Source organism: Lissotriton helveticus, chromosome 12 (assembly GCF_964261635.1).
Source record: "Lissotriton helveticus chromosome 12, aLisHel1.1, whole genome shotgun sequence".
NCBI lineage: Eukaryota > Metazoa > Chordata > Amphibia > Caudata > Salamandridae > Lissotriton > Lissotriton helveticus.
Window position 1 is genome coordinate 460648069 of NC_136073.1, and position 72089 is coordinate 460720157.

Below are 72089 nucleotides of genomic sequence, written 5' to 3' on the forward strand. Positions count from 1 at the left end.
GCAGTAAAAGCATCCCTAACGTGGGAAACAGGCACAGGACAGGTGGCAAGAGCAATACAGTCCTCTCATTCATGCAGAGAATAGGTGCAGTGCGTACACAGCAGTACAAGCATCTCTAGCACAGTGAGCAGGCACAGCACAGTTGGCAATAGCAGTGCAGTCTTCTCACACATAGAGAGAACAGGTGCAGTGTGTGCAGCAGCAGTAGAAACATCCCTAACAGATGGAGCAGGCACAGCACAGGCGGCAAGAATAGTGCAGTCCTCTCACACATGCAGAGAATAGGTGTAGCGCATGCAGCGACAATACATGCATCCCTAACACAGGGAGCAGGCACATCACAGTGACAGGTGGCAAGAGCAGTGCAGTACTCTCACACATGCAGAGAATAGGTGTAGCGCATGCAGCGACAATACATGCATCCCTAACACAGGGAGCAGGCACATCACAGTGACAGGTGGCAAGAGCAGTGCAGTCCTCTCACACATGCAGAGAATAGGTGCAGCACTTGCAGCAGTAGTGCAAGCATTCCTAGCACAGGGAGCAGGCACATCACAGGTGGCACAGCAGCAGTACAAGCATCCCTAGCACAGGGAGCAGGCACAGCAGCAGTACAAGCATCCCTCACAGAGGGAGCAGGCACAAGACAGAGGACAAGAGCAGTGCAGTCTTCTCACACACAGAGAGAACAGGTGCAGTGCTTGCAGCAGCAGTAGAAGCATCACTAACAAAGGGAGTAGGCACAGGCAGCAAGAGCAGTGCAGTCCTCTCCACACATGCAGAGAATAGGTGCAGCACATGAAGCAGAAGTACAAGCATTCCTAGCACATGGAACAGGCACAGCACAGGTGGCACAGCAGCAGTACAAGCATCCCTAACATGGGAAACAGGCACAGGACAGGTGGCAAGAGCAATACAGTCCTCTCATTCATGCAGAGAATAGGTGCAGTGCATGCAGCTGCAGTGCACTCTTGCCCTCACACCCAAAGGTTCAAATGTTAAAGTAGGTGCAGCAGTGTAAGGTTCACTCACATACAAAGAATTATTAGTGTCATGGTAGCAGCAGTGGGGACTTACCTTTCTGCCAACAGGCACAGCACATGCAGCAGCAGTGTACATTTCCCTTATCCTTGAGCATCTTTGAGTTAGCACATTGGATACCCTCAAATAAAGAACATGGCATGCTATTGGAATAGTGAAACAAATACCGGGGCAGAGGAAGAGGTAGTATCCCAGCAGAAAAGGGAGCCTGAGTTACAGCTATAGAGATTGCACACAGCGGGTAATGCCTTTGGAATCGATTGTCCAGTTCTAAAGAAGTGTTACCTGGAATATAGTGTGCATCTTTCAATGGCTCACCTAGAGCACTGCTGCTACTATTAGAGGCCATGTGTGGAGTACTGTGTCCTTTTCTGGAGGCCAGACCCAGGGGGGAAACAACCTTTACAACGCAACTTTTACAACGCACTACCATTACAACAAAACTTTTACAACGCAACATCCATTACATCGCATGCCATTACAACGCATGACACTACAACGCATACCATTTCAACCCATGTCATTACAACGCAGTCATTACAACGCATACCATTACAACGCATACCATTACCATCCAACACTTACCCTACTGTTACACCACCTGGAGTTAGAATAGTAATTTTTACCCCTACACTATCCAAAACTTACCCTACTGTTGCACCCACTGGAGTTAGAAAAGTGATTTTTACCCCTACACTATCCAACACTTACCCTACTGTTGCACCCCCTGGAGTTAGAATAGTAATTTTTACCCCTACACTATCCAATACTTACCATACATGCAATGTAATGTTATGCGATGTAATGGTATGCGTTGTAAAGGTAGTATGCGTTGTAATGGAATGCGTTGTAAAGGTAGTTTTTCAAAATTCGTTTTAATGGCATGCGTTGTAATGGAATGCATTGTAATGGATGTTGCGTTGTAAAAATGCGTTGTAAAGGTATGCGTTGTAAAAGTATGCGTTGTAATGTCATACATCCGACCCAGGGTATTGTGTCCATCTTTGGATGGCTCCTCTGGGTATCACCCTGAACATGAGGACCCATCTAAGGTACTGAACCCAGATCTCAGTGCCTCAACTGGAGCACTGCCACTTGTTTAAGATGCCAACTTGGCCATATTGTGAACCGATTGGGAGATCACATCTGGTGCATTTGGTTGTACTGTGGCCACATCTAGAGAGCTGTGTCTAGTCCTCGAGACTACCTCTAGACCCATATGTTACTTCCGGGGAGTGTTTAGTCTGCAGGACAATTCTGGTGTATGGTATCCAGTTCAGTAGGACTTATCTAGTGTGTGTACATTTGGTTTTGAAAGCCCTATTTCGCAATGAGTAAAAGAAACACAAAAAAGAATCGACCAATCGAGGCTTGTCTCAAAACTCTCTCTTTAAGCTCCACCGACTCCACAGCCAATCACTTTAAAGCAAACCCTAACTTCCTTCTCACTGTGTCACTTTCCTCACACAACTAACTATACCATCTCTTCATATCTCTCTCTCTCTCTCTCTAAACTCTACCTACTCCGCAGTCAATCACTTTAAAGCGAATCCTAACATCCATCTCACCTTGGAACTTTAACTCCCCCACTGTACTGGTCTCTTCATCTCTTTCTCTCCCCTACTCCACAGCCAATCACATTAAAGCCAACATCAATGCACAACAGTTTCTGCACTGGACACAGCCGCGCATGCGTAGAAGTATGCACTCTTCACCCTTCACTACTACTGGAGAATTCTCCTCAGGGGACACCTTCCTTTCAAATAAGAGTCCCTGCATCATCCGCCCTGGGGATGTGCTCCACAAAAGACACTTAGAAGCTGGAAATCACGTCAAACCCATCTTGATTATGTACTGAAAATGCATGAGCATGTTATGCAAAACCAAATCATTTCAATCTGTCTCAGGCAATTTTTGCATTTCATAATTTTAAGCCCCACTTGTCATCGGTCTATTTTTAAACCAACTTGGAAAGCTGTGTTTTTAAACAGGTTTTCAATGGCACACTGAACTTTGAGGCATTTCTAGGTCTGGTGTAACAACACAACTGCCTTCTTAAATGATATTAAAATGTACACGGAGCAGGTCTGATTCCACCCAGAGGAATATGACCCTGTCACCTTCCAGGCTCAATTTTTTCTCTCACATTTAGTTCTTTATCCCCTATAAGCATTCTAGACATAAAACAATCCTTTTTTATTGTTTTGCCGAGATTGGGAAAAGCTAATAGGGCGGGTTTTAATGTGATGAATAGCAGTTGTGAATGTAACGCACGTAAACGACCTTTGTGAATGCCCGTGTTTACATGCAATGGCACATTAAAGGCTTTGCCAATGCTTGATCTTTCAAGTAATCCAGTAATTGTTCAGACCAGCAAAGTGATCTATCTGCCTGTCTAATATGCAACACCCGCCTTCTCTTTCTTACTCAGAGCTTGCACACAAGCATGGGGAATGAATGCTGTGTGGTGTGCTGTATCTTAACATTATGTGATGGGCAACATCACACGTGAGGTGGCACCTCCCACATGCAAGTTTACTCCCCACAACACTGTAGTAAACACAGCTTTGTGCCTTCGTGTGTCTCCATAAACACCCTCAGCAGATAAAAAATGGCAGCAATCCTCTTTACCCATCAATGGGATTGGAAACGTGGTAATCTTCTAACTGGGCACGACGGACGAGTCGATAAACGTCACTCCGTTTTATTACGCAATGAGGTCAGCGGAGAGAGCGTAATCCTGGCCCAACTGTTCCAGGAAATGGCAGGCCGGGCAAGTCTCACCGATTAGACTGATGGAACAAGCTCAAATCTGAGCATTACTGGCTGCAGTGGCAGCGCAACACTCTGGAATATGGCAGTCACCTGCCACTGCACAACGGGGATGAGTGGGTGTCAAACCAGGCAGCAGGTACAATGACATGCAGGGATTGAAGCTACCATTGGTGCAGAAGGTGCAGTGGCACCAGGGTCCAGAGCCCTGAGGGGCACACAGTGCTTCATTTGTAATAATACAAAAAAAAAACAGAAGGGCTGGGGCCCTCGTCAGGATGCCACTGTGGCGTTCGCCATCTGTTGCCCTGCCAGCGCTCCAATCACCTACCAACATGTCTTCTAACCATCACAGTCCTACAAATATCACAATTCTGACTATACCAGACGTCTAAAGCTATAGAAATGGCTTGGTTGGCTAGTATTAGTTAAATTAATGTATATAGAACTAATAAATAACTGAGGTTTTGCTCATCTCTAAATTATGGAAAACGTGCCACCATGTGTCAGATTGTCATAAGCACTGGTGTTGACAATTAATTGATGGTGCCAGGCACCGAAAACCACAGGCTCAAATTAAGCGCTGGGGGCACATTGAGGCACATGCATCAAAGCTTTTTGCGATCGCAAACGGTGCGATTCACAAAAAACGTATGTTTGCAATCGCAAATTGGCCTTTGGAGATACATGAAAGTGTTTCCTATGCGCAATTTAGGAATTCGCAATTATTTGCGAATTCCTAAATTGCGATTGCATTTAAGGAATCGCAATTTGCGATTCCTTAAATGCAATGCTAGAAGCACTTTCAAATACCGATTTCGATATTTGGGACCGCAAATTACAGACAAACCAAACTTGTCTGTAATTTGCAAAAACTTTGAAAAATGAACTAAAATGCATTTTTTAAAGTTTTAGGTTACACACACACACATGCCCTTGGGGCATGTGTGCGCGCAACATGGGTGTACAGTTCAATTTCAGGGGTGCAACAGGGTGTCTTTTGACACCCTTGCACCCTTAAAATTGCATGCACAATTTGCGAGTACCTATTGGTACTCGCAAATTGTGTTAATGCCTATGGGCCTGTGGGCCCATAGGAAAGAATAGGAAGGCATTCCTTAATTGCGACTCGCAATTTGCGAGTCGCAATTAAGGAATGTTTAGGAATCGCTATTTTTATTGCGATTCCTACATGCATAGGCTTTTGCGATTCCTTAATTGTGATTCCTTAATAATCGCAATTAAGGAATCGCAAAAGCCTACCTTGATGCATGTGCCAGATTGAACCCTGATATTAGCTGTATTTACTTACATAGTCACAAGGGTCATTTTCCTTGCTTGCACCAGGGCCCATTGCATCCTTGCTAAGCTACTGATCACATGCGAGGTTACCTGGGACAAATCATGGCAGGCAGTAGGCACTGGAGGGTGGGGAAAGAAGGGAGGCACATGCATGGAAACAAAGAATCTGAACTACAATTTTGGTAGGAGTAAGACAAAAGCGATCTGGGTACAGATCTATCATGGATGTGGCTCAATGTTCCACTCTGCGTCGCAGCTCACACTTAAGTCAGTACACTAAGAGCAAATTGGGCCATCCTTTCGTATCGCAATAAATGCAGGATTCTCAGTGCAGGTACGAACCAGTGCAGTGCATTACTGAAAGATGGACTGGTGGTTTGCAGTGTCGTAGCTAGAGCTTTTGCCGCCCGGGGCGATCCCTGAGTTTGCAGCCCAGTGACGGCCAGAGCAGGTAAGAGAGGGGGAGTGGAGGCGACAGACGATGATGAGAGGGGGGGAGGCGACAGACGACAACAAGGGAGAATACAATTTAAAAATAAAAAAAATTACCAAGCTCTTGCCGCCGCCTCCAAAAAAGTGCTGTCCCCTCCACCCCCTAGCTACGCCACTGGTGGATTGAAACAGCGAGTCTGCAGTTTTCTGTGCAGGCAGCAACTGGTCATACTTTAATAGAGGGACCAAGTTCTCCCTGCAGATGGGTACAGTGGGTGATTGAACCTGCCACTCCAGCCATATAATTTCTTAATCTTGTGACTGTATTAAAGAAACAAGTTCAAAGAGCGCTAAAGCTCTGCAAGAATGTAGTGACTTGTATGGTCGAAAGTCCCTGTCACATTAACCATGTGTCACCCCGCTCTTTTCATCATTCAGATAGATCCAGCATGGTTTCCTGGACAAGTGACCCGCGTCATCATTCCACTAGTAGGTGACCCACTCAGCCTTTGTGTTACCCCCCAGTAAAGGCCTAGAGTGATGGATCATAAAGCTTCACGCAAAGGGGAACTTTTTTTTACCAACATTGACCATCACCCCCACGACCGTGCAATGATTCACTCAACAGTTGACAGTAGCATACGGATAGCCGTGAGCTACAGGCCTTTTTACCAACACCTGAAACAGTGGCCTACTGGCTCTCCCTGGTGAATTTACAGTGTGCAGTGACTGTCCACCTCATTACCCTTGAATGTGAGGTTTGTATGTGAAGAGTGCCGTGCCAGCATTAGTAGGCCTTCAACAGCACCACAACTGTGAGTGCTGTTGCAAGATTTGCGGCCTCATACTGAGGAGCTGCCCCAGATCATGGAATCACTATCACGGCCAAGCTTGAAAACGGAGAACACATTGTCGCATGGAACTAGAAGCTCTTAGTGGATGACTGTGACGTCTTGGCAGGTCTGTACACATCGTTCTTCTTCCATCAGACCCACCTCCTCCGTGCATCACCGTGCCAGTGTATTTTTTGGTACCTTTGCCTACTCACATTGATTTCCAATCCAGTGGCCTACCAGATATTGAACAAGACAAATCACTTCAAGAATGAGCCACACACACGATGGTGACAGAGAAATCAGTATACGTTCACCGCGGCTGTCCCAAAAAATGGATGCGGATATGGGGAAAATGGAATCTTTTTTGGGGCGACGTCTGTGAATCCCCCCTAGCAGAGCAGGTATCAGACGATAGCGGCTCATCAAGGAAGAATGGCGAGACAAGACATATACCATAACACATTTCACATAATTGCCACCAGGGGCGGCCTTAGGCATGATCAAGCTGTGCACCTGCACAGGGCCGCCAAACCCCAGGGGCCGCCACGCCAATATATATCCTTAATATAATAATCCTCTGAGGATGGATACATATTTGCGTGGCGGCCCCTGGCAGGGATTTGGCGGCCTCCGACTCTGATCCACTTCCAAACACCCGACCCCCCCTCTTCACTGGCGTCCGTGCCTGCGTTCCTCCGGGGGCCCCTACCTACGCTCCCTGCCCAGGGCCGCTGTGAGCCTAGAGCCGCCCCTGAGGGATATATGACGCTTATATTTTGATACACAAGAGGTGCCACTGTTGAAGGAGTATGGATTATAGTTGATGTACACTAATGCATACTTCACCGCAGTATTGTTCGATTGTTGATGCATAACTTAAATTGACAATAAAACTTTTTCAGAAAAAAAAAAGAATGAGCCACACTTAGTAAGATCACTATGTACTGTTCAATGCCAGCGTGACCCTGCCTTGAACGATGACTGTGCCATTGACCTTAATGCATCCTCATCGTACCAGGACTGCTTGACTCTACCACAGATGCTTGACTCCTCTTCCCTCTGCCCCTTCTCTGGTGTGTTACTGCATCCAACGAATGGTCCACTTGCGAGTGCAGGATCTTGCTCAGACCAGAACTTCTTGTTGAAGAGATGCAAGGACAAGTAAGCATAAGGCAATGCTTGCAAACTACTGAACTTCCTGTGCCATCACCCATGAGCATGAAGGTGTTTATATATAATACAGTTGCTACAGTTATAGAAAGTTGGTACCGTAGGATAAGGTGGGATTATAGATTCACAGTAACATTATTGCTTTTACTTTGCTATCCAACTTCTGAAGGATAAAAGTTCTATACCTTAAAAAATTAATAGCATTTCCTGGACAATCCAATTACTGTGTGTTATTTGAATGCACTATATCTGCTGGGGTTCTTCTCCACAGCGACTTTCACAGTTACATTTTGACTGTTTGACACCCTCTAAACTCATGAATTGATTTTGCAACAGTATTTGGGTCCTATGGGACCAGGTACAATTGAAAATACTTAGCACAAGAGTTGCCCAGATGCCCTCAGGTACCATAGTTTTAGGAGAAATGGTCCAGTAGGCCTATGCATGAGGGGTCCAGAATGTCCAGAAATTTAAATCTTAGCCAGCACCCCTGGTTCAGGGACAATGTTTCTTGTAGTCCAGCAGTTACTATGTAATGCTCCCTGGGCAAGGAATACCCTGTTTCAAGATCACAGCATGCACATTATTTGAGTGCAACTCATGTTTTTACTTTTCGTTATCATTGTTTATCATCTTAAAGTTTGTGCCTCCTATTATGTTTTGGAAACCTCGATGAAGCCTATTTTTGTGGTGGCAATATGTAGAGCTGAAAAGCCATGGAACAGTTATTGTGGTCCACCCTGGTGCTGAGTTCGCAATTTCTGATTGAATCAGTGTGTTTCATGCTCAGAAGACTTGAATCCTGGGACCCTGGCAAGGTACTGCACTCATATGTGACACCACTTCACAGCCTCAGAGTGGTTGACTCTTCTAGGGGGGGGACCAAAAATGAACCTCCTATCAACATGGAGGAATACTATCCCCATTTCCGGGCCATGTTGTGGCTGAATGCTGATGACAGGGCTTTTTGACCTGCTCCTCCATGGTGTCTATAGTGGTTTACCAAGGGAGAAACTTGTGTTGGGTAGAAAAAGACAGCCATAACTGGGTTGTAGAAGACCGCATATCGCTATATGCGGACAACATTCTGTTATACATGGCATCACCCTTGACCTCACTGAATAGAGCTCTGCATATCTTTAACAACTTTGGGAAGTACTCGGGATACAGAATAAATTGGTCTAAATCGGTCATCTTTGTCCTCAGTGGCAAGCTCCCCTCCCTACCCAGAGGGACGATTATCAATGAAGCATCAGAGGGATACAAATACTTGGAAATCTACGTTACTAGGGACCCAACCAAGTTCTACGAACAAAATCTTTTACCCCCGCTACAAAGACTCAGAAGTGATGTTCATTACTGAAAATCACTCCCGCTGTCCATGCTGGGAAGAGCAGCGCTTTTTAAAATGATGTCCTGCCGCGATATTGTATGCCTTGCAGAACTCCCCAAACCCAGTAAAAGCGGAATCTTTTAAAGCCATAGAAGCCAAACAGAGAGAGCTTTTGTGGGGAGGGAAGCGGGCCAGGGTATCAAATTTGATGCTCACAAGGGGGTAGTATGACAGTGGAAATGGCCTCCCAGACATTAAACAATATTATTGGGCGACGCAGCTTGCAGCGATTAATCAAAGTCAATACAGACCTCCAGGTGACCCAGGACACCAAATGGATAGGTGGTTACTACCGGGGGGAGATTCTACAAGAGTACTCTACTCCAAATCCACCAAATTGAAACTGACAGGCCCCACACTGCATGCGGTCCAAACATGGCAGACAGTCATGAAGAGCCTGGGCTGGGAGGGAAGGGTTACGCAAGTGACCTCACTATGGGACGCAGATTTGCTGGGTAACCTAAGGAAAACTACGGGGTACGACTGGTGGGATCTGTTTGACATCGCTACGGCAGGAGATTTATAGAAAGCGGGAGCTATGACAACTTTCCCTCAATTGAAAACTGAATACGATCTCACAAATACAGAACACGTTAGGTACTTACAGGTCAAACATGCACTGCAAGCGGCTATTACAAAAGGGGAAACACTCCCGGAGTCCTCCCCACTGGAGGATAGGATTTCGGATGGTTACATGAAGGAAAGTTCCATCTTGTTGGTCTATCGGAAGCTAATCAACAATATGTCTGACCCTCTTAGCCAGCTTCGAGCTAGATGGGAGCAATATGTAGCAGAGATGGAGGAGGAAGAATGGCTAGAGGCAACTGCCTCACCCAGAGAGATCGCTTGCTCCTCCAGGCTGAGGTTTGTGCAGCTTAAGGTACTAAATAGGATGCATCTTGCGGGTCCGGCGTTGGTAAGGATGGGTTACAGAAATTATTCAGGGTGCTGGAGACGCTGCGGGCAGGAGGGCACTTTTATGCATCTAATTTGGAACTGTCCACGTATACAAAGTTACTGGGCTGGTCTGCTGCGGCGCATGGAGGAAGTGGTGGGGAACAAAATAGAAAATAGTATAAAGCTGTGCCTTCTAAATATATGGGGTCCAACTGACTTAAGAAGTAAGGAAAGACTGCGGGTGGCAATGGGATTGCTCATAGCCAAACGGAAGATTGCAAAACTGTGGGGGCGCAGGAAACACCGCTCATACAAGAATGGGAAAAAGACATGGACTGGTGCATGGTGACGGAAAAGACAGTATATGAATCCAGAGGATGTCCCAAGAAGTGGTTACAAATTTGGGAGAAAATTAATGATTATAGAGGAGGAATCTGTGAGCCCCTGCAGATGGGACTGGAGATAGACCCGGGGTAATGTACGATTAAGTGGGCCAAACATGGAATCGACAAAGAATGTGAACGATGTGGGGCTTGTGTTACAGCCTGGCGATCAGACTGTATCCCTGAAAGTTAATGTCGGTATAGTGATTGAAATGTATAAACGTGTAATCAATAAAAAGGTTTATTAAAAAAAAGAAATTGGGTTGTAGAGTGCACTTTTTATCTAGGGCCCTAGGTGCACCTGCCACGCGTTGCCACTGTATGTTTTTGGCCCTTCCAGTAATTTATCGTGACTGGGACAGAGAGGGAAATTGTGTTTGTGCGCCAGCACTGGTGCAAACATTTTTGAAAGGAGGTGTTCACCCCAGCAGTTTGAGCAAAGTTGAGCAGGAGACTGCCTATGGCCCCTAAGAAGATTTACAAATGTATAGTAAGCTAAGCTTTCAAGTGTGTGACAAATTATCTCTCCTATAACAAAGGGACATGCTCCGTGCCCACCCCCAGTATCTTGTGTCCATTACAAAAATGTGAACTGCAGCCTCAGGAACACTCTCGGATTGGCTGAGGCCTGACTAGACCGAATATACACCCCAGTGGGTATTATTAAATGTTCACAATCAATAATGTGCATATTTTGATGGTGCCTGTTTATACAGGGACTGCATTGTACAAAAAGATGGATACACTTTAATTTGGTTGGTTTCTTGAAAATTCAGGTGTTGGACATGATTGAGCACCTGGTTACCCTGGCACCAACTTCCAATGACGTTGGCGTTGAGCACCTGGCCAAGTGAGATGGAATGTCAATTGACCTTTTATGCTTTCAGCACCAATAGAAAGGAAAGGGCTGGCCTGTTACTACCTTCTTCCAAGACTCAGGGACAGATGGTAGGACTGGGTAAGAAAGGCTGATATTGCTTGGTGTTAAGAACAAAAGGGAGGCTGGTATGCATGCTGAGAGCATGAACTGCAAAGACTCAGCTGATGTACGCCACACTGCCCTTATTCTCTGTTTTTGAGGTTCTCACTTTTCCTTCTGAGCAACAGCGCCTTGACACCCTAGGGTAGTAGAGCACTTTACAAATTTCAATTTAATTTCAAAAGGACCTGCTGCCTGTAAAAAAGAGCTATCCCCTGACTAGAGCTATCTGTCGCCTGACCCAAGAGGCAGTGGAACACGAAAGAGAACACCATTTCCTGTTTCTCTTAACATTTCCTGTCAGAATCAGGGTCATGATGATGAAAGAGCTCAAGTGCCCGCATGGTGAACTGCCAGCTTTCGCCTGGTTGGCCGAGTCACTGCTCCATCATAGCAGCTTGTCCTGAGGACATAGGGTTCGCGAGCCTTCCTTCTCTTTCCTCGTTTCGCGACTGATGCCATCAGTTCAATCACAAAGGTGAAACTGCAACCTCCCTGGAGAGGACCCAATGACCTATCACTGCAGACTGTGCCTAAACATCCCCTGACGCCATGGGCCTCTTTGGCTTTGATGGCACTGTTATGGACATATATGCATAATTCCATCACTTCTCCTTGACCAGCACTTTGAACATGAATACCCAGCACTCGGTGTGGTGACCACAGAGTCTTACCAGATCACCGGTACTGCTAAACAGCCAACCTAGAACACTAGATTGCGTGTCATATTGGCAGAATGCTCCGAGCTGATCACAATTACCGTACCTGCATCACATTTACAATAGCCAGCACACCGGTGAATAATGTGCACACTGAGTGTGGGCTCACTGCATATTCACAAGCCAGATTGAGCCTCAAATCAGTGGAAAGGTATTTAGCTGTGAAGTTATCACAAATTATTAACCTACTGAAGGAAATAGTGAACCGATGATGACGTCATCAATTATATAATTTCAGCTGTCATTGGTGATATTATCAATGATGTCATAGAACATGTCATGAGTGTTGTTATATGTAAGGTCATAAGCAGTGTATGGCAAGGGTGCAAGTTATTGTTACATGAATTAACTATAACTGCTGAATTTAAGTAGTTTATTGAGTTTAAAATGGTACATTGTACTTGAGTTTTGCACCTAACTTTAATGCCGCTTTAAACATTAGTTTTTTCAGTGAATTTCTGCTGTGTTTTTACGGGTAAGTAAGATATTATTTCCATACCTATAACGTCACTTTGAGCTTTGTTTTTTTCAGTGAATTTCTGGGGGTTTTCATAACGTAAAGTAAGATGTTATTACCATACCAAACTTTGCATGGCGCAGGGTTAGCCCAAGGGGCTGGCCTGCATTCAGGCCATGCACCCAACTCCCAACCCCCTGCGACAGGCCAATCCCAAAAAACATTTTTAAAAAAAATCCCGCTGGAATCTTGCAGGTGCCAGGGGGACGAGGTGGGTCTGGTGGACCTGTGCTGGCTCCCGATAGGATTCCTGAGGTATCACAGGGCACCCAAATATAACTTTTTTTTGTTTGATTTGACTTGAAAGGTTTACAATGGTAGTTCACTGTGCACGGACAATTTACCATGTGCAGATGAAACATCTCATTAACAGAAATTAGGGGTGAATGACAGCTATGTGTTTTTCAAAGGTACCTTAGAGTCACAGTTTAGGGATAGGGCCAATTTGAACAACTCTGGATTCTGTATTACCCATCATGCTAGGTGATTCTGAATACATGTTTTCAAGTGTTTTTTATTAACACTGACTTACAGTAGGAAGCCAACAACATAGAGAAATTTAGTAGATAGATGCAAACATCTACCATTCTACATGCCCGCATTTCTTTCAAATAAAACAGCACTCCACAAGTGTGGGAGAGCCTAATGCATGAGACTGAAAAGGCCCAAGAAAGCAGTCATGGAAAGTGAAAGAATGTAAAATGCTATTAGGTTGTGTTTTGTGGGACTTAGGCAGCTGTGGTAATTGGGCCAGGGGATGGCTGCCATCTAGGGAAACAAACCATCCCAAGACATTTCTTGAAACCTTGGCAACCAGGGGAGTTCTTGCATGGATGCCGTCATTCTTTCTGACACTGTATGCCCTGCAAATAACAAACATTGGTTAAAACAAATCTTTATGTTTGTGTGACAGCAAAAGTCTGAACACATAGTATTTCCTCTTGGTGTTTGTGGGAAGTTAATATAGTGTCAATGTGGTCTTCAGGTGGTCAAAATATTGGCATATTACTGTCCCGGGCAAATGGCCACACACACACACGTGTGATTATTGTATATATAGTATATATTTAGTGCATTATTGGGAGAAATATGAGAACATTGGATGAAGCAACTTTTGCTATTTGGTAGAACTTCTGTAGTTATCTGTCACAGAAAAAGGAAGATGTTTTGACATTTGCACAGTATTCTGGGTAGTCAAACAAGTTGGGATTTATGCAAGCACACCATCATCGATTCCCGGGGCTTTGGTTTTCAAAAATGTGCAGGGTTGCTAGATGGTCGACCCAGGGCCCAAATACCAACAACCTTTGATCAGAAAACATTTCCTCACGACTTGTGTGTTGATCTATGGTCAAACCATTGAAAATTCACACATGGCGAATACCTTGACTCTCAGAGGACACAGGAGAACACAGATGTGGGTCACACCTTTTCAGAAATATGATCTTGTTTTGCGAGGATATATAGCTTTTATACGTTCCATGTGGTGATGATTTTGATATCTACCTTCAACTTACTCTGATACTATTTAGTGATCTGCGCTTATATTACATAATAGTGCAGACTACATTCCCTATGAAAAACAACATTTATTTGGTTTTGCCAGGCTCTATGCATTCAGGGTAACATTTCCTTGGTTGGTGTGCGGGGATTAGGTTTCTCCATTGGAGAAGTTCAACAACGTATTGAGCAAAGTTGTTAAAAAAAAAGATAGTATATCCAACATTTTCATTATATGTTTCGGCTGCAATTAAATATTGATGTGGGGCTTGCACCAGTCTACAGTCCTAAATGTGCCACAAAATGTATACATTTTGTAAGTGCACAAAGAGACTTATTAGTTTGAATAAGCTAACACAGTTTAAAAAATGCTCTGGCTCGGAGGTGTGCAACCACTCCTGCAGTAAAAAGTTTAAATGCAAAAAACGAACAAAATGATAGTTACTATGCCCTAGAAAACTGTTCTCACACACACTGACATTTAAATGTACATACATTAAGAAATTAAAATTGAAATAAGAGAATAATTAGGAGATGCATCTTAAAACTGTCACCTCTGCCCCACACAAGAACGCACCTTCAGCCAAACAATTCCATTGCGATGCTAAGATGTAGATTCACACTTGCAAATACATAAAATGTGCCTGTTTATGAAAGTAGGCAGTTTCAGCTGACAAAGCACAGCTGTACTTGCTTTCAATAGTTTTAGGTCAGGGTCAGCTTCCCACACCAGTTTTCTTTTGGTTACCTAAGTACGTTGAAGTCACAATGACAGTCATTCTCCGCATTCCATATAAATCAGTGGCGGCTCCTACGCTACGGCGGAGAAGAGTCGTCCCACTGCTTTTAAGCAGTGTGAAGAGGAAACATAAAATGACAAATAATTTTAAGTTATTATCATTTTATGCTCTGTGTCCTGCTGCTTTGAGTGCAGGCGGATGGGCGGGCTGCTCTGTCTTGGAGCAGGGAAGGAGTGGTTTGCCCACTCCTAAGTGTGGAGTGACTGTTTGGTTGGCCCTCTCAAGTCACCCAAACCAGACATGCACAATTTTCCCTTCTCCATGCAGGCTGTATTACAGCCTACATGGAGAACATGCCCACCCCTCCATCCCCTAGCTGAGCGCTGTGTCACGGCGCTCAGACCAATCACAATGCTGCATTGCAGTGTTGTAATTGGCTTAGGGGAAGGAGCCTGGCTGCCTGCTTTCTGTTCCTTGAGTCAGAGACAGGAGAGCAGGAGCAGAGACACGGGACCGGCCTAAAGGTACGTTTCTTTCTTTCTTTTTTATTCTACCCCCCCTCCACTGGCGACACCCCCACTCAGCCCCCCCCCGTTAACCTCCCACGGCTCCCCCTTCAGGACCCTTGCACCCGCCCCCTTACCCACGAACCATGCCTGCCAACACTTATTTATATATATATACACATTGGCCCGCTCTGCTGTGAATTAGTATACACTGGGTTGCTTTTTCCTTTTTACTGTTCTTCTTTTTGCCCAGATACCCGAGGTTGGACCCTTCAAGATCCATTGTCTTTTCGTATACAATCTGTGCAAAACTGCACATCAGATTCACAAACAGCCTCTTTGCACGTGCATGATCTGTGGAGTATGTCCCTCATAAATATTCATGAGGAGTTCATTAACTGAGGTAACTGTGTGTTGTCTGGCAATTGGACATATTTCTTTTTTTTTTTAAACTCTTTTATTAATATTGCTCATTCCAGTTGACATGTCAATCAATCAATCAATCACCAAATTTGTAAAGCGCGCTACTCACCCGTAAGGGTCTCAAGGCACTGGGGGGGGGGGGGGGTTGCTACTGCTCGAACAGCCAGGTCTTGAGTTGTTTCCTGAAGGAGAGGTGGTCCAGGGTCAGCCGTAGGTGTGTGGGGAGGGAGTTCCATGTCTTGGCTGCCAGGTAGGAGAAGGAGCGTCCTCCGACGGTGGATTTTTGGACTTGTGGGACGGAGGTGAGGGCGAGGCTGGCGGATCGGAGCTGGCGGGTCGGCGTGTAGAATGTGAGGCGTCTGTTGAGGTACTTCGGTCCTGTGTCGTGGAGAGCCTTGTGTGCGTGGGTGAGGAGTCTGAACGTGATCCTCTTGTTGATGGGGAGCCAGTGCAGGTCTTTCAGGTGGGCAGAGATGTGGCTGCGGCAAGGTATGTCCAGGATGAGTCGTGCTGAGGCGTTCTGAATGCGCTGGAGTCTTTTCTGGAGTTTGGCTGTGGTTCCAGTGTAGAGGGTGTTCCCGTAGTCCAGCCGGCTGGTGACGAGGGCCTGGGTGACCGTCTTCCTGGTTTCGGTGGGGATCCACCGGAAGATCTTTCGGAGCATGCGCATGGTGTTGAAGCAGGATGACGAGACGGCGTTCACTTGCTTGGTCATCAAGAGGGAGGAGTCCAGGATGAAGCCCGGGTTACGTGCGTGGTCCGTTGGTTTGGGTGCGAGGCTCAGGGCAGGGGGCCACCAGGAGTCGTCCCAGGCAGAGGGAGATGGTCCGAGGATGAGGACTTCCGTCTTGTCTGAGTTCAGTTTCAGACGGTTGATCTTCATCCATTCTGCGACTTCTTTCATTCCTTCCTGGCTTTGGCGGTGGCGAGGTCGTTGGTGAGGGAGAGGATCAGCTGGGTGTCGTCGGCGTAGGAGATGATGTTGAGGTTGTGTTGGCGAGCAGTAGTTGCGAGAGGGCTCATGTAGAGGTTGAAGAGGGTGGGGCTGAGTGAGGATCCCTGCGGGACGCCGCAGATGACTTCGGTGGCCGCGGAGTGGAACGGGGGGAGGCGGACGTTCTGGGTCCTTCCGGTGAGGAACATTGCATCAGACAAACAGGCAGTGTACAGTGTAAAGAATAGTGAGTGTTAACCATTAACTGGACATACAAAGCAATACCCTCTATCCCAGGCCACTCCCCATTCCCCTGTATCTTCTCCAAGGCCCCCAGATCTTCTTCCATTTTTTGGGGCACCCTCTACTTTTGTAAATGGTCTCCTCCGCCCTCTGACACCAATCGAGGTCCTGCTCCCACTGATCCCACTGTGGAGGAGCCGCCGCACCCCAGGTTCTGGCAATATTCCTTTTTGCCACTCCGGCTGCCATGGCCAACCAAAGTTCCCCATATCTGGTCCAATCAGTGGGCTCCTTGATCATTAAGAGCAGCCATCTGGGCTCTTGTGGGACCGAGGAGCCCACCACCTCCGCCATCGTGTCTGCGACCATGGTCCAGAAGGGTACTATCTCCGGACACTCCCACAGTATGTGGTAGAAGGAGCCTTCCTCCCCACACCCACACGCGCACAGGGCAGACTGGCACCCACCCCAAGTGTACAGTAGAGTCCGGGGGTAGTATACCCGGTGCAGAATTTTTAGCTGCACCAGCCGGAACCGGACACGAATCGCGATTTCCCGAGGACTCTGCAGGGCGTCCTGCCAGTCATCGTCCTCCAAGGGGCACAAATCCTGCTCCCAAGTCCCCCTCAGTGACACTAAAGGATCAGGCATGTTAGTTATTAGCTTACGGTACATCGTGGATGTGGGCTTTTCAAGGATGGGATCGAGGAGTAAACGATCCTCCATGGGGGAATATTCCGGGACGGAGGCGCCCCTTCGAATATGTGAGCTTATAGCATGTATGAGGCGTAAGTAGTGATAGCGCTGCGAGTCCATTAGGTCATATTCTTTTTGCAAGTATTCAAATGAGCGAGGGGCATCCCCCTTCCACACATCTCCCAAGTATTCAATGCCTATAAGTTGCCACCCCTTGAAGCCCTCCAAGCGAGCTACCTCTCTCAGCTGCTCCCCAATCCATAAGGGGGTCCTTCCCGTCAGGGATCCCGTCCACCCCAGGAATCTATTCGCCTCCCTCCAGCATTAAACCACCATTCCGGTATGTGGGGGCCAATCTGCACGTGTCCTGTGGGCATATAACAATGATTCGCAGTTCCCGCCCGGCATCACAAACCGATCCACTTTATAGGCCGGTTCTGACCTATCTGCATACACCCAACTGTTCACCACCTGCAGCTGGGACACCCAGTAGTATAGCTGCATGTGCGGCAGGGCCAGCCCACCGTCGTACACCCCCCTCGTTAGTTTGCTCAATGCTATCCGAGGATTTCCACCATCCCAAAGACGCGTCCGCACCGCCTGTGCTATTTGTTTGAAAATCCCTGACGGGATCGGATACGGTGTGTTCTGCAAAATATACAAGAGGCGGGGTAACGCCAACATCTTAAACACTGCGGCACGTCCCATCAGGGACAGAGGCAACGTATGCCAGTAACCTACATCAGTGAGAAGGCGCACCAACTGGGGCTCAAGGTTCCTAGCAAAAACTCTGTTATGTCTCTGGTAATGAACACCCCCAGGTACCTGAAGCCATTCCTCGCTAACACCGCAGGGCACCTGGACGGTATCCGCGGAGGAGGGCCAGAGAGGGGAAAGATAACCGATTTTGCCCAATTGATTCGATATCCCGAGTAGCTCCTGAAGAACTCGAAGAGGTGAAGTGCCTGCGCCATCGACTGTTAGGGCCTAGCCATATACAGCACGATGTCATCAGCGTAAAGGCTGATGCGCTACTGTCAGTCGTCGTTCAGTGCCAGACCCCAGAATGAACTGTCCCTCCTGATCCAATGAGCCAAGGCGAACAAGAGGGGGCACAGGGGGCATCCCTGCCTCTTACCCCGCCGGAGCTAAAAGGCTCTGGACATTGATCCGTTAACCCGTACGAGCGCTAATGGCTGCTCATACAGGAGGTGCACCCAACTGCAGAAAATCGGGCCGAAACCAAGTCCATGGAGACCATGAAGAGGTATGGCCAGTCAATGCTGTCAAACGCCATTGAGGCTTCCAGCGCCATCAATGCTGTCTGTGTGTCCCCCACACTCTCTGTCATATACAGCATGCCGTATAAGCGATGCAAGTTATGTCTAGTACATCTGCGCGGCATGAACCCTGACTGATTTACATGTTATCAGATTTGGCAGTACCGGAAGAAATCTGTCTGCCAGGACCTTCGCCTCTGCATTTATAAGTGAGATCTGCCGATAGGAGGAACAACAATCAGCCGGTTTCCATCCTTGTGGATAACCACGATCGTGGCCTCTCTGGTCGGGTATTGTCCCCACCTGACGCGCCTCTAAGTGCATCCGTAGGAGAGGGCCTGTGATGATGTTCAACTGTCTCTTGAAGATCTCAATCGGGAGCCCATTGAGACCCTGTGCCTTCCCGAACTGTAGGGAGTTGAGCGCCGCCCCGATCTCATCACCAGACAAGGCAGTCTCCAGAGCATCACTTTGTGACTTAGACAGAGTGGGAAGCGCAAAGTCGCTGAGGAATTCCTCACAGTCCTGCTCCGTCCTAGTACATACAGGGGTGTATACCTCTTCGCAGTACATCGCGAACGCCTCCGCAATATCCGTACTGGTACACACTAGAGAACCCAACTTATCCCGCACCGCCGCCACCCAGGAGCACTCCCTATCCCTGCATTCCAGCCATGCCAGGAGATTCAGGGCTTTATCTCCAACATCATATATACGGAGTTGCATGGTCAGGGAATAGGCCCTCGCCTCACCCTCCACTAGGGCCCTGAGCTGTTTCTGTTAAAGTCCAGAGCATGACGACTGTCTAGCGAGGACGCAACGTCCATCCTATGTTCAAGATCAGTAATCTCACCTTCAAGCCTCCTAATCTGTATGGATTCCTCCTTTTTGGCTCCGATCAAGGCCTGTGCTTGCCCTCTCAAGACGGACTTGTACGCCTCCCGAAGTGTAATATGTGATGCTACTGATCCCTGATTTTCTTCAAAATATAGCTGGGTACCCTCCCTAAGTTTGTCACCTATTTTATCATCCCGTAGATGCCACAGATCTATCCGGTGGAACACCGCCCTGTTGACAACTGCCCCCCTCAAAAAAGCACCCACCGGGGAGTGATCAGAGAGACCCCTGGCCATAATATGGGGATCCGAAATGTCCCCCAGTTGATCAGTGCGTGTCAGCAGGTGATCCAATCTAGAGAAGGACCCATGCCTGGCCGAATAGAACGTGTATTGTCTCGAGGAGGGATGGTGTGCCCGCCATAAGTCGCTCAGGCCAAAAGACTCCAGGAATCAGTCCCTGCTCACCCCGGAATCCCTGTACCCCACCCGATTTATCGAGGTCAGCGTAAATAACCGCGCTCACGTCTCCACCCACCAGGAGAATCCCCAAGGGAAGGCCTATCAAAAAGGAGCCCAATCGTGAGAAGGTTGTGGAATGGAAGCCCGGTGGGACATAGTAGGAACAGAATACCACCGTCCGCCCCTCCCATCCACTGCCACCAGCATCCCGTGCCATGTGTCCACACCCCGGTGATCACTATGGGAAAGGTCTTACGCATTAAAATGCCCACTCCCCTGGACCCAGATATGAAGCCCAAGTGAGCCGCCATTTTGTACCCAAAGCGATCTAATGCCTGGCATCTGTTGCCCCGCAAGTGCGTCTCCTGCAGGAGAACCACATCAGGAGAGTGTCGCTTCAGATGCTGCAGCACTAAGGTCCTTTTAATCTTGTTGCCCAAGCCATTAACGTTCCACGTCCAGACCTTAACCTGCGTCTGGGAGCCCATCCTGAATTAGTACTCACCAATACAACAAATGAACGCTGCTACCCTGTAGTGAACCTCCATCAACCACAACTCCGCAACTCGCTGGGAAACGTCGGAGTCCCCCGACGGCAGGCGTCACTCGCTGCAGAGCACCTCTCTGTGCTTACTCGCCATCCAGGCCCCCACAGAGGCCCACTCCAATGGGGACAGTTCACCTGTCCGAGAGGCCGGACGCGCCTCTCGATGGCAGGAGAGCTGCCATTCAGCACACACGAGCAGCCACCATTTTAGAGCGATCTCGGACGATCTCCTCCAGTCCACAAATTTCATCGTGGGACACTCGAGGCTGCTGTCGGTCACCATCGCCGACTGCCTGCAAACTCCCACAGCCGCGGGTGCCCTCTGTGGTCGCCGCGGTGTACGGATAATGACGGCTTTCAGTGAAATAGTTAGGTCGCTAGCGCAGCTCCAGTACTACGCCGTCATCTTCCCTGGCTGCTGGCCCTGCCCCCCTCGCAATTGGACATAATTCTGAGCTGTTGCACCGATTTGTAAAATTTTATTTTTATACTACATCCGGCGTTTAGATATTGTGTTCAACAACGTGAACACTGGTATATTTTCCATCTTTTTATGAGTTTCTTGCACACAAGTAGATGCAGAAGGCACAGAGGCTACATAACAGGCTGAACTGTTTCAAGGCTTGACACTAATGTACGCAATAGACTTTCTACTTAAGTAGGTCATCCCAGGAGTCTGATTAACCGCACAATGATTTGTGATTTTACAATGAAAAGCTTTGTTTTTAAAGCTTAACTAAATTAAGATTATAAATCTCATTGAAAAGCTATCCTGGGACAGTGTTCCAGGCTCTAGCTCATGTCACTGCCAGGGTGAAGGCCCAGCACAGTGGATCATGTGTGACTCACCAAATTTGATTCGAAGGTTGAGGTCATTTCTGTATTGTTTTAATATTTTTATGGATCCATCTACCTGCCTTCTTCAGATATGATTGAATTTTGGGAAAGATGGATAAGATGTTTTAAAGATACATTTCTCTAACGTAGCATACAGTCCACTTTTCAGTAGTCTGAGCAAAACGTTAGTTACTCATATGTTATCTGTGTTCTCCCAAATTGTCAGAAAAGATTAGTATATCACCAAGATAGATTGCAATGCAGGTGCCTAGCTTGTCTCTAAGCTATTGTTAATAAACTGCTGGAAAGTAGTAGAGGTGTAGCAGAAACCGAAAGGCAAGTGAGGTACTCAAAGGGCCATATTGTGACATAAAAAGCTGTTTTTTATTCGTCTCCTCCTTTAATACAAATCAGATTATATGCCCCTCGTAAATCAACTTTCGGAAAGATTTTCTCAGTTTTTATTTGATCCAAAAACACAGAGGTAAGTGGAAAGTGGTCATGCGACCCTGACACTCATAGAACTGAGCTCGCTATGTAGTCTATGCAAGGACAATAGTCCCAATTTGTTTTTTGGATTAAAAGTATTGGTGCTCCAGCAGGGGACCCTGCATGATGTTTGTATCCCTTCCTTAAATTGACATCTAAAACTGCAGCTTCTTTAGAAGTCCATGCATAGAGTCTGGAACTTTTGCTAAAAGAATTAGATTATTAGTACAATCACACAGTATTTGTGGGAATAATTTTTTGGGTAATTTTTTACTAAAACACCACTAAACTCTCTGTAGGCGGCAGGACGAAAACATTTTTCTGATACTGCTTTAGACGCTAAACAAGTGGCTGGCTATGCTGTAATCCGCTTCTTGGACATCTTTCGATGAAGCAAATATAACCACATTGCTGACACGCATTAAAAATAATAATTATTTGCGAAGAATAGTGTCCTTTTTCCTTGCTACAGAAAAAACCATGAACCCTGACTGCATCAGTATAAAACAATGGAAATAAATCAAAGAGCACCTAAAATTTGAATTTGGTGCGATTTAAAATATATGTTCAACTTACTATTTCATTGTATTACTTACCATATTACTCTGAGGAGAGATTGGCATATGGATGAAGGACTTAACTGCATTACACTTATGGGTAGCACATGAGTGATGAGCAGTTCAATGTAATTTTGAAAGATATTTTATTATTTTATTTTAATTGTTTTCAATGAAAGAGTGATATTTGTAAATTTAATAAATCACATAGAGCAACTGACTCCTGGGTATGAAGGCATGCATGTGTATGGATATTACCAATATACATAGTTTGTTGCTATAATTTAGCTCTCAGGGACAACTACTGTTGTGTTTTTATCATAATAGCTTATGCAATGTTTATCTTTCTTTAGGAGCACTTTACAGATAATGTTTACTCCTCTGCTCATGTGGAGTAAAAAGAGATACCCTGTTTCATTAAATAAGAGGGGGAGAAGACCATGATACCAGAGGGAGCTGCTGCTCAGAGAGGCTGATAAGGCACCAGGTTCGGTGGGCATAGCCCTGAAAAAACTGCAAACTGCAAGGTGCAAAATTGCCATGTACAACTGTGTGTTTAATACTGTTTGCGATTCCCAAAATTTCGAGGCTCATTAATATTAATGAGCCTCTCACAATTTGCGAGCCCATTGGGAATGACAGGCCATCCCAGATATGGTGGCCTGCTGGGCTCAGCAGTCCATCATGTCTGGGACTGCATTTAAATAAAGCAGTTTTTTTAATGTAGCCCATTTTCACTTAAGGAAAACGGGAGGCATTTTTTGAAAAAAATGAAACGTTTTTGTTTAATTTTTTTAAGGGCAGGTAGTGGTCCCTGGGGCCACTGCCTGCCCTTAAAAAATATTTTTGGAGACACTCACAAAGTAGAAGGAGTCGCATGAGGACTCCTTCCAAATTGCGACTGCATTACCACCCTCTTGAAGAGGGTGGTAATTTGCGAGTGTTTTGCGACCGCAATTGCGGTCACAAAACATTCCTACATTGATTAGCGGACGCAATTAGGAAGCGAACGCTTCTTCCTAATTGCGAATCGTAATTCCTAAATAGCAAGTCGCAAATAAATTGCGACTCGCTATTCAGGAATTGCACATGGCCCTGGGCCTTTTTTGTATGCGCAAACGGGTCGCAAACCCGTTTGCACATGCAATTTAGGGTCGTACATCTGGCCCTTACTCATTACCATTTTGAACATCTTACCCATTTTTCGCTATTGTGTGACTTCTTGCATTTTCTTGTTTGATTCAAGATTGAATCAAGCATTAACCAGGCTACCTCTGTGAGTTAGGTTTTCTGGGCTTGTAGAGGCTCAGTCACATCACACCTGTGGCTCCTTTCTTCCACAGTGTACCATTATGATTCTATACAAAGGGCATATGGGGGGAAGATCCATAATGTCAGAGATGGACAGATGTGAGGACACTCTGAAATACACTGACAAACTTAATTTAAAGAAGTCGTGAACTTGCAGACTGATTGAAACTGATTCTCCCCTACAGCTGTTCATTTTGCACCCGTTTTTGTCCCAAATCGCCCACTCCTCACCAAATCCCAATTGTGCCCTCTCACATATGCCCCAGATTCAGCACATGCATTTCATGGGAACCCATTGAATTATGGTTCCAGAAGTTATTCTTGGATTTTGGTTACAGATTCCAGAAGATTTTCTTGCAGCTTTCTGAAGTAATGACAAAATCTAGTGACAGCAACATAAATATAAAGTTAATCAGTAAAGCATCTGTAGTGTAGTTCCTGTATTCCCAATAGGCTCTGCGCATTGGAATAACATAAACGATAGTTTAGACATAGGACTTAGGTCGACTAGGTCACTATTGAATATGTTAGACTTAATTATGAATGCCAGCTAGCTCAGAGGTCACTAGAAACTTTCTTGAGTACACAAGAAGGCATTAGTTTCTGACAACCGCATAAACATGACAACTTTGCTCCCTCCAGAATAAGGAGTATACCTCCAGAGTCGCGGAAACAATAGATAACTATTTTACTCAGTCAATCGTGCATGCTTAGTTTCACCAGAAGCGCAGAGAAATAGAGAGACGGGCGTTTTCAATAAAAGAGGTTATTTATTGAACAGTCTTCTTTCTCATGCAAGAGAAGTGAGTTGCCACAATTGCAATACTTGTTATAAAGTAAAGTGCGTACAGTAAAAGGAGTATTATGAAATAATACTGTAAAAGCATGGTATGGTTTCTAAGCCATACGGTGTTTCAAATGGATAAAATATATGCATAGATAAAATCATGACTAAACGTACTCAACTGGTGCTTCTAAGATACGCCTACCCCGGTGTACCTAACCTAAGCCTAGTATGTGAGAGGAGTAAGTGAGCTGCAGTTTAAGTTTAAGATAGTTTCTGCCAAGAATCTGAATCAAGAATTCTCTAAGGGTCTAATCAGCTCTGTACCTTGTTTATAGAATGAAGGAGGTCTTGTATCTCTCTCTCAGGACTCGATCTCCCAGCAACCCGCAAGGGTGACAGGGAAACACTGGAGCTGGATTTCTCGGCAGGAGAAAAGACAGCGTCTCTCTCAGTGCGTCAATGGGAGGGTCGGCTTCCTTCGGCACTCGCTATAGCAGGGCGTCGGGCAAGTAGATAGCTGATCTGCTCCAAACCACCGTGTGTTTTGCTAGGGCAGATGCTGGTATATTTATACCTGGAAGGTGCCGAGTTTGACGTAAGGTTGGACAAAAGATGTCACTAAGAACTCGCAGTTCTTTCAGGACTCCAGGAGTTCTAGGACAAATCAATACAGAAGCAGGGGGAATTCCCAGGCTGCTGGAGGCTTGGTTTGTTTAAGAACGCGTTGTGCTTTCTAGGAGTCTATGGGAGTAGCCTAGCCGTATTTGGATTGCATTGGCTATGACTTAATATGGGTATGATTCTTATGCCTTTATAAGGATATGATTTGTTATAACCACATAAGGGCATAAATCGGGAATATTTAAATAGGGTCCTAGATACGTTTACAACACATCGAGCCACACTAAAATGCCTTATTTAATGTTAAGTGAAATAGCAAAATACAATGGAGCTTGTAAAACGTGTTCTGTTTGTGAGCAATAAAGTAGGCCAAAGCAAAGCCCTTTTACCACAGCTTTTATTCTTGTTCTAAATTGGTTTTGAATTGAGTTTGTAAAAGTAATGCATATATACTGGCAGACCGTAGGAGGGCTGTCATCGACCCCACCCCTAAAGAATCTGTGCATTTTAAAAGTATTGTTTCTATTTCCAGCATAAAAGAAACTGTCACCCCTAACTGGCAATAGAGATAGAAAAAACATTATGCACTTAGGTGGTTTATATTCCTTACCATCCTTTCTTTCTGATCTGTGCTGATGAACTACAAAAAATAGCGAGGCTGACGACTACCACAACTCTCCTCTAGGTTCTTGAATGTTGCAGACAACAACACCAGACACCCAAATCCGAATAATGCTTAAAGTCATCATACTAGCTAGCCCACGTGACAGACAACATTGCTGTTGATTACGCATCTGTTCGCACGTCACACAAGCCCCACACAAATGCCAGTAACACACAACATATCCCTTAGTTAATTTACATCTCAGTTCAGAATTTTGATGCGTCTTAGTTATGTATTTTCTCATCCCCTTTAACCAGAAGCTATTCCTGAGCTGACCGCTTGGTGGCTCACTTCCCCATTTAACAGGAGAGTAGATTCTTTTCCTTGTTGTCAGCGCTAACGCTTCTTGCAGAACGGGATGGGTTCCAGATGAAAAACGATGAAAATCGAGTACTCTATTTGTTTCCCGATGTGATTACAAGTTGCAGCTTGCAGCAATAAACAGCACGCCACGGGGCTTGTCTTAACAAATTGGAACAAATTATTGCTGTCCCGAAGCAGCTTAATTCCTCTATTGCGTTATCACTATGACCAAAAATAGATTTTTTTCTCTGCCTTTCCATGTGAACAGCAGAATTCCATTGGCAACAACTGGGTGGGAGATTTCGGTAAGCGATGGCACATGTAACTTTAAATTCCTTAGACAATGATAGTTAATGTTCATGAAACTTAAAATGGGAGATGCCGACGTGCCTAGCAAAAAGAAAGCGCGAGACATTATCTTGATTATGTGCAATTTTGCTCAATTTATGTGGCGCAATACACATCTTAGGATGAGACCTATTTTGTTGTTCATCCATAATTCAGTTAGATATGACATCGTGCTGTTCAGGAAAAAACATAATTTTCGTGTGGGTTAATTCTCATTTCTCAAAGAGAATTTATGCATGTACACAATGGAATGCAGGTACTTACACTGGCTCATGCACACACGCCCCCGTGTATTTTGTGCTCATGAATTCTATGGCAGGACGGAGGCTCGATTATGCTTTCTCTATTTCTTTACTGGCAAAAAACAGCAGCCAATCAGTACACAGTAAAGAAGAAAAACTACAATACCCATGAGTACACCAACAACATAAATAGGGTCACAGAGGTCATAACTTCCTCTATCTTTGCTGCTTCGCAGCCAGTTAAGTGCATTTCTTCTTACTCCTTATTGCCTTTGTGCTAATGTTATAGTCTGGTTTACGCTTTGTGCTCTACTTTATTTGCATAATTGCCTGTTATACCTTGTATCTCGCGCTTGCTGTTTATCGGCTGTGTTCCGCTTCTGCGGTTCTTCGTGTGTTGTCGGCGTTCCCACCGCGGTGTTTGAGAGCGTGTGTCAGCTCTCGAGATAGACGCGCTGTGTCGGCGTCTTCTTCTTTTTCTGTGGAGCGGGAGATTTAGGGGCTGGAAGGACGCGCGTATCTCGCGCGTCCTTTTTCCTATCGGCAAGTCGCAGTTCGCGCGTGAGCGATGGCGTTTGTTTACTTTTGTGACGACGCGCATTTCAGTAGAGCGCCCGTCACACACGGAGTTATTCCAGGAATTTGAATTGCTGTGCCCTGTCAATACTTGCAGTTGAGCCACATTTACGCCCTTTTTTCAAGGAAATTTAAAGGGTTGTACAAATAATTGCATAGGCTCTGCCTAGAGTGGCAAAACTTTGTTTTTTCAGCAAGCCCTCCCTCCACCTTATTTTTCTGGTCTGTCAGGTTGCTCCTGTCTATTGGCTTGCTTTAGGGGTACCACTCCCCCAAATTTTGGCTTTGACCATTTGTAAATTGTGGAAATCTTTGGATTTTCTTTACGTTTCTTCCAGTGGGCACTGTTGTTCGATTTGTCATCATGTCTGAGTATTATGATGATAAGGAATATGGTTATTATAATGAGGATGAGCCCTCTGCTTCCATGGATGACTTCATGGGTCAAGCCTTGTTTTAGGCGATTGCGCCTTTGAAACGGCATTTATCTGACTATGCTGCGCAACAGGGTTGGTTGCCTCCTTCCTCGGGCCGCAGCAAGAAGTCGCCCAAAAACCCTCATCCTGCCGACTTTGTCAAGTTGGTAAAGAATTTATCTACGCCTACGGCTAAGAAGCGTCCTGCTCCTGTTCATGACTCGCCATCTTCTGACTCTGACAATGGTTCTTCTTCATCTTCTTCGTCCTCAGAGCCTGCGAGGCCGCCTCCTTCCAAGAAGGCTAGGAAGGAACATTTTGTGGATGCTCCTTCCACACCACAAGTTTTGACCTTTGACCCAACGGACATCATACATCCTAACTCATCCTCATGGTTGCCCTCTCCGGAGGTGGCGACTTACATCCAGGACCACATTCGCACCCCTTTCGAAAAAGATGTGCGGGCGCGGTTGCGCTCTGAGTGTCCTCGTCCTGATCTTGCCAATAAATTGGCTGTCACTCCGGAGGTAGATCCAACGATAATTACCTACATGAAGAAGTATTCAAAGGATCCAACTAAGGGTTTGGATCGTTCTTGGCGGCTGTGTCAGGATAAACTTTTGGATTTGTTGGGGCCTTTTACGAAGATTCTCGATTTGGCATACAGAGCCAAGGAGTCTGGAGCTCTGATTGACCCCGATGAGCTGGTGGGGTGGTCCCAACGTGCTGTGTGCATGCTTGGAAATGCGAACTGCGCTTTATCCTCTGAACGCCGTCGATCCATTTTAATGAAGTTGGATTCCAGACTGACTGATTTGGCGTCTTCAGAGTCCGGACCCCAAGCTCAAGGCCTACTTTTTGGAGCTCCTTTTCTAAAGGAATTGACTAAGTTTGTCTCCACCTTCAGTGGGTTGGATAAGGCCCAGGCCAATCTACGCAGAGCTTTCTGCCCACTTTTTGGCAGGGCCGGACGAAGGGGACGTCACAGATCAGGCACAGATCAGGCCTCGCAGTGGGGCAACAAGTCCCAGAGAGGTAACCAGAATTTCTCCAATACAAAGTCTAATTTCTACCCCTCCAAGAAGGGCAGAGGAACCTATGGCATAGGTGGTTACACCGGTAATCAAGGAGGTCGACAGGATTCCGCCTCAGGTGAGCTTAGTTCTCGCTTCCAATGTGGTGTTGGGGGGCAGAGTGCAATTTTTTCTCCACAATTGGTGTTTGATCTCAAACGATGCCTGGGTGCTGGAGACGGTACAGGGGTACAAGATAGAGTTTTACACTCGCCCGCACCAGCATCTTCGACCCCAGCCTCTTGTTTTTTCCCTACAAGATCAAAGGGTTATCTCCGCAGAGATCGCATCCCTTCTTGCCAAAGGAGCCATCGTCTCCACGAATCCTCATCCCCACGGCTTCGTCAGCAATGTTTTTCTTGTCGAGAAAAAAGGGGGAGGGTCTCGTTTGGTCTTAAATTTGAGGGACTTCAATGGCGGGGTGGTATACCGCCATTTCAAGATGGAGGGCATCCATCTTCTTCGAGATCTTCTTCAAGAGGGCGACTGGATGGTTCGGCTAGATCTCAAGGACGCTTATCTCTCGGTGCCAATTTATGCCCCTCATCGCCGTTATCTTCAGTTTCAATGGCTCGGGAGTTGGTACGAGTACAAAGTCCTTCCTTTCAGCCTCTCTTCAGCTCCGTGGTGTTTCACGAAGCTTCTCTGTCCTGTGATGGAGTCTCTGAGGTCTCGCGGAGTTCGTCTGATTGTTTATTTAGACAATGTCCTTCTTTTGGCGCAGTGCCCTCTCCTTCTTCGTACTCATTTGCAATGGTCCATAGATCTCTTGCAGTCTTTGGGATTCTTAGTGAATCCCCAGAAATCCGACTTTTCTCCATCTCAGTCGATGGATTTCCTGGGCTTTCGCATAGACTCTGTCTCCTGCCAATTGCTTCTTCCCGGACAGAAGATCAGGTCCATCAAGAGGGACTTGCGGCTGCTTCTGGCCAAACAAACTGTTTCCTTGCGCTCGGTGGCTCGCATTGTGGGCCTTCTGTCCTCTTCGGAGGATGCCCGAATGGAGATGCTGTGGTGGCTGGACCACATGGAGGCATGGATGGCCGGGCGCTATTCGGGAGGACTCCCGATGTGGTGATCGAGTCCGATGCCAGCCTTTGGGGTAGGGGGGCCCGTTGTGGTTCGCTGACGACGGGGGGTCGTTGGTCCCCAGAGGAACTGTCCTTACACATCAATTGCCTGGAACTTCTGGCAGGTTCTTTCGCAAATCGGTGTCTTTCCCCTCATCAAACGAATTGTTGCATTCTTCTCAGGATGGACAACATTTCGGCAGTTCGTTATGTGAACAAACTGGGGGGCACAAAATCCAGACTTCTGTCAGAGATTGCAAAGGATTTTTGGCATCTATTTCTGCAACGCAAGATCACGGTTATTGCAGAATATCTGCCGGGTTCTTGCAATCAGATTGAGGACTGGAACTCTCGCCATCTACGATTGGAGGCTTCACCCTCGGGTGTTTCGGAGGTTGACTCACGTTTGGGGATCTTGTTATCTCGACCTGTTTGCCTCCCGTCTCAATTTCCAACTTCCCCAATTCTTCATTTGGCGCCCGGATCCGGCACCCCTGGCTACTGACGCATTTCTCCAGCCTTGGCCTCCTCGCCTTGGTTATTCGTTTCCTCCCTTCATAATGATCCCCCGAGTTCTGGCTCGGGCACGCCAGTTCTCTTCGGAACTAATTCTGATCACTCCTCTTTGGAGGGCTCAAGCGTGGTTTCCAGCTCTTCTGGAGATGAGCTGCTCGACGCCGATCCTTCTTCCGCACATGTGGAACCTTCTTTTGGATCCCCTTCACGAGCTTCATCCTCTGGTGTTGGCGGGTCAGCTCCTGTTAGTGGCTTGGAGGATTTCGGGGGACGCTGGCAGGTCCCTGGGTTATCGGGAGACGCTACCCGATTTATCAATGAAGCTTGGGCCCCCAACACATGCAAGCGTTATGCGTCAAGTTGGAAACGTTGGTGTGATTGGTGCTCACAACGGTCGGTGGATACCATTTCAGCAGATCTCGCTTTGATTAGCAACTTTTTGGCCCCTATAGCTTCATCTGGGCTTGCCTTCAGAACAGTGAATAACTACCGTTCTGCCATTTCGGCAGGTCATCTTCCAATTGACGGCAAACCCGCGGGAAAACATCCCTTGATCTCTAAATTGCTGAAAGGCATTCGGATGGTAAAACCTCCTTGCCCCAAGTATGTTGCCTTGTGGGATGTGTCTGTTTTTTTGAAATATATTTTTATTGCAGAATTAGAAACAAAATCACTCAATAGGCCAACCAGTACACTTGTGGCATCCCAACAGTTAACATGACAGAAGTACAGTACACAGCCAGTTAGCCCACATCCCGGAGGCTGGGCGGCGCTTCAAATTTCCATTCTCCGGTAGATGCCCCAGTGTGTGCCCTGTCCGGGCGTCAGGTCAGTTATGTCGTGTAGTATCTGCTTTTACCCCACAACACCCGTTCCCCCTCCTGCACCGTCGAGCCCCAGGCTGCACCCTCGGCTCCCAGAAATTCCTGTCCATCTCCTCCCTGGGCCATCTGGGTCTAATAAACTGCTTCACGCTGCTGAACCACCTACCCCACGAACACCCCCCCCTCCCTCCTCCCCCCACAACTGCTGCTAATGCGGGCACCCACAATCCTTCCTAGCGCTGAGGTACGCCACCCACCAGGATCCTCACACAAACATTCGATCCACATGGAATGCCATCCTAACACTACTCTCCCTCTGCATCGTCCGTCATGTAGTCCCGTAATGCCTGTACCACTAACTCCCAGGCCCTCGCCAGCTCCAGACATTTCTCATTGCCAGTCCTAGTTGCCTGGCGCATCCTGAGCACACTCTCGCAGCCCGCCCACTTCAACAGCTCATTCCTCCATCTCCTCACTGACGGGCCTTCCTTGGACTTCCAATGCCAGGTTATTTCACGTTGTGCCAGCATGATCCCCAAATCAATAAATTTGCTCGTTACTTTAGTCTTCCTAGTGTGCGGGAACCAGAGGAGCAGGCACGCTGCCATATCAAAGTCTATCTCCCTGTCCGTGACAGCATTCAGGAGTTCCCCCACTTCCGGCCAGTATTCCCCCAACTTCGGGCACCCCCACAGCAGGTGATCTAGATCTACCTCTGGCGCCAAGCATCTCGGGCACATGGCGTCAAGCACCTGGAAGTGCCGTCTCAACCTCTCCGGGGTCAAGTACGCCCTATGAACAATGAAAAAATGCACCTGCTGAAATCGCGCGTTCCTCGTTCCCTTCCAGATCCGATGCAACACTTGGCTCCAGATGGTGTCTGGTATGGGTTAACCTATGCTGACCTCCCATCGCGACTTTAGCGCCAACAAGGGCGCCAGTCCCTCATTCAACATTCTGGTATGGAGGCAAGTCACAGCTTTGACGGTGCCCGCGGCCATTACCACATATTGGCATGCCCTGGTCACCTCCGGCTCTGTCAGCCCCCCCCCAATATCGCTGCATCGCTGCCACCACTGCCGCGTGCAGTAGGAAGGTTCCGTCTGGTAAGCCAAATTGCTCCTGTAACGTCTGGTACGGGACTAGCGTCCCATCCATATAGAGGTCTCCCACCATCTGCAGGCCCAGCTCCTCCCACGTCAACAATTGGGACCAATCGCCCCCGTGTGGTAGCGCGGTCAACATTCCCAGCGGTATCTCCGGTGCGTATGGCCGGTTGTTCCTTGCCCTCTTCAGGCTCCTATTCCAACACAGTTTAAGCGTCCTTTTCTCCATCGTAAGATTCTTCACATCCAGTTTCTGTTGCATTATGATATAAGACAAGACATGTCTCTGGATGCCAATCCCCCGGTCGTGATCAGGACCCCTGAATTCCCTGGCTACATTCTGTGTTAAAACCTGGAGTTGCGCTGCCAGATAATAGAACTCAAAGTCGGGGACGGCCATCCCCCCCTCGATCTTGGGCCTTGTCAGAGTAGTCAGCGCTACCCTGCGCCGTCCGTGGCCCCAAAGGAAGCCGGTCACCAATGTCTTCAACTCTCTAAAGATCTTCTGCGGGACCCATACCGGTAGTGTTCGAAAATAATAGAGTAGCCGCAGGAGTGCCACCATCTTCAACAGTGCCACCCGACCCAACACGGATAGAGGGAGGGAGGCCCAGAAGTCCATGCAACCCTTCAGCGCACTAATACAGCGCTCCACGTTCCCCTCCAAGAGGTCCGCTGCCTCATGGTAGATGCGCGCCCCCAAGTAGGTGAAACAGGAGGGTTCCCACACCACCTTTCTTGTAAGCTGTGGGCAGAGCGTAGTCTTCCGTAATGGGAATATACAGGTCTTGGTCCAGTTCACCCTGAGGTCTGACAGCCTCCCGAATCTACTCAGCATGTCCACCGCACCTTCTAGAGCTCGCCCAGGATCTGCCAGGTACAACAACAGATCATCGGCGTATAGTGATATGTAGTGCGACTCAGGTCCCTGCGCTATCCCGTCATACACGGCGCCCGATCTTGCCTGAGCTGCCAGCGGCTCCATCGCCAAAGCAAATAGCAGAGGAGACAGCGAACATCCCTGCCGCGTTCCCCTACAAACCGGATAAGCCGGAGATACTATAGGCGCCAGCCGTACTCGCGCCTTCGCTGACGAATAAAGCACCTTCGTCCAACTCCGAAACCCCTCCCCAACTCCAAACTTCAACAGCACTCCATCCAGGTAGTCCCATTCGAGGCTATCGAACGCCTTTTCGATATCAACTGCCAACACCACAGGATCCCGGGCTGATGCAGCGGCACCATCAATGACTCGGACCAGACGACGAATATTCATCGAGGTGCTCCTGGTCGGGATGAATCCCGCTTGATCCCTATGCACCAGGGAGGTCATCTGCGGCAGGAGCCTGGTAGCCAGGATGTGACTCAAGATCTTGTAGTCCACCGTTAGCATGGACAACGGGCGGTAAGATGTCACGTCTAACGCGTCCCTGCCCGGCTTCAACAGCGGCACCACCAGTGCCTCCCTCATGGACTCAGGTAACCTCCCCACCTGTTTCGCCTCCGCGTATACCGTCAACAGTCTGGGTGCCAATATATCCACGAATTTGGCGTAGAATTCAATCGGTAACCCATCCACCCCTGGTGTTTTGTTCCGTGCCATGTGTTTAATTGCCCCCCTTATCTCTGCTAAAGTGATGGGGCCCCCTTTAACCAGAAGCTATTCCTGAGCTGACCGCTTGGTGGCTCACTTCCCCATTTAACAGGAGAGTAGATTCTTTTCCTTGTTGTCAGCGCTAACGCTTCTTGCAGAACGGGATGGGTTCCAGATGAAAAACGATGAAAATCGAGTACTCTATTTGTTTCCCGATGTGATTACAAGTTGCAGCTTGCAGCAATAAACAGCAGGCCACGGGGCTTGTCTTAACAAATTGGAACAAATTATTGCTGTCCCGAAGCAGCTTAATTCCTCTATTGCGTTATCACTATGACCAAAAATAGATTTTTTTTCTCTGCCTTTCCATGTGAACAGCAGAATTCCATTGGCAACAACTGGGTGGGAGATTTCGGTAAGCGATGGCACATGTAACTTTAAATTCCTTAGACAATGATAGTTAATGTTCATGAAACTTAAAATGGGAGATGCCGACGTGCCTAGCAAAAAGAAAGCGCGAGACATTATCTTGATTATGTGCAATTTTGCTCAATTTATGTGGCGCAATACACATCTTAGGATGAGACCTATTTTGTTGTTCATCCATAATTCAGTTAGATATGACATCGTGCTGTTCAGGAAAAAACATAATTTTCGTGTGGGTTAATTCTCATTTCTCAAAGAGAATTTATGCATGTACACAATGGAATGCAGGTACTTACACTGGCTCATGCACACACGCCCCCGTGTATTTTGTGCTCATGAATTCTATGGCAGGACGGAGGCTCGATTATGCTTTCTCTATTTCTTTACTGGCAAAAAACAGCAGCCAATCAGTACACAGTAAAGAAGAAAAACTACAATACCCATGAGTACACCAACAACATAAATAGGGTCACAGAGGTCATAACTTCCTCTTTCTTTGCTGCTTCGCAGCCATTTAAGTGCATTTCTTCTTACTCCTTATTGCCTTTGTGCTAATGTTATAGTCTGGTTTACGCTTTGTGCGCTACTTTATTTGCATAATTGCCTGTTATACCTTGTATCTCGCGCTTGCTGTTTATCGGCTGTGTTCCGCTTCTGCGGTTCTTCGTGTGTTGTCGGCGTTCCCACCGCGGTGTTTGAGAGCGTGTGTCACCTCTCGAGATAGACGCGCTGTGTCGGCGTCTTCTTCTTTTTCTGTGGAGCGGGAGATTTAGGGGCTGGAAGGACGCGCGTATCTCGCGCGTCCTTTTTCCTATCGGCAAGTCGCAGTTCGCGCATGCGCGATGGCGTTTGTTTACTTTTGTGACGACGCGCATTTCAGTAGAGCGCCCGTCACACACGGAGTTATTCCAGGAATTTGAATTGCTGTGCCCTGTCAATACTTGCAGTTGAGCCCAATTAACGCCCTTTTTTCAAGGAAATTTAAAGGGTTGTACAAATAATTGCATAGGCTCTGCCTAGAGTGGCAAAACTTTGTTTTTTCAGCAAGCCCTCCCTCCACCTTATTTTTCTGGTCTGTCAGGTTGCTCCTGTCCATTGGCTTGCTTTAGGGGCTTGCTGTCCGTGACAGCATTCAGGAGTTCCCCCACTTCCGGCCAGTACTCCCCCAACTTCGGGCACCCCCACAGCAGGTGATCTAGATCTACCTCTGGCGCCAAGCATCTCGGGCACATGGCGTCAAGCACCTGGAAGTGCCGTCTCAACCTCTCCGGGGTCAAGTACGCCCTATGAACAATGAAAAAATGCACCTGCTGAAATCGCGCGTTCCTCGTTCCCTTCCAGATCCGATGCAACACTTGGCTCCAGATGGTGTCTGGTATGGGTTTACCTATGCTGACCTCCCATCGCGACTTTAGCGCCAACAAGAGCGCCAGTCCCTCATTCAACATTCTGGTATGGAGGCAAGTCACAGCTTTGACGGTGCCCGCGGCCATTACCACATATTGGCATGCCCTGGTCACCTCCGGCTCTGTCAGCCCCCCTCCAATATCGCTGCATCGCTGCCACCACTGCCGCGTGCAGTAGGAAGGTTCCGTCTGGTAAGCCAAATTGCTCCTGTAACGTCTGGTACGGGACTAGCGTCCCATCCATATAGAGGTCTCCCACCATCTGCAGGCCCAGCTCCTCCCACGTCAACAATTGGGACCAATCGCCCCCGTGTGGTAGCGCGGTCAACATTCCCAGCGGTATCTCCGGTGCGTATGGCCGGTTGTTCCTTGCCCTCTTCAGGCTCCTATTCCAACACAGTTTAAGCGTCCTTTCCTCCATCGTAAGATTCTTCACATCCAGTTTCTGTTGCATTATGATATAAGACAAGACATGTCTCTGGATACCAATCCCCCGGTCGTGATCAGGACCCCTGAATTCCCTGGCTACATTCTGTGTTAAAACCTGGAGTTGCGCTGCCAGATAATAGAACTCAAAGTCGGGGACGGCCATCCCCCCCTCGATCTTGGGCCTTGTCAGAGTAGTCAGCGCTACCCTGCGCCGTCCGTGGCCCCAAAGGAAGCCGGTCACCAATGTCTTCAACTCTCTAAAGATCTTCTGCGGGACCCATACCGGTAGTGTTCGAAAATAATAGAGTAGCCGCAGGAGTGCCACCATCTTCAACAGTGCCACCCGACCCAACACGGATAGAGGGAGGGAGGCCCAGAAGTCCATGCAACCCTTCAGCGCACTAATACAGCGCTCCACATTCCCCTCCAAGAGGTCCGCTGCCTCATGGTAGATGCGCGCCCCCAAGTAGGTGAAACAGGAGGGTTCCCACACCACCTTTCTTGTAAGCTGTGGGCAGAGCGTAGTCTTCCGTAATGGGAATATACAGGTCTTGGTCCAGTTCACCCTGAGGTCTGACAGCCTCCCGAATCTACTCAGCATGTCCACCGCACCTTCTAGAGCTCGCCCAGGATCTGCCAGGTACAACAACAGATCATCGGCGTATAGTGATATGTAGTGCGACTCAGGTCCCTGCGCTATCCCGTCATACACGGCGCCCGATCTTGCCTGAGCTGCCAGCGGCTCCATCGCCAAAGCAAATAGCAGAGGAGACAGCGAACATCCCTGCCGCGTTCCCCTACAAACCGGATAAGCCGGAGATACTATAGGCGCCAGCCGTACTCGCGCCTTCGCTGACGAATAAAGCACCTTCGTCCAACTCCGAAACCCCTCCCCAACTCCAAACTTCAACAGCACTCCATCCAGGTAGTCCCATTCGAGGCTATCGAACGCCTTTTCGATATCAACTGCCAACACCACAGGATCCCGGGCTGATGCAGCGGCACCATCAATGACTCGGACCAGACGACGAATATTCATCGAGGTGCTCCTGGTCGGGATGAATCCCGCTTGATCCCTATGCACCAGGGAGGTCATCTGTGGCAGGAGCCTGGTAGCCAGGATGTGACTCAAGATCTTGTAGTCCACCGTTAGCATGGACAACGGGCGGTAAGATGTCACGTCTAACGCGTCCCTGCCCGGCTTCAACAGCGGCACCACCAGTGCCTCCCTAATGGACTCAGGTAACCTCCCCACCTGTTTCGCCTCCGCGTATACCGTCAACAGTCTGGGTGCCAATATATCCACGAATTTGGCGTAGAATTCAATCGGTAACCCATCCACCCCTGGTGTTTTGTTCAGTGCCATGTGTTTAATTGCCCCCCTTATCTCTGCTAAAGTGATGGGGCCCCCCAGTTCCCTCGCCTCCTCATTATCCATCATCGGTACGGGGATCGGATCTAGGTAGTCACCTATCTCCGAGGCCTCTGCCTCCAGGTGGCATTCGTAGAGGCCCGCGTAGTAGGACTCGAAGCGCTCCAATACCGCTGATTGAGAGTAAACTACTTCTCCATCCTCGCGTCTTATACTCATGATCGGGCACCCCCTAGTTTCCGGATCAGCCAGCTTGGCAAGGAGCGTGCCCACTTTATCCCGCTCCTCATGCACCTTAACAGCGTACAACTTGTAATCATAGCACCGCAGTCTTTCCGTCTCAGTCGCCACCACCTCTTTAGCCTGCATCAGTCGCTCCTGTAACTCCGGCCGCTCGGGCCTTCGCTGTTCCAACCCTCTCAACGCCTCTTCCGCCTTCGCAGGGTCACTCAAAACAGTCCTTCTCACATTCGAAAACCTACCCATGCACACCCCTCACACCACTACTTTCATCGCGTCCCATTCAATCGATCTTGTTGCGGCTGAGCCTCCATTGTCTGCAAAATAGCAGTCAATGCCCTGACGAATCGTGTCACTAAACACCAGGTCTTCCAGTGTATCCGGACGCAGTCGCCATGATGGAACTGCCGATCTCACCTGCTGCCACTGCATTGAGATCAACAGGGGATTATGATCTGAAATGGTCCTAGACAGATACTCAGAATGAGTCACCACATTCACCAAGGAGCCACCACACAGCACCGAGTCTAGTCTAACATGTAGGTCATGCAGCGTGGAAAAATAAGAATAATCCCTGATCTCAGGATGCTGTGCCCTCCACACATCCACCAAACCCCACCTTTCCTGCCATTCCCTCCTGTGGGTCGCCAATCGGCGTACCGGGGAGTCGACCAGTGGTGGGTGTGACCTATCTAACAGCACATCAGTGATGGAATTAAAATCCCCCGCCAGTAAAATAGGGCCCGCTAAAAAATAAGCCAGCGAGCGCGATAAACCCTCAAAAAAATGAGCTTGATCGGAGTTGGGGGCATATATGTTACACAGCACCACCTCCCTACCACAGAGACGTCCCTCAACCGCTACATATCTACCCTCGGGATCCACCCGCTGACTCGTAACTTGAAATGGCGTACCCGCCCGTATCTATATTAACACCCCTCTGGCGAATGCCGAGTATGTTGTGCCAAATACCTGACCCCGCCACCTCTTCTGTAAAGCCCCGCACTCTTTCTTAGTCAGATGAGTTTCCTGAAGCATCGCAATCTGAACGCCCCTCCTCACCAAGTATGCATGCACCTTATGACGTTTCACCATCGTGCGAATACCACGGACATTCCATGTAACACATTTCAAGTTAGGTAACGTCCCCATGAAGTACTGTTCTACACAGTGGCACTAGCCAACAAATGACCCCCGCATTGCAGCAATTGTACATCCCCTTCAAAACATTTCCCACAACTCCCCTAACCCCCCTCCCCAGGGCAGGACCTAATAACCCAGCTTCAGCCCCGTTCCAAACCTTAAACACCCCACACATCACACTAACCTGTGGTCGTCACCACAGAAGACCTTAAGGGCCCGAAGAGGTCGATGGAGCACCGAACCAGGTCGGCAGAGCTACCACCCCGCGCCCGCTGTCCCAAACTGCTTATGCAGCCCCATACCTGGCAGTCCAATAAAGGTCTGGAGAGTCCGTGCCGACAGGGACCCCGGAATTGTTCATTAGGCTTGAGCCTCATCGTTAAACATGCCATCCGAAGTCTGCGGGGTGACCGCCGGCCCACTCGCACCCCCCACATCCGAGTCATCCTCTCCGGTCTTCTCCCCCTCCTCCTCCGACTCCGATCCGCCAGACGTTTTCTCCTGCTGCGATCCTGTGATGGTCGCTGTAGCCGCCAACGCATCCCTCCTTTCGGCCAGTAGTTGTGCGTCTCACTCGGCCCTTTGGAGCTTATTCCGGGAGCGGATGCGCTGTGATTTTCTGAGCTTGGCTGGCTTCTGCCGATCCCTGCCGCCTTTGTGTGCACGATCCGTCCCCGCACGATACAGTTCAAGCCACGACCATGCCTCGTCGGGGGTTTGAAAAAAGTGGGTCCTGTCATCAAGGATCACTCTCAGCTTGGCAGGAAAAAGCAAGGAGTATTGGATCCCCTCCTCTCTCAGCTCCCTCCAGGGGCGGCTTGGCAGGCACTCTGTGCGCTCTTTCCAGGGAGAAGAAGGGGGACAGACCCTCCGGCGCCACAACCGTTCGGAACCAGGTCTCCATATAGGACACCGCATCACCTTTCTCAATTTTCTCCGGAAGCCCCACCACCCTCACGTTGTTCCTCCGGTTACGACTTTCCGCGTCCTCTGCCCGTCGCTCCAGGAGCGCCAGACGGCCGATGATATCTGTCAATTTATGTTCTGCGGTGACCACCGCCGGTTTCAGTTCCTGAAGCAGTTGTTCGTTCGATTTCACTCTATCAGAGAGCTTGGCGTGGTCTGCCCTTAGTAGGCCCAGCCCCGTCGCCACCTGTGCTATGTCCTGATGCAGCGTTTCCTTTGTAGCAGCGATCGCCTCCAGTATAGCGTCAAGGCGTTGGTTCAGCCTCTGTTCTTGCGGCGAGGCCTCCACTGGGGGTTGAGCACCGCCATCTTGGGCCAAGACAATCCCGCCCTCCTGCCCCCGTGGCGTGGCGCAGCGAAGCCAGCATCCAGCGCCGCCATCTTGATTGCGAAAGACGCGCCACTCGGGCCGCCTCCACCGATCACCGTTCACCGTGGGGACCCCGCTGACCGCTCTGTTCCAGGCACCTCCCAGCACTGCCCGATGGCAGACGACAATAGCATCAGCACGCACTGCCCCAGATCCAGCCTGTCCGCAGGACACTCATAGGCCCCCTTCTGCGCACAGCCGCCTACCTCTGAGCCACGGCCGTGTACTGCTTAGTGCCACCAACACGCTCACAGCGCCTCCAGGATCCGCAAGGGCCAGGGCAGCAAGCCCAGTGCGCACCTCCAAAAAGGGCAGGCAGGTGTAGTCCAGGGTAAATCGAGCTCACTGCTCAAACCAGCACCATACAGCGTATTTTGCAGCTTGCACCGCTCTCTGTCCTCCGCTCCACCAGCCCCATGCCTCACGGTCCGCAGCTGGGCCGACCCCGCCTCCGGCCATCAGGCACACCGAGCAATTCCAACTCCGGCTGCTCCCCGGGGCATACAGGATCCGCGGGAGGTCGGACCCGGGCCCAATGCCGCAGCCAGCTCGCCGTCCGCTGCTACCCCTCAGCGGTCTTCAGCCGGGTGTTCGAGCCCCCTTGGCACTGCCGACCCCGTCAGCCCAGTCTCAGCAGCCCTGCCGGCGAGCAGTCCCCGCAGGCAATCAGCGCTGCCGCCCGAACAGTCAGACTCCAGGCCCTCTCGCCAGGGATCGGAGAGCAGGAGGGGGAGGGGCACTGCTCTCACCGGATCCCAGCCGCGGACAGCCACTGCCGCTCCGGATCAATCCCAACGGTCCTCCCCTCGGATCCCTGCTCCGTTCGCTCTGCCCAGCAGCCTCCAGCACGCCTGCTTCGTCCTGGTGCTCAGCCTCTAGCGCTCCCGATCCGCCAGCGCCGCCATCTTGCCTTTGTCCGCCGACCGGGTCCTTCCAGGCTCCGAGGTCCGGCAACGTGCGTCTCCCGGGGTCCCGACGGGGTCCAGACTCTCCCCTCTGGGTCAGCGACCCCTCACGCCACCGATTCACGCCGCCAGGGGCACCGAGGGCAAGTCTTTCAGGATATTAGCGGGACGCGGCGCGGAGCAACTCGCTCACACAGCCATCCCGGTCGGCGCCTAAGCCACGCCCCCTGTGGGATGTGTCTGTTGTTCTCCGTTTTCTTGTTCTTGGCCTTCCAATGCTCTGCTGACCCGAAAACAACTTTCAGCCAAGCTGACGATGCTTTTGTGTTTGATTTCATGCAAACGGGTTTCGGATGTGCGCGCCTTAGATCTCGCTGGTCGCGCATTCTCCCCTGACGGTGTCACTTTTGTTATTTCTAAACGGACGAAATGCAATACTTCCTCCGTTTCTTATCCGTCTTTTCCTCACAATCCTCAATTGTGTGTGGTTCAGTGTATCACGGATTACGAGGTAAGCACTGCATCTTTACGACATGATTTACAAGGTCAACTTCTTATTGCTTTGCAAAAGCCTTTCAAGCCTGTTACTCCTGCTACTCTGGCGCGTTGGTTACGTTGGCTCATGCAGGAAGCGGGCATTGATATTTCTCTGTTTGGTGCTCACTCCGCTAGAGGAGCAATGGCTTCAAAAGCTTTTTCCATGGGTACTAGTCTTCATGATATCATGAAGGCTGCGGATTGGTCATCTGAATCTGTGTTCAAGACGTTCTATTTTAAACCAATTATTGATGTTGCCTCTGTAGTGGTGGATAAGCTTTAAACAAGCATAATCGGAGCCTCCGTCCTGCCATAGAATTAAAAATGTGCTAACATTCGTGCCAAGAATTTTCAATTCTATTAAGGACAGGAGGTGAGGATTATCCCACCCTTGTTATTCTGTAATGATTGCATTGTTCTGTACAGTTATTTATAACTTGTTGTTTCTGATTTACTGATCAATGTTTATGCAATGTATCCCACCCTGTCATGATTATTTTCTTCATAGTGTTGTGGGTGTAGATATTACGGCTATGTTTGCTAATTCAGGTTCCGACCTCAAATGATCGTTGGATTCGACGTCTTCGGTTGCTGCTTTGGTTCGTCCCTCTGGTCCTTGGATTTGCCTTGCTACTTGGTTTCTGGATGACCTGCAGCCAGATGTTCTTCATGGATCCTTGGTTTTTTCTTCTACGTTTCTGACTTTTCATGATTAACTGTTACTAACAAAGAAAGAGGAAGTTATGACCTCTGTGACCCTATTTATATTGTTGCTGTACTCATGGGTATTGTAGTTTTTCTTCTTTACTGTGTACTGATTGGCTGCTGTTTTTTGCCAGTAAAGAAATAGAGAAAGTATAATCCTCACCTCCTGTCCTTAATAGAATTGAAAATTCTAGGCATGAATGTTAGCAAATTTTTAATTGTTAGGTGGTGGGGACGTGGCCAAGATGGCGACCGGAGCGGACGCGGAGTAGCAAAGCTTCTCATTCCGAGCCAGCCTGACACCATCCTCACGGCTCCTGCACTCTAAAGTGAGCACCAGAGAGTGGCCAGGCTTCTCCCGAGACGACCGGACTTGCCGCGACGATGCTGAGTGCACCCCTACATCGTCAGAATCTTGAACCTTTTGAATTCACAAACGCGGAACCCAAAAAATCCCTTCACTTTCGGCCGCGCAGCAACTGTTGTTAAGGACAAGATTCACACTCGTATCAGAAACTCATACGGCCCCTGAGGAAGGGCTAAGCTCGAAATGCATTGGGCCATTGGGCCATTCGCCTGAAACATTTTGAAAATAATAATGTGAAGAAATTACAACAAAACTTACAAATAAAAGAAAGATATCTACCCACAAAGAAAATTTCTCTATGCAAAGTTTTTTGAATGAATAAATCAAGGAACATTTTTACGAGTGCTCTGGAGGGACACTGATCTCGAGGGATATAGTGCAATTCATGCACCCCTACCGCGAAACGACCGCCTGAGAGCCACGGCTTGTCTAGGCCTGAAGCTGTGGTCTCACCTGCTCACGCCTCACAGACTGAGTGGAACTGGCGCAGGTGCTGTACACCACTGGCCACACTTTGGCGGTGCACTTGGCCCATGACTGGGCCCTCAGAGGAGAGCCTCCCAGATCGAGGGAACGGGGGATGCATTCTGGGTGGAGTTGTCTCGCGGGCCACCCTGCAGCCGGAACGCGTATCCGAGGGCAACCATGAGTGCAGTCTACTCTCCATGCGTCAGAGCGCTGTCAGCCCAGCGCCGACTCTAATCCTCCATGCCGCGGACAGTTAACAAGGCAGGAGGAGCGCTTAAGAGGTCACTCAGCCAGCAGGAGCTTCTTCTTGCTAGTTGAGTAGAAGCTATGTCAGTTGGGCTTGATGTACTCTCTAATGTTTCCGGCCAAGCTGCAGGTTGTGGACGACACCACCATGTTTTTTCAGGTCACCTGCAGACACTTGGGGTGTTTGGAGTTGAAGAGGGTGTCCTTTACTCCCAGAGTACAGAACTAGAGAGAGACAAAGGCCATCCTCACATGGGCAGATGTTTGCGCAGGCTGCCTAGGGACAAACCCATGACTGAACAGGCAGCGCACAAGCAGACTGAGGCAGTGGCAGAGCTGGAGACACTGTGCAGCCTATAGCCATCATCAACAAGAGTTGTATCCCTCCTTGCCATGTGGGAGGGAGGTCACATATCGCACCAGTAAATGGGCTTGGACTCCATGCACTGCTATTTTGTAGGTCGAGCTTGGGCAGTGCATGCGCTGCTCTGCAAGGCATGCTGTATTCGAGTATGGACTTGAAGCCCCGCCCACTCTCACCAATATTTGTCATTGGCTTGTGTCGTTGTCCTTCGTAGATGCTGGGTACTGATTCTTTAATAGGCTTGTTAGTATCTCCTTAGTACCACCGTGTCTTCATTTGTAACCTTCCATGAGGACTGGCCCTTTTACTTCTGTTTGTACATGCTATGTGTTATTTAATCTGTAAGCACTATTTTTTCAATGAGTTTCTGCTACTGCAGGCAGGGTATGTGTTCCTGCAACATTCAGCACGCCAAGCACGCTTTCACTTTCCGAGCAGCCCGGGACAATAGCGGACGATTCTTGGAAATTAAAAAGGTCTTGTATTTACAAGAGTTTGAGCCATTGGTATTGTAAATGACAATGCCTTTTATTTATGTTTAATTATCAAAACAGATAAATAAAAGGCATTGTCATTTACAATGCTAATAGGTTAAACTCTTGCAAATGTGAGATCGATTGCATTGCAAATGCTTGTTTCCTTTCTGTTGCTGAGGCTCCCCCTGAATCCAGTAGGAACACACTATTTGAACCCTAGTTATGGTTCGTAATTGGTTGCAGATTAGTTGTGGCCCTGACCAAGGAGTGGGAGTTAAGGACTTTGTGTTGAGGCTAGCCTCCGTGGAGAAGCAGCATCGAGTTCTACATTTAATCTGGGGGGAGAAGCTGGATGGGACCAGGGATGGTTGACATATGAGGGTGGTAAAGCATGGCTAGGAGACACATTACCTTGGCAACACACCTGCGTACACAACTGTCTATATTTAACGTTATTACTTGGAATGTCCGGGGGGTGGTTACCACTGAAGCGCAGACAAGCCCAGTTGGCACCACCTATTCAGGATATGCTAGAGGGGTCCGAATTTGGGTGGCTCCGGGGGTACCACTGAAGATGGACCTCGCGATGGTGGATTCCGAGGGTAGATATATGTTGGTGGAGAGGGCATTGGATAGAGCGTCCCTCACACTACTAGCTCACACATGGACAAATGCATGCCATTCGGTGACCATGCACCTAGACATGAGGGAATGCTCGTTTTTCTCCCCACTCCACCAACTACACACCAGAATAGATCTCTTTCTCTGTAACTCCCACATGGCACCACGGGTGATGACCTCTGAGTACCTGGGGCGTACACTCTCCGACCAGAGTCCCCTCAAAATGACACCACAATGGGGCAGACGGACGAAACCGGTACCACCTGGAATCTGCACACCCTGACACTGCAGAACAGAATGTTTGGAGACACTGTGAAAAAGCACATCACTAACTACTTCACTGAAAATGAGAGGAACCGCCACCGATGTGGGTATCAAATGGGATGAATGCCTTTAAGGTGGTCACACAAGGCTAATGTATTAAGATTTCATATGGGTTAAAACACACACTGCGACTTGAATCGTTGAGCTTGAACATGCTACACGGGCAGCAGAGGTACAGGCGGGGACTGACGTGGGGAATGGATCGAAGTGACGCCTCCTTCACAGGGAACATGGGAAGCGGTTGCTAGACTGGTGAAACTAGACTACGCAGAATATGTGGCACAGCAACATGCAGAGGGAGACAAGGTACTGGCATGGCTCCTAAGGTTGGAGAAACCTGGGGCCCACAAGATTCCAATGGAGTGGGTGCTGAATACACAGGCTGACATTAATAGAGTCTTTTTCGATCATTACACCTCACTGTACAGAGTGGAGCAGGATCAGATAGGCCCACCCACCAGGAGCTCCTGGACGTCCTGTCTGTCCTGTGCCTGAACCCCCTTCAGTGCCACACTTTAGATGAGGCGCTGTCTGTGGACGAGATCCAGCTCGCGATTGGTCAGTTAGTATGTAATAAGACCCCTGGGATCTTTTCTTCCCAGTAGAATTCTATTCAGCATATAGCGCTACCCTAGCGCAGAAATTACACAAGATGTTTCTAAGGGCGAGAAAAGAGGGGACACTCCCAGCATCCCTGTGAGAAGCACTGATAGTGGTCCTACCCAAACTGGGCAAAGACCACTGGAGGCTTTCGTACAGACTGCTTTCCTTCCTCAACTTGGACTACAAGGCACTGGGGAAGGTTATTGCAATATGAGTACTACCCTACCTCTCCACATTAGTCCACCAAGACCAGAATGGTTTCATCCCTGGGAGAAGCACATTCTTAAATCTACGCCTCCTCTTCTGATTGATGGAAGAAAATCTGCAGGTAACCCCACCAGCTCTTTCTCTAGACATCTAGAAGGCATTTGACACCATGAGGTGCCCTACTTGATGGACGTACTGAGGAGAATTGAGGTTCCGTGACAATTTTAAGTGATGTTTTCGACTCGCACGAATATGGTCGAGTCTGGTATCTAAGAACCGTAAATGACGAGTTTAGTAAGTGTACGCAGTTTCGCTGTGCTAACTTAAACCGTTCATTTGATATGTGGGTTTTTCATCTCTACCCACGGGTTCCATCTTAGATACAGCATCCATTTTGTCTCTTGCCCTCAAGTAGCCAGCGAACGGACACTGTCCGCTTCGTCACCCTGGGACTCTCAGGATATTTGTGGAAGACACATGTACTTTGTAAATATCTTTTACGATGAGGGGGATGATACTGTAAGGCAGATGGCCCCGCTCGAGGCTCATCTTGCCGTCCGGTTTATTGTCTCAGCCGTGCATCTCATTAGGCACGTCCCTTTGATGCCTGTATCTCGTGTTTCCCGATACCTCCCCTTTTACACTCTTTTCAATCCCCCACTGTTTCCATCTTCCTCTGCACCTGTCTTTGTCCCTATTTTCGATCTGTTTTACTGCCGATTGGAATTCACTAATGTTGGGAAGATGGGTTTTTACAGTTGGGAACCGCCAAATGTTTCCGCACTTATGTTCCGGACCTTATGTGTACCAAAGTGACCAAAGCGACCCCTCTGGGGGATAATTATGGGAACCAGGTTGTAAACTTTTGTGTACCATGTTGTCCTATGAGTTAATTTTGTATAAAAGGAGCGATCCACAGAACCAATTTGAAGCAGTCTCCCCAAGTTGCACGTGTTGTACTTGTCGTGACTTCTGTGTTCCCTGCAGTAATAAATTCTCTTGAATCTTTGACGCCGAAGGAAGTGTCCCGTGTCTCTGTAGTTTGTGCGCCGAAACAGGTATCCCATGAAGGTTATAGGTGTTGTTCCCTGGCACCGCTGGTACTGTTAAAAAGTCCAGTCCTTCAGTTGGCGCCCAACGTGGGGCGACTTCAGCGGTACCGGTCCGGTCCAAAGCCTGATGATCGTGAGGAACTTCGTGTGAAATCTCCGAGGGAAGGTGCACCCCGCTTCATCGATCCTGTTATCGAAATAAGTGGCCCGAAGTTTTTCCCTGCGAAGATTCCCGCCTCCTGACGGCTGCGACGGACCGATGCCCTGACTGTCGACCTGTCTTCGACGCCCGGCGTAGACCTTATGTACAAGCGAGACGATAGACGGGCCTTCCTGGTGACGCCATTGAAGTTCTGAGTTAAGTATTTGTGGGTCGCTCCCAGTCCTTAGTGGTTGTTCTAGCTTTTTGAAAGCTTTGTGGTTAGTCTTTAAGGCTTTGTGGTAATAGCTCTCCGAGCTTTGTAATAGCCTTAAGGCTTTGTTGTATTGCATGGTTCCATTGCATTTGTGGTTCTTAGTATTGGTTCTTAGTATTATTTGACAGTTGCAATTGCCAAAAACCGAGGGTTTTGACTTACACGAGGTTTTTATTGCTTCGGTAATCCTTGAAGTTTGATACTAGGTTAGTGTGCACGATGCCTAGCCATAGTGATTTGTTTCGTATTTTCAAATGTTGCGCAATGGATTCCCGGTTGGAGGACTCGTGTCCGATACCTCCAGTTGGAACTCCGATACATGATCTATATAGTCGACATGGGGTGGGTCCTATAATTTATAATGATTACTGGATCCGCTATACAAAGAAAGACGGTGACCTTAGATGGCCACCACACGGAACTTTTGAACTTTCGATTTTAGATAATCTTGAGGCTAAATTATTTTTAAAGAAAGCTAGGCCAGCTATGTTTGATTCCTTTCGGATATGGCGTAAAGAGGCCAAACAGAAAGAAATCAAACAACTTAAAAAGGATAAAAAGCAAGAATTTGTTCCGATAATGCAAGCTATAAAAGAATGTAGACAAGACAAAGAAGAAAAAGATATGGAAATCGCTACTAGATTACATCACATGAAAATAGATAAATGTTACCCAGTTTTACCGAATAAATCAGAAAAGAAAGAAGAAGATTTGAAGGAGGATTCCTTGCTATCATACTTGATGGAATCACCACCTCCTTATGTACAGGGTGCTACTGCTCCTGTAGCTCCTCCTATAGCTCCTCCTGTTGTTCCTCTTGTTGCTCCAGCGGCTGCGGGCCAGCCCGCTGTTAACCCTACGTTTGTTCCACCACCTGTCCTCGTTCCTACTGCTCCTGTACCTGTACCTTTGCAGACTGTTGTTTCTGCTACTCCGACTATCTTGTCTGTTCCTACTATGCCTTCCTTCACCTCTAGTGTTGTTGCTCCTGTTTTTCTTTCTCCTTCTGTTCGTAAGCGTGTTCCTAACTCTGTTGCTACCCTTTATTCACCTCTTTCTGGTCCGTTATTTTCATCTGATTCATCTGAAACTCCTCAGAGACGGAGTCAGATCCCTAGTGGTAGGGAGAAAGAGACGTTAGTAACAATGGCACATAGGTGGATAAGACATCCTGCTAATTACACTCCGCGTGTAGTCTTTGATACGTTTTCTCAGTTTAATGAGCCTACGCAGAGATTCGTATTTGAGGAGATGTGTAATTTTTTGAGAGAAGAATGGTACAATAATGATGTAGATGATGTACCATCCGACATAATTGAACTCCAGAGTCACTTTTCGAACGGTATGATTATAGGAGACGATGTACGACGTGCCGTGGAACGCTTATTAGCATTCAGACCCACAGCACATTCTTGGGTGTCATCAGATGATACCATTGAGAATTGGAAAGCGGTTCCTGGTCAGTATCCTATGAGAGAGGTTCCGCCGCTATGGGTACCTGGTGACCCCGGTGCAAACCCTCCGGTTTTACCACATTTTCGAAGGGTGTGGATACATCTTCCATGGAAACGATCGGAAGTTTTGCAAGTGAAGCAATCCTTACCCGATCCGCGTAAAAATCCGGCTGGTTATTATAAGGAGTTATCACAACTGATAGAAGCTTCTATTATGAATATTGCCGACATCGACATGTTGTTTGGCAATGTTGTACCGCAACCAGTTTGGGCTAAAATTCGTCAAGCCAATCACGCAGCTGAATTAGGGGGTGATTGGGCTGCACTGCTAGCAGCTGATGCATTACAAGTCGGTGGGGCTAAACCTGAACAGTTGATCTTGGATTTGCCTCAGAGAATCATTACGCTCATGAAAACTCTCATGCCAGCGATGAAGGTGAACTGGGATAAGTTATCAGCTTGTAAACAAAAGAAAGACGAGAGTGTCTCAGATTTCTTTACAAGGTTTGAGGAAGCGTTTGTCGACCACAGCGGCCAGGACATGGGCGCTGAGGGAGGTCAGCGGTTATTCGTTGATAAATTCGTGTCAAATTTGCTGCCTGAGCTATGTAACAAATTAAAGAATTCAGAAAGTGCGTGGGCAGTTTCAACCCCTGCGCAAATATTAGCAACGGCTCAGTATTATGAGAATAGGGAAAAGGAAGAAAGTGATCGTATAGAAAAGAAAACGAAAGAACTCAAAACGAAGGTTTTGTTGCAGCAAGCATACCCTCCACGATCAAATCAAAATGATGCACAACAGCAGTATCGACCACGAGCACAGCTCGATAGAACACAGCCGCGCTCTGACAACTTTGATTACAGATCTTCACTTGGGTATAATCAGTGCGCATATTGTAGGAAAGAGGGACATCTAAAATATGATTGTCTTGCTTTACGGGACCGTCTGAATGGTGTGTCGACACGAGGAAATCGTGGCAGTGGTCCTCAGCAGGCACCACGTGGTAGAGGTCGTGGTTCATCCCACAATCAGATTGATCGTCATCAAAATCAATCGGATGCAAATAATTATTTTGACCAGCGAAATGCGGGGTCAGTTCGATCTGCACAGTATAATGTTGATGACTATTATATAGACCACGAGACTGTTATAAATGACCACTACTAGGACAGCCAACGACAAAGAGAGGGAGTAGTGTCAGTTCCGGTCGATCAGAGTGGGCCTTACGTTGCAGTGACTACATCGGGTGTAGTTGAGCCTTTTCTGTTAGACACTGGTGCGACGAAAAGTTCCATCATGCATTCAAAACTCCCTGGCGCACCTTTGTCTGGCTTAACGAACGTTTCCGTCGGATTCTCTGGCGCCCCTGTTAGTAACCCAGTCTCTAACCCTTTGCCTCTTATGATTGGACCTCGTGAGCTAACGGCTCCACTGATTCTATCTACAGGTTGTGGTGAAAATCTTTTGGGCCTGGATTTGTTGAAACGATTATATGCAACATTGTATTGTTCCCCTGAAGGAGTGGAGCTTACATTGGGAAGGAGAGTGATCTCTCCCATGTATTTATCGGTTGATAAATTCCCACCGGAATTGAATTCCCTCCCTGCGTCCTTATGGGCCACAGGTCCCAATGATGTGGGCCTGTTAGACATTCCACCCTATGTGATTCAATTGAAACCAAATGCGCGATTACCGCGTTTACCTCAATATCGTATTTCTCTTGAAGGCGAACGAGCACTGTTAGCAATCGTTCATGATCTCATTGGAAAAGGTGTTGTTGAAGAAACTCGTGGAAACGTGTGTAATAGCCCTGTATTGCCAATTCTGAAACGAACTGACCCAACTAAACCTCCTGTGTATCGTTTTGTTATAGATTTGAGAGAGGTAAACAAAATAGTGGTTCCGCAATTTCCTGTGGTCCCTGACATTACGGCTTTATTAACAATGATTCCGGCATCTGCCTCCTGGTTCACAGTGATCGATCTAAAGAATGCTTTCTTTAGCATCCCGATTGCAGAGGAAAGCAGAGACCTGTTCGGATTCTCATTAGGAGGTCGCAGTTTTAGGCTAAAACGCGCTCCACAGGGCTACTGTGAGAGTCCATCAATCTACAGCCAAGCACTTAAAGGTCAGCTTGATGCCTTCGTATTACCTAAAGGTGCAGCTTTGATTCAATACGTTGACGATCTTTTAGTGGCAGCTGATACAGAAGCTATTTGCAAGACGGCTACAGTATCATTATTGCACTATCTACATGACTTGCACCACAAGGTATCACCTTCAAAGCTACAGTATTGTTGCCAAGAAGTTACCTATTTAGGTCACTTATTGTCAAGAGAAGGGAGAAGGTTGACCCCAGAGAGAATTGCAGCGATTTCCCGAATGACTGTGCCAAAAACCCAGAGAGATGTTCGTGCCTTTTTAGGTATTACGTCCTACTGCAGACAATGGATTCCAAATTTTTCATTGTTGGCGAAACCATTGATAGCCCTTACGTGCAAGGATGTTTCATCCCCAGTACCTTGGTCTGAAGAATGTCAGAAAAGTTTTTCTGAATTGCGTGATGCGCTGTGTTCGGCTCCTGTGTTGGGTACCCCTGACTACAGTAAGCCGTTTACACTATACGTTCACGAGAGGGATGGTTGCGCGTTGAGTGTTTTGACACAATCTTTTGGTGGTAAGCAACGCCCATGTGCCTACTTTTCTTCGACTTTAGACCCAGTAGCAAGGGCTTTGCCAAGTTGCTTAAGAGCAACAGCGGCAGCTGCGGCGTCCATTCGACAGTCTGCAGGTCTAGTCATGGATAATATACTCACGGTAATGGTTCCGCATGCAGTCGACACTCTATTGAACCGAACGAAAACTCAACATCTGACAAGTGCAAGATTGTCCGGATATGAGTTGACGTTGCTGGCCAGTCATATACGGATAAAACGATGTAATGTGTTGAATCCAGCAACATTGCTGCCGATCAACACAGAATCAAGTGATGAAGCAGTACATGACTGCTATCTCAAAACTGAAGAGGAAACCAAGGGTCGTATTGACCTAAAAGATACTCCATTGACAAATCCCGATGGTACTTTGTATGTGGATGGTTCTTGTTTCAAGTTGCCAAATGGTGATGTGACGACTGCGTATGCTGTAGTTACATTGAGAACGATTGTGGAAAGTGCAAGATTAAATCAAAATTCGGCTCAGGCTGCTGAGCTAATTGCTTTGACGAGAGCGTGTGTATTGTCTAAAGATAAACGGGTGAATGTGTTTACAGATAGCCAGTATGCATTTGGTGTGGCACATAGTTTTGGACGACTGTGGAGAGAGAGAGGATTCCTTACGTCACATGGTACGAAGATTCAACATGGACAGCTTGTAAATGATCTTTTAGATGCACTCACATTGCCTAAACAGGTGGCCATAATCAAATGTAGCGCACACCAGAAAGTAACGGATGACGTTGGTCGTGGAAATGCGTTTGCGGATGAGACTGCTAAGGAGACTGCCCGGAACATTAGCACTCGAATGTATGTGACGAGTTCGGTTAGGTGGCCTGCAGAATCAAGTATGTGTGAAAACACTATCGAGAGTGTGAAAGCAATTCAGAATGAGGCCACCGAGACTGAAAAGACGAAGTGGAAAGAAAGTACGGGAAAGTTGGATGCGAATGGTTGTTGGACTGACTTATCGGAACAGAAAAGATGGATGTTGCCTGATGCGTATGTGCTGGCTATTGTGACTATGGCACACGGGTTAGCACATATTAGCGCGAAAGGTATCTGTAAATTGCTGTTTCCTGTGTGGAAGAATGATGGTATTACGAAATGTGCTGAACGCTTGGTTAAGAATTGTATGGTGTGTTTGATGCACAATCCTGGTAAGGGCACTCCCACTCCACCTGGTCATTTTGCCCCTCCTGCGTACCCTTTCGAAGTTATCCAGTTGGACTTTATCCACATGGAGAGATGTAATAATTTGAAGTATGTACTGGTTGTGGTGTGTGCATTTTCTAGGTGGATTGAGGCCTACCCCCTTAAGGATAATACGGCTTTATCCACGGCAAAAATTTTACTCAAAGAGTATTTTTCCCGCTACGGAATGCCTCGGGTTGTGTGGTCAGACAACGGAAGTGAGTTTGTTGGGAGCGTGATGAAGAGTGTGTGTCGCGGGTTAGGGATCGTACAGAAATTTCATAGTGCCAATCATCCTCAGTCAGCCGGTTTGGTTGAAGGGTACAATGGCACCCTTAAACTAAAACTAGCAAAGATTCAGGCTACGACAGGTCTTTCGTGGCCTGACGCTTTACCCTTAGCATTGCTATCAACAAGGGCAACTGTACACTCCCGAGTAGGGCTCAGTCCCTATGAAATAGTATTCGGTCGTCCTGCCAATGTTTGGGGGGTCCCTAGACCGGGTGCCTTTTGTGAACTTGAGTATCCAATGTTAATCGATTATCTTCATGACTTGACTGCTAAACTGAGGTTAATTCACCAACAGGTTCACGAAGCATTGCCGACACAGACGGAGGGTCCAGGCCACCAGCTCCAGCCCGGAGATTGGGTGGTAACGCGCAATTTTTCGCGCAAGAACAACTTGGATCCCAGGTTCACTGGACCCTATCAGGTGCTCCTTGCCACGAGAACTGCAGTTCGTCTGGAGGGGCGGAAAAATTGGGTGCATGCCACCCATACCAAGAAAGTCCCCATTCCTTTGCCAGCAGACTCGTGGGTAAGGAAAGGCATTGCATCAACTGAAACCGAAGGATTGCCGGCGTTTGTACCTTTCAGCGACGCACAACCTGTCGGAGAATCCTCAGTGCAGCAAAAAGGCATTATTGAACACTTGCCATCAGAAAACTCAAGACCAGAACATTCAGCTGATCAACAGGGCGTTGTCCCTTCAACGGATCTTTTGTTTAACGAACAGACACGTCCTGGGAAAACCCGATATTTTTTAAGATCCAGCACTAAAGACTAATAAAAAACCCCGTTCTGTCCCTTGACAAGTGCATTATCCCGTTTTCCATGATCAGTTTGAACACTCATACTATTGTAATTATTTTGTATATATTCATTGAGCTTCGTTCCTTACACTTTTTGTTTCCACAGCTGAGAGACATTTGTTTTTGATATATATATATATATGTTTGTGAAATAAAGGCCGTAGGGCCGCGCGTGTACTTCCTCCTGGTTAGTAGGTCTTGACGCTAGGTTAAAGACCGTTGATTCCTGGGAACTCCTAGGAATTGACTATTGCTACACAGAACGAAGTGCGTCAAGAAACGTTGCGGACGGTCATAGGGAATGGCATTTTTGAAGCTGATGGACTTGGAAAAAGCTCAAGCACAAAGATTCAAGCTGCAGCAACTCAGTCGTACCAAATGTTTTGTGTTCCAAATATTTGTACTGTTTGTGACTGGTTCTGCGTTATTAGCGGGTGGAGTGTATTACACAATGTCTTACTTCTTGCCTTCTACTATACCTACTCCTACCCCTAATCTTAAACTCATCTCCACTGACTCTCCTCATTCTTTTCACATCTTACCTGAACACGAGCAGGCTAGACGTGCAGAATTCCGCAACAATTCCTTTATTCAACTCCTTCATCAGCATCAGTTAGTGGTTAACACTACTAATTGTTGGGTGTGTGGGTTGATGCCACATACTACGGATAAGGGAATTCCATATCTGGTGTTACCGTATAGCTCCCAAGGGTCTGCTCGAGCATTTCAAACAATGTTTCGAAGCGCACTGGGTTTCCACCCCATTCGAGAACCACGTTCCCCTTACTCTGGTCCTACCTCGTACCAAAAATCTTTGTCTATAGCAATAGAGGATTTAGATAGCGATATCTATGATCCCTCGCTTATCCCTGAAGAAGAGGTACAAGCCTATAGGGTCCTAAGTAGAGGCGAATATAGTGTGTTCACTGGTGAAAAACAGCTTAAAAGCTCGCCTCCGATATGGGTCGTACCCCACATTGGTAATTTTTGTTTAATAGGTCGCGGCCGTAGATCGAAAGCCCGACTTGGAGAGAGTGCTTGCACTGAAAATTATATATTGCCAATGGTCTCGTCCCCTGTGTTTTTGGCTGCCAAGGGTACATACTTTATTTGTCATGATCGTGCGTATGCATGGTTGCCCTCTGACTTCATGGGCTCATGTTTTATCGCAAACTTGTTGCCTCCGACGTTTACTGTAGATGCAGATTATCACAAAACTAGAGTTGTGAGAGGCGTAATTAGCGAAGAGGATACTGCCGGTCAAGAGGCAGGAGACTTTTTCAAGGGTTTCCTCCCATTTTGGGGACCTATGGTTAATAGTAGGAACCTAAGACAGTTGACTCGAGTGGTAGAATCAACAGCTAATATTACTGCCAGTGCCCTTGGTAATATCACCACAGAACTTCAGGCGGATAGACTTATGACGTTACAAAACCGTATGGTTTTAGATGTGATCTTAGCAGATCGAGGTGGGGTATGTAAGGTGATCCATTCGAGCTGCTGTATTTTCATTCCTGATAACGCTCCGACTGTCTATCAAGCCATCTCGAAGTTGCATAAGATCTCCGAATCCATACACGTGGATGTAGGGGATTGGACGCTACTTGGATGGTTTTGGGGCCTGATGTCGACTTGGGGTTGGAAAATTCTGACGATCATTGGAGTCGTTGTAGTGTTCCTGTTCACGTGTTGCCTTTGCGTGCAGTGCGGTCCTGCCTTATGTGGCCTCTGTGCTACAACGTGTATGAGACAGCCACCTGTTACCAAAGGGTCTCGGTTGGACAGAGCTATGCTACAACAACATCTCGAGGGTCTGATGAATATCGAATATGATTCCGACTAGTGCTTGCCTACATGAGGGCAAAAGGAGCGTCTGAGGTTCCGTGACAATTTTAAGTGATGTTTTCGACTCGCACGAATATGGTCGAGTCTGGTATCTAAGAACCGTAAATGACGAGTTTAGTAAGTGTACGCAGTTTCGCTGTGCTAACTTAAACAGTTCATTTGATATGTGGGTTTTTCATCTCTACCCACGGGTTCCATCTTAGATACGGCATCCATTTTGTCTCTTGCCCTCAAGTAGCCAGCGAACGGACACTGTCCGCTTCGTCACCCTGGGACTCTCAGGATATTTGTGGAAGACACATGTACTTTGTAAATATCTTTTACGATGAGGGGGATGATACTGTAAGGCAGATGGCCCCGCTCGAGGCTCATCTTGCCGTCCGGTTTATTGTCTCAGCCGTGCATCTCATTAGGCACGTCCCTTTGATGCCTGTATCTCGTGTTTCCCGATACCTCCCCTTTTACACTCTTTTCAATCCCCCACTGTTTCCATCTTCCTCTGCACCTGTCTTTGTCCCTATTTTCGATCTGTTTTACTGCCGATTGGAATTCACTAATGTTGGGAAGATGGGTTTTTACAGTTGGGAACCGCCAAATGTTTCCGCACTTATGTTCCGGACCTTATGTGTACCAAAGTGACCAAAGCGACCCCTCTGGGGGATAATTATGGGAACCAGGTTGTAAACTTTTGTGTACCATGTTGTCCTATGAGTTAATTTTGTATAAAAGGAGCGATCCACAGAACCAATTTGAAGCAGTCTCCCCAAGTTGCACGTGTTGTACTTGTCGTGACTTCTGTGTTCCCTGCAGTAATAAATTCTGTTGAATCTTTGACGCCGAAGGAAGTGTCCCGTGTCTCTGTAGTTTGTGCGCCGAAACAGGTATCCCATGAAGGTTATAGGTGTTGTTCCCTGGCACCGCTGGTACTGTTAAAAAGTCCAGTCCTTCAGAATGGGATTGGACCCAGAGATAGTGCTATGGATAACAAAACTATACACTCTCCCAGCGACCTGGATGAAGATGGACCGAGAGATCTCTTCTGCATTCAGAATCCACAGGGGTACAAGACAGGGTTGCTCGTTGTTGCCGATCATCTTTGCACTGGCCATGGAGCCCCTTGCGTGCCTTTTTCCTCTCTTGGGCCCACAGTGTGGGATTCCGAGTGGCAACTCCTAGGCGATCATCTCATTGTATGCGGATGATGCATCAGTGTACCACAGGGATGTGGGTAGGGACCTTCCATGAGTGGTGAAGATGCTAGACAACTTCGGATGGGCCTTTGGCCTACTGCTGAACTGGGCAAAATCTGGCCAATTCCCCATGCAGTGTCTCACTCAGAGGGAGTGGGAAACACTGCCTACCTTAGCAATGGCCTAGGAACCTGAATCTTTCCACTAACTGGGCGTGAACATATACCATTCCAATAGCAATCTTGTACAAGGGAACTTGGGGGTATTTGTAGTGAGTATGCGAAGGCCTTCTGGAACTCCCTGCCACTTTCACCATTGAGCAGGATGGCGATAGCTAAGATGCTGGTGCTGCCTAGATTATTGTATTATTTCACAGCTCTCCCAACTTTTCCCCCGGTTTCTCTTTCCAATTTGGCTTGGCAGTATAGCCGCAAGAGAGTGATGTTGCATAAAATATATGCCCCCATGGAACATAGTGGGCTAAGAGGACCACATTACGAGCTTTACTGAGCAGCAGCCCAGTTACAGTGGCCAATGTACTGATTTTCAGACACTCATAGCCCAGAGCACGTAGTCACAAAGAGGGACCTAGGGGACCGTACGATAACAAGCTGGTTAATGGATCCCCGGGTGGATGCATTGCGCTCTATCTGGTTATCACAACCGCCATGCTCTGCTGGCACAGATATGTCCAGCTTGAGGGCTTCCAGCTGTCCTAAAATGCCCTTCAAAAAAACATGAAGGCTGGTGACTTTTCTGCATGTCAAGATTTAGAATCCTAGAACTATAACATTATAGACATCGCTGGGACCAAAGAGAGTCAAACATATGTGGATGCAATAGTGACCAGCAGAGAAACTTTCCCACAGCCTCTTCTTTTGCAAGTGGTACAAGAACTTGCGGAAAAGATTATTAGGAAGGTCCATGATAACTTGAGCATCCGAAGCTTCAAAGATGTGACATTGTACCTGCTAGGGAACATATCAACTAAAACATCAGCCCCAATGGGGCACTATATAAACCTTACGGTGAAAGAGAGACAACAAAACATGACTGCCATCAAGGGCTAAGACCACCCCAAGGGTGAAGCATGAAGGCATGGAGGGCAGTAATAAGCAATCATTTATAGAGAGCACTGGTACCAGACATAAGGCCGACCCTGATGGAATACCTAAAGGACCAAGAATGACCCCATCCTGAAGCCTTGGATGGACACCGAACCCTCACCACACTTTGATTTCTATCATTGTCAAGCACACATCTTTGTTTCTGACACATTCTAAGTAGTTGCTCTGCTTTCACCTCTTCCCTACTTGTGTTTCTCCTTTTATGCTTTCACCAACGAACTGAATATTCTTTTATATCTGTAAAGGTTTTTATTTTTTTCATGCAATGATCCTTCGGTGGCTGAATGCAATAAACAAAATGAGGAATCATTTCTATAAAAAATGCATATATTAGATAAATAATTGAGTGGGATAAACAGTGTGACCGCTGAGTGTACTTTTCAGGTGTAACATTTCCTTCACGCATTTTAATGGCAGCACTTTCTAGAAGGCTGGAAGGAACGCCAAAGAGACAAAGCATGAGGTGAAGAGAAATACTTATCAATGAGAAGTTAAAATCCACTCTAGATATATTTGAACGAATGGGTAACAATGGGCGTTTGCAACCTGTGCTGGCAAGCAGTGCTTAATTTCTACAAAAATAAGTGCCAAGGCCCAAGGTACCATTTAAGATGCCACTGCAGCTTACACCTCTCCCTCTCCCCCTTCCCCCCCACCCCCCCCCCCCCCCCCACTGCCACAACCAATACTGCAAAACGGCAGTATTAATGGCCTTGGCACACTGCTATTATTATTATTTAGCTTATATTGAATTGCTAAACTGATGTGTTCTGCTGAAAATAGCCAGACAGCCCTCCACGGACTGTCATCAAAAAGTGCTGGTGTTAGGAATTAAGTGCCGAGTACCCGAAAACACAGGCACAAATTTAGCACTGGTGTCAAGCCAAAGTTAAAGGGTTAGAAAGTTACCTTTTAAATGACTGGTTCACGTTTCTACTTTTTTTGGTCCTTCTTGTTGATGTGTTATGTTCTTAGTAAATGTCCCAGACAATCTGCATTGGGTTCGAATCAATGTATTTTTACCTAAGACCGCCTCCAATCAACTTAACCACTAATCAAAAAGTACCTTTAGTCTAGCTTGCCTCTCAATTAAAGGCTTTCGATCAAAAGATGGAATAAGTTTTAACTGGGTTAGTATTTTTGGCCCATATGTCTGAACGAAACTGGATAGATTTTAGACATGGAGCTGCTGTTAAATATTTGTAAAGAGTGAATACAAAATACAGATCGATTTTAACGACTGATGTGAGTTTTCTCTAAAGAAATTTTGTATAAATGTGATAACTTTTCTTCAACAAAGAAATCTTGAAAGAGCTTTTTCCCTGAACCTGCTGCTCCCGTTTTATTTATCCGCACCTGTAATATTTGAATATCCTCTGTACATGAGTGTACCATGCATCGTTGAATACTTGTGTCAATTATTTGCCCCTTGGTGCCTATGCAAATCAAACATCCCTCAGTGCATAACCCTACCAAATATCACGAGGTGGTTTTACAGGGGTGAACCCTATTTACACCTTTTTAAATGCCCAGACTAATTTCCAGAAGTTGCAATGGACTTCATTAAGCACTTTTTGTGTTGACTAGTTTAATATGTGCAGGCAGAAAGAAATGACAGCCCCTCTTTACTGTTCATTTATAGATCTCAAGATTGCTTTAGTCTTCATTGATTGGCTTCTCCCTTTCGATTTAAAGCACATATTGAGTCTGCCACTTGACATACAACTGCTCCATGTGAGCACACTGGCAGTGATGTAAACTGCCAAGGACTTAGGCTACACAGACAAAATTACTATAACTGGAAATCTTTAAAAATGAGTGCCTGGTGTGCCCATTTTTTTCAACTAGTGAATTAGTGATGTGCATACTAAATCCCTGTCCACAGATGGAATTCCACCCACAGTTGACATCACACACATGTCGATACTTAACAGTACACCCATTGGGCTGCAATGACAACTAAACTGTTTAGAGTATTACGTAATTAATCAGCTAAATCTTTAAAAAGTATGTTTATGGCCTTTGGGGAAAACAGAAAACAATCTGATCTATCTGGGTTTACCACTCAAAATAGTAAACGTGTCAGGTGCCTTGACTTACAGCTTATGAGCCCTTTGCTGGTGACACATATATATTCACCATATAACCATGTCTTGTGATTGAGCAATAATGTATCAATTACATCACATATTATAATACTTAGAATGACATTTATTAGATCTGGAAAATATGCAAGATTGTTCAAACTTTACACACAAATCACAAGGCTCATTTGTCTCACAATAATGTTGAGAAATAGTATATAAGGCCCAAGCGGGGGCCTTACAAGGAGAGGGAAGGTTAGGGCATCATTCTAAGCTGAGCATCTTTTGTGTGAGGAAGGGTCTTCTGTGTCAAGGCCGCACACTGGACACACTTACACTTGCTGGCTCTAGCTACATGCTACTCAGATGAATATCTACAGTACGTAAACAAAGACTGCCCTTTTTTCTTCTGAGCAGGCTGCAGACAGAAAAAATATTGAATTACGAGTCGGTATATGTACGGCGGACCTCTTTAGAAATGATTGGCAAGATTTTGATGCTAATGTAACTATAAGCTAGGGCGAGGAAGAAGGCTTTCTATCCTATATTCATCCAAAGATTGCATTGCCACCTGTTTGGAAAAATTGTTGCCAATTGTTCTCATTTTAATTGTTATTGGTTTTTTTAAGTTCAAGAAAAATCTTTATTGAATATGCAGAGGAAAGACAAGGTGTCAGTATAAAATACAAAAAGAGTATAAAATGCTGAGAACATTAGTAGGCAATGATAATAATATAATTATAAACAATAATTGAAAGAAAGAAAATCTGGGCAAAAGAGCTAAAGAAAGAAGAAAACATTGTTTGTACTTGTATGAATGCGCAAAGAAGGAGCATGAAGATGGTAAAACAAAGAAAAGAAGGAATGAAAGGAGCAATTTTAAGGAGGTTTGGAGACTTCTTGTTGCGAGGGCAACAGGTGAAACAAACTTTTAGCACAGCCATCAAGATAAAGCGTGACAGGAAGCCATAAGTCCATTCTTTTGCCGGCCATGTGAGCTGGAAAAACAAAAGCTGTGTCTAGTCTGTGATTGTGGCAGACGTTATACCACCAAGCTTTAAAGGAGATGTTAGAAAAGTTCTTCCAGTTGGCCGTAATCTGTTGAAATGCAACAGCTAGCAGTAAATCAATAATCTGAAGGTCCAATTCAACATCTTCCCTACAAGGGGAGAGACTACCTAGGAAAATGTTAGTGTAAGAAAAAGGAATACAAGTATGAAAAATTACATTGATTTGAGCCCAAACCTGCAACCAAAAGTCATGTACAGATTTACATAGGAACAGCATATGAAACAGAGTCGCTTGTGGGAAGAGCAAGACCAGCATATGTGGGGAGTGTCTGGAAAACGCTTGTGAAGGTCAGAGGGAGTAAAGAGAAGCCTATTGTAAATGAAGAACAAGGACTGTGTCAAGGTCGCCGCTCTCGAGGATTTGCGGATCTTAGTCCAAATCTTGTTCCATGGTGAAACTGACCAAGATGTGGTGAGATCCTGTTCCCAACACTCCTCCACTTTCGATTTGGGTCTAATGGAGTCACTAGTATGGAGATGCTTGTAAATGGAGGAAGCTTTGGGAGTAGTACGTAAAAAGGAATGGAGTAATGAGGTAGGGGTGGGGGAAGTAAGAGAGGAGTGTGTCTGAGAGAAGCGAGTGTAAGCAGCCAGTACTGCTTCCCTGAGCAAGAGATAGTTACAGGTAAAAGAAGTGGGTAAATCATAGAGGCAGCGAAGAGTTGTGAAAGGTATGAAAGAGGAGTGTGAGAATAGTTGAGAAATCCATATCAGCCCTCTTCGGCGCCAAGCCTTCCAATAAATGGGCTTGTTACGAATGAGTAGAGAGGTATTGTGCCAAGTAGTAGAAGATAAGAAATCAGCAACAGTCATGGGGGAGGCGGGAGAGGAAGATAAGAGCAATTTAGTAGTAAATTTATGAATGGGGGTAGGGGTAGAAGAGGGTTTGCGAGAGAAAGAAAGATACTCAGCAAAAGAAAAGGGAGAGAGAAGAAGGTGTTCAAATTTAGCCCATAAAGGGCAAGGAGAGATGGGATCTTGTAACCAAAAGGAAGCTTGTCGTAGAAGAAATGCTTTATGGTAAACTGGGAAATCTGGGAAATTGACCCCGCCTTCTGATTTAGGGCGAATCAGTCGAGCAAGGGACATTCTAGATTTTTTGTTATTCCAAAGAAAAGACAACAGAGTTGAATTAACCTTTTTGAAAAATTTGAAAGGAATGGACACTTGAATGTTAGAAATAGTGTAGAGGACTATGGGAGACAGCATCATTTTAATAGTGTCGAGACGGCCCCACCAAGATAAATAAAGAGGGTGCCATCTGGACGTTAAGTCCAACAATTTTTGAGTACATTTAGTTAAACAGAGGGAAACCGTGTCAGAGATAGAAGGGGTAACATGCAAACCAAGATATTTGATATGTGAGGGACTCCAGGTGAAATTAGAGGCACTGAAATTTGTAACCAGATATTCGAGAATAATCACTCACTTCAGCAAGATAAGCAGGAATAGATTTAGTGGGATTGGAGATGAAAAGTAGGATATCGTCCGCATAAGCGGCCAGCTTAACTAGGGAGTCTGATATTTGAAAGCCATGAATGTCAGGATTTTGACGAAGTTTAGATAAAAAGGGTTCTAATGCTAAATTAAAAAGAAAAGGGGATAAGGGACAGCCTTGGCGAACTCCTCTCCCTAAATTAAAAAAGGAGGAAATGTGGCCATTAACACAAACTGCTGCACCGGGATTAGAATATAATAAAGAAATCAGAGAAATGAATTTGGAGCCAAAACCGAACCATTTGAGGGTGTGAAAAAGATAGGTCCATTCAACCCTATCAAATGCTTTCTCAGCATCTAGGGCAATCGCTGCAAGGGAATGGGGTGAGTTGTGAGATTTGGTTAAAACATTAAATAAAAGTCTGGTGTTGTCAGTGATAAATCTACCCTTGACGAAACCTGATTGTTCTTCACCCAGGAGGTCTGGGAGGAGAAGGTCAAGACGGGCTGCAAGAGATTTAGCAAATATTTTATAATCAATATTAACCAAAGAAATTGGTCTGTAATTTTTTCAATATTGAGCATCTTTCCCTTCCTTAGGTATCAGACAAATGTGTGCATCAGAGAAAGAGCCTGAAGAGGCACCTAAAGAGAGAAATGTATCAATGAGGGAGTGAAGTTTTGGAATGAGAATCTTTGAAAAGTGAAGGAAAAATTCAACCGTAAAACCATCCGGCCCAGGGGCTTTATCTTTTTTGAGATGTTGAAGTGCTGTGAGTAATTCTTGTTGAGAGATATCGAGCTCTAAGTGGGAAAGGTCAAGAGGGAAGTGGGCAGGTTTGTGTATGTTGGAGAAAAAACAATCTAGAGACTGGGAAGAAGGTTGGGTTTCGGAGGAATACAAGGATTTATAAAAAACAGAGAATATCCGCATCTGTATGTTTAAGAACCAAGTTTGTGTCATAAATGGATTCAATATTCAATTTGTTATGTTTGACTTTCAAGTAATTAGCTAAAACTTTCCCAGCCTTATTTTTACCACCGTAAAACTTAGCACTTGATTTCAATAAATACAAGGAAGCATCTTCTGTAGATTTTTTGTTAAATTTCATTTTGGCAGTAACGAGGGCTGTTAAACTGTCTTGCGAGTGAGAGGTAAAATAAGAGTGCTCCAATTTCTTAATATCATGGAGAAGATCAGCAGTGCATTTACGAGCAGTTTTCTGTTTTTTTGCCACATACCCAATTATGAAGTCCCTCGTCGCAGCTTTGAAAGCATCCCAAATGGTATACTTGGGGATAGAAGGAGTGTCATTGAACAAAAAATACTAATCCGAACATTCAATAAAGGAGGTAACAAACTTGGGATCCAAGAGAAGGGTATTATTGAAGCACCATCGCTTGGGTCCAACGGGTTTAGGAAGGATATCTAGTTGAACTAAAGTAGCGGCGTGATCCGAGAGTAAAATAGGGCCAATTTCGGCATGAGTAAGAGTCTGGGCTATATTATGAGTGACACAAATATAATCAATCCGGGACTGGGAGTGATGACAAGGAGAATAAAAAGTAAATTCTCGTGCCTCTGGATTGCATAAGCGCCAGGCATCGATGAGTTTATTTTGGGAGATGGCTTGGGCAAATATTTATGGGATTTGTTTGGGACATAGTGGGCTTTAGAATTTCGGTCAAGGAAGGGATTAAGGGGCTGGTTGCAATCCCCCGCTAGGATGAAATTATCTTCAACAAATCTGGTGATATGTTGGGAGAGCGTATGCCAGAAAACGGGGTCACCACCAGTGGGAGCGTATACATTAAGAAAGGAAATTGGAACACCCTTGAGAGACAGTTTAACATGCGTCCAACGACCCTCAACATCTGTTTCCTGAGTGAGCAGAGAATGTGATAAAGTTTTGCGACATAAAATAGCCACTCCTTTTCGCTTACCATCTCCTTGGGAATAATAAACTTCACCCACCCAGCCTCTCTTGAGTTTAGCAGATTCTGTATCAGACAAATGAGTTTCTTGCAAAAACGCGACATCAACATTTAAACGAGCAATGTGAGACAAAATTCTCTGTCTTTTGATTGGAGAATTAATGCCCTTAACATTCCATGTAACTATTTTCAATGACATAATATAAAAGATAAAATAACAGTAGCAAAAAAAGGAAAATTAAAGAGAGAGCCCAGAAGAAAAGACAAACGAAAGAAAGAGAAACGGTCCAGAAAAAGGAGGAAACTGAAAATGATAAAAGAGAAAAGAATAGAGAAGAGGATTTGCGAGTCAAATGACGGGAGAACAATAGAAGTAAGAAAAAAGATAAAAGAGAAGAGATCTGAAAGAGAAACGATCAAAGTCCAGAACAAGCATGAACCAATGAACAGAAGATCATAGAAAAAAAGGGAAAGGAAAAAGGAGGAAAAGGAAGTGAGTAGAGAAGAGAAATATAGGTCAAAGGAACGGTAAAGACAGTCATCCAAATAGGTAGACAAAAAAAACCAATGCAAATGATAGGTAAGGAGTTAAAAAGAAAAAAAGAAAAGAAAAATTGATGAAAGTAATGAAGAAGTGACACCTGTGAATAGCATTGAAATTGGGAAAGAAACAGGAATAGGGAAAAAAAGGAGAAGGTAAACATTGAAGGAAGGAAAGAAAATGTACTTACAAGGGATGGAACCAAGGGAGGATAATGAAGAAGGAGAATGAACGAGAGACTGGGAGGGGTAGAACCAACTGGAGGAGGCAAGACATCCAACGTGAGCGGACCGTCAAGCCGGGGGAAACATCGTGTAACGGAAAGAAGATTCTGTAAAAACATGAGGAAAGAAAAACATCAGGAGACGGTACAACAAAAGAGAAAAATGGTACCAAATAGGGATAAAATACGAATGATCGGTGTTAGAACCCGGGGTCTCTGGTTGGCAGAGGTAAGTACCTTAGACCAAGTAGGGACCCTTGCTTCCAGTCAGGGCGACGGAATAACCCTCTGAGATAACCCCTGCTCACCCTCTAGGTAGCATGGCGCGAGCAGTCTAGGCTAAACAGAGGCAATGTGGATAACATTTGCACTTAACACAACAATAATCCCCGATCCACCACAAACTGAGACCACACAGGTAAGTATATTTTATAAAAAATATATAGCTTTATCTAGTTTCAGCATGTAAATGAAGCAGTTGCATGATAATCACTTCTTTAGAAAACGTAGCATTTTATCTTAAAGGTTGCACTTAATTCTTAATGGTTCTTGTAAATAGGCAGTTCTCAGAATCAAAACAAAACAGTCTCAAGTCTCTCCAATCAGAGGTCTTAAAAATATTGCCCCCGATTTCTATTCACTTGGCTCTAAAAACGAGCAGTCAAAGCAGTGCCAATCCTAAGTTATCCCCAACTCCGCCTTCTGAAGCAACGAAGCCCAGGTGCGGCAAGCACGCCTCACCGGATAGTCCTGGGACTCCTTTGTTGCCGATCTCACTCAGCCTTGCATCCCCGAGGGACTCAGGCGCACCGCACCCAACGGAGCACACTCGCTCCTCGCCCCAGCCGTTCCCCGCAGCCCTCTGCCCGCTCTCGGTTCCTCTGGGAGCGGGGGGGGGGCGCAAGCTCGGCGTTCCGAGCAGGGACAGACAGGCCAGGGGCAGGGGTACTCACGGCGCTCCCCCGGCGAGGCCCTCAGTCTTCCCCGGTCCCGGCGGTGATTACTCGGCAGCTGCGGCGGTCCCGATGACGGGGACCAATCCTGTCGCGGCGTTTGGTCGAGCCTCCAGCAGCACCCGGGAGTCAGCCAATGGCAGTGCGGCTCCTGGGAGAGGCCTTCAATGACGCTCGGCTCCTCCACCAATCACAGCTCGGCAACGACGTTGACGCTGCGCCGCACGGGCCAATCCCGTCGCGGCGTTAGTGAGTGGGCTCGGTCCCCTCGACCAATGGGAGCGCGGCGGCTTCGATCTCCGGCCCCGCAGCTCCTGGACACCGAAGCAAGTTGCAGGGGGTGTTGCTGGCCCCGGGCCGCGATGGTGATTTGGCGGCAAAGGGTTTTCGAGGGCGCTGGTCACGAAGAGACCCCCCTCTCGACCTCCCCACCACTTTGGAGCGGATTTCACGAGGGGAGGCACCACAAGCCTCCGACCCTCGCTGGTAATGTGCCGATGAGCACACCGATCCTTTCCTCACGCTCCGCAGTCGAGTACCACACGTCCCAGGGCACCACAGCACGATTCGGCAGCTGTTTTCTGGCAAAGCTTTAGGAACCTTTAACCCTGGGTTCCCAACAGGAGGCCAGCTCTTCTCAGGCCCTTGGAGATTCAGTTGTAGACACAGCACACAGCAAAGTCTTAGCAGTTTCAAGCAGGCAGGGTCACAGCACACAGCAAAGTCCCTTTCTCCTCCTCAGCTTCCAGTCAGACAGTAGAACAGGTCAGCCCTTAGAGCACACAGCAAGGCAATCTTCCTTTGGTTCTCTAGCCGTCCTCCTTCCAGCCGAGGTTCCTTCTTGGTTGCAGAATTTCAGAATCTAAACTTCTGTAGTCAGGGGTCCTTTCCTTATACCCCTCAATGTCTTTGAAGTCCTTTGAAGTCTTTGTGCATGGAGGCCCTGGGTCCAGTCTAAACCAGTTCTGGGGATTGCGGAGCACTGAGGTGTCTCTGGTTTTCTTCTTCCTGTCAGCTTCAGGGCCAGAGGTGTCAGTTGACCACCAGGAGGGAGCTAGCATGGGGGAGGTGGCCGGCACAGCCCAGTACTTATCAGGCATTCCTTCCTCCCACCTCCCAGGCAGGCAGATGTGCCCTTTCATCCCCGGGCTGGCTCCGACCCTCTCCTCCGGGGCTCTGCAGCCCCCCCTGTCACATCCAGACCAGGCAGGCATTCCACAAACCCAGGCACACAGAAAGGTTTAGACAAGAGAACAGCCACTTTCTAAAAGTGCTATTCTCCAACACAGGATTTAAAAACACCCTTCACTAAAAGATGTGTCATTAAATTCTGAGTTCAGGGATATCTTTCACTTATGTCCCATCTTGTTCCTATGGGAAGATAGGCTGGCATCACATGGGGCCAGTCTCCTCCATGTTACTCTATGGAGCAAGAGAGCCTTACAGCAGTGAGCACATAAAATGGCTGCTGCCCACTACCAGAGCATGTGACCTGCACTAGTACATGCTCTACCTTAGCTATACACTGCACCCTGCCCAGGGGGGTACCTTGAGCCTTCCATAGGGGTGGCTGATGTGCTCAGACAGGGAAGGGTTAGGCCCAGCCAGTGGAGACACTGGCCAGGGGGACAGGGCAGTCCACTGACTGCACACAGGCCCTGCGCTGGCAGGCCTGAGTCACTATTTTAAAGCTACTCATGTGGGTGGCGCAATCTGCGCTGCAGGCCCACTAGTAGCATCTGTCATCACCAGCCCTGGCACACACAGTGCACTTTACTAAGGACCCCATGGTGATACAAATATGCCAATCAGGTATATTCAATTAATATGGCAATTTACAGAGGGAGCACTTACACTCTGGCACTGATCAGCAGTGGCAGAGTGTCCAAAGCATCTAAATCAGCAAAAACGAAATCCAGCACAGCATCAAAACACATGAGTCAGAGGCAAAAAGATGGGGGAAGAACCACGCCAAAAGGTGTCAGGTCTAACACGTGTCCCCTCCAGCTGAAAGTGGGGAGAACTACCCAACCTCTTGGGAGTCCTCATCACTAAGGCGGAAGAATCTGGACAGACCATCAGCATTGGCGTGTTCTGTACCAGGGCGGTGCTCCACCGTAAAGTCCATCCCCTGTAGGGAAATGGACCACCTCAACAATTTTGGATTCTCACCCCTCATCTGCATTAACCATCGGAGGGGTCTGTGGTCGGTCTGAACACGGAAGTGAGTCCCAAACAGGTAGGGCCTCAGCTTCTTCAGAGCCCAGACCACGGCGAAAGCTTCTCTTTCAATGGCACTCCATTTCTGTTCTCTGGGGATTAGCCTCCGGCTAATGAAAGCCACTGGTTGATCTCCTCCCTCCTCATTGATCTGTGAGAGCACGGCTCCCACGCCTTGCTCTGAAGCGTCAGTTTGCACAATGAACTCACTGGAAAAGTCAGGTGCCTTAAGCACCGGTGCTGTGCACATGGCAGTTTTGAGGGTGTCAAAAGCAGTTTGACAGGCCTCCGTCCAATTCACTTTCCTGGGCTGATTTCTAGATGTCAGCTCTGTCAAAGGGGCCACGATGGTGCCATAGCCTTTGACAAACCGTCTGTAATACCCGGTGAGACCTAAAAAGGCTCTCACCTCAGTCTGGGTCTTGGGGGGTTCCCAAGCCAGAATGGTATCAATTTTTGCCGCCTGGAGGGGCGCCACCTTGCCGCTCCCCACCTGGTGTCCCAAGTACACCACAGATCCCTGCCCTATCTGGCATTTACTGGCCTTGATAGTGAGGCCTGCCTTCTGCAGAGCCTTCAACACTTCGGTGAGGTGTTGCAGGTGTTCCTCCCAATTGGAGCTGAACACAGCAATGTCATCCAGGTAGGCTGCGCTGAATTGCTCCAGCCCCGCCAGTACCTGGTTGACCAATCTCTGAAATGTGGCGGGGGCATTTTTCAACCCGAAGGGCATGACACGGAACTGGAAGTGCCCCTCTGGTGTTGAAAATGCTGACCTCTCCTTTGCCCCGTCAGTTAAGGCAATCTGCCAGTACCCTGAAGTCAGATCAAAAGTACTCAGGTACTGGGCAGCTCCCAACCGATCCACCAGCTCATCATCTCTGGGGATGGGGTGCGCGTCAGTCTTGGTGACCGCATTGAGCCCACGGTAGTCCACGCAGAACCGAAGTTCTGGGGTGCCACCGGGGGTAGCAGCTTTCTTAGGCACTAAGACCACTGGGCTAGCCCAGGGGCTGCTGGAGAGTTCAATAACCCCTAGCGTCAACATCTTGGAAACTTCCTCCTTAATGCTGGCTCTGACCTTGTCAGCCACTCTGTAAAATTTCTGTTTCACAGGCAGACTGTCTCCAGTGTCCACGTCGTGGACGCACCACTTGGTGACACCTGGGGTCAGGGAGAACAGGGGGCGAACTGACCCAAGACTTGGCGACAGTCCTCCTGCTGCTCTGGAGTCAGGGTGGGGGAGAGGACCACACCATCCACTGACCCATCTTGCTCCTTGACTGCCAGGAGGTCAGGGAGAGGATCACTATCCTCCTCCCCTCCAACATCTGTAGCCATGAGCATAGTTACTTCAGTCCTCTCAAAGTGGGGTTTGAGGCGGTTCACATGTAGCACTCTCAGGGGCTGCCTGGGAGTCTTCAGGTTAACCAAATAGGTAACCTCGCTCTTGCGCTCCACCACCTCATATGGCCCAGACCACTTGTCACGGAGCGCACAAGGCTCCACTGGCGCCATCACCCACACTTTCTGACCAGGTTGGAACTCAACTAGAGAAGTGTTCTGGTCATACCACCTCTTCATTTCCTCCTGGCTAGCCTCCAGGTTCTCTTGAGCGAGCTTCCTGAAGCGCTTGGTCTGGTTGCGAATGGCCAGCACATAGCTGAACACATCCTGAGGGGTTTTCCCACGGGATTTCTCCCACCCCTCTTTCACCAGAGTAAGAGGCCCTCTGACAGGGTGGCCATACAGCAACTCAATGGGACTGAACCCTAAGGATTTCTGAGGCACCTCCCTGTAGGCAAACAACAGGCATGGCAACAAGACATCCAATTTCCGCCTCATGGGCTCTTCCAGGCCCATAATCATGCCCTTCAATGTGCGGTTGAATCTCTCAACCAAACCATTTCCTTGAGGGTGGTAAGGAGTGGTGAATTTGTATGTCACCCCACACTCACTCCACAGGGACTTCATATACTTAGAAATGAAGTTTGTCCCGCGGTCTGAGACGACCTCCCTGGGAAATCCCACCCGAGAAAAGATCCCCATCAGGGCACGGCCCACCACTGGGGCGGTGACTGTCCTGAGCGGGAGGGCTTCCGGGTACCGAGTGGCATGGTCCACCAAGACCAGGATAAACCTGTTGCCTAGGGCTGTCTTGGGATCCAGGGGCCCCACGATGTCAATGCCCACCCGCTCAAAAGGGGTGCTCACCACGGGAAAGGGTTGGAGGGGGGCCACGCGCTTCCCTCCACTCTTGCCACTGGCCTGACAAGTCTGGCAAGATTTACAAAAGGCAGAGACGTGTGTCTTCATCTGGGGCCAGTAGAAATGGGTGACAAGCCTGTGATAGGTCTTGTCTTGCCCCAGATGTCCTGCGAGAGGCACGTCATGAGCCAGACCCAGTAGGAAGTTCCTGAAGCGCTCCGGTACCACCAGCACACCGGCTGCACCGGGCTCAGTGAACTTAGGCTCACTATAAAGTAAGTCATCCTCCCAGTAGATCAAATGCTCCTTGGACCCCAGGCCTGCGGCCTGGTCGGCAGCCTGCTGCCGCACACCAATGAGAGAAGGGCACTCCTTCTGAGCCTGGCAGAATTCTTCCCTGGAGGGACCACCCTCTTGCTGCCACTGGGACAGCTCAGGCAATTCCCCTAGTTCGGCCACCTGCTCCCCTGTAGGTTCCAGGGCATCCCCTTCCGGGTCTGCTTCCTCCTGGACCGTGGGAACAGTGGGGGCCGGTTTCCCGCGCCCTCTACCCCTTCCTCTCTTGGCAGGTCCCTGGGCCATTGTTCCAGGCTCCAGTTCTGCTAGACCGCCCTCTCTGGCTGTCATTGCACGGGTGCACACACAGATCCACGCAGGCAAACCCAACATCTCCAAGTGAGTCCTGTGCTCCACCTCTTTCCATGGGGAGCTCTCCAGGTCATTACCTAATAGACAATCTACAGGCAAGGCATCACTTACAACAATTTCCAAAATACCAGAGACTCCCCCCCATTCAAATGGAACTTTTGCCAACTTGCAGTAGCGCACTGAACTGTCAGCTGCCACCACAGGCCGGAGTACCTGGGGAACAATTTTCTCTTCAGACACCGACCGACACCTAACAGATGTCACGCTGGCCCCTGTGTCTCTCAGAGCCTCCACCACCTGTCCATTGATGGTCACCCTCTTCCCGTATTTCTTAGTATTTTGGGGCAGCAAGGTTTCCTGGGCCATCTCTTGGTCTCCTACAGAGACAAGGGTCATCAATGCTAACCCCTCCTCCCCACTAGAAATCAAATCCCCTCCCAAAGCTACACTGGCCAACGCCGGAGCTGGAGCTGGAGCACCAGTGGGTGCTGATTTCTTCTTTGGACAGTTTGGAGCAATGTGCCCCACCTCCCTGCATGAATAGCAAGTAAGGGTCTTTTTGTCCTGCG